This window comes from Dasypus novemcinctus, chromosome 10 (assembly GCF_030445035.2).
Source record: "Dasypus novemcinctus isolate mDasNov1 chromosome 10, mDasNov1.1.hap2, whole genome shotgun sequence".
Lineage (NCBI taxonomy): Eukaryota > Metazoa > Chordata > Mammalia > Cingulata > Dasypodidae > Dasypus > Dasypus novemcinctus.
In genome coordinates this window covers 96183263-96255351 of record NC_080682.1, presented here as the reverse complement: position 1 = coordinate 96255351, position 72089 = coordinate 96183263, and the positions used below count along the sequence as shown (strand labels likewise).

Genomic DNA, 72089 nt, shown 5'->3' with positions numbered 1-72089 from the left:
GGAGGGGGGCCGAATGGGAGAGAAATAAATAAAAATAAATCTTTAAAAACCAAAACAAAAAACATATAGGCTTTTACTTAATAATGGCTTCCATGAATAAGCTACTTACATTGAAATCTCTCAGTTTAGAAAATGCTTTTACAGAATTCCTACAAGATATAATACACTCCCTTAAACAAGCTTTCACAAACTTTCCACTTCTTTTTATATACATTTGAACCTTGGTTTGCATCCCATTTCTGTTCTGTGAAACACTAGTTATTTCATTTCAGGCAAAACAGTTTTGTGTTTTTTTTTTCCTGTTTGGCTCTTTTTAAATTATTTTATTTTTTGATTCTTATTTTTAAAGAAGCTTTATATTACATAAACTTTAACCAAAAATATAGGGAATTCCCATGTACCCTGCTCCTATCCTCCCACATTTTCCCACATTAACAACATTTTCATTAGTGTGATACATTTGTTGCAGTTAATGAACACATATTGAAACACTGCTACTAATGGTGGACTATAATTTCTATTATAGTACACATTTTGTCCTGCACAACTTTATAGGTTTTGACAACATATATAATGGCTTGTATCCATCATTGCAATATCATACAGGACAATTCTGATGTCCCCAAAAAGTACTCATGCCACACATTTTCTTCCCTCTTCCTCTTCTCAGAACTTCTGGTGTCTACTATCTCATATCAATGACATAAAGTCCTTCCATTGCTAGAATAATAATAAATTAAAAGTTTCATTCCTCCATTATATTTCTTCATTTCTCAATCTTGAGGATTTGGGGATGCTGATGCCCGGTCTTTTTATGATTGAGAGGGGGCTTAGATCATATGAAGAAGAGGGATGCAAATGTATTATTTGTAGTTGTAGATATGCTCTTCTTTTGGGGGACTGGGCATTTTCCATCATCATCCTTTTGTTAGTTGTACTTGGCATGCCCAATGAAATAGAGAATAGGTGTTGCAACTCTGCTGAGATTTAGGACTCAACCAGCATATGAACAGATCAAAGAGTCAAGTCTCTGGGACATATATTTAAAAAGTGTTGTGCTAATTACAGATTCAAATAAAAAGGGTAGAAGAGCCATATTTAGGGAAACGCTGGTACATTGAGGAGCATATATTCCAAGGTAAAGCCTACTGACATGGTGCTGAATTCCTGAGATTACCTGCCCTGTCTATAGTGTAGCTATCTCTGGAGCTTTCTGGAGCCCCATTGTTTGAGACACTGTCTACCCTGGCAGTCAATGAGATCCTTCTTAACCTTACATAAGCATAACCTCTGGAATGACTCCTGACTCACTTTGAAATCTCTTAGCCATATAAACTCCTTTGTATTTAATATTTTTCCCTTTTGTTCAACGTTTTTTTTCCAAATGCATTTCTCATTGGCACTCGGTAATAATCCCTTGGTGCAGGGGAGACTCATTCCTGGGAGTAATGCCCCATGCTGGGGGAAAGTAATATGTTTTTATGCTGAATTTGGCTTATTAAGAGGCCACATGTGAGCAACAAGGAAGCTTTCTAGAGGTAACTCTTAGGCAATATATAACACTAGGCTAAGTTTCAATTTCATAAGAAAAGGCTCATAAGTATAACCATGAATTTCAACAGCCTGGCATAACAGTCTGGCCTCCATTGTTAGACACTGACCATTCTCTGTGGATTTTTGCCACTTCTTTAAAGATTGTAGCAGAACATCCCAGGATGGGAATCCAATATTCTTTCAGTTATTGTTGCATCTCCGATCACCGAGACTATGCTCCATGACCACTTGAACATATTCATAGGAATTAGAGACATATTGCAGGTGCACTCTTCCCACACATACTCCCATCAATAACACCCCAAACCAATGATCCTTCCCTGCCACAGGTGTGATCCTTTCTGAATGAATATCTCCCCAAAAACAAGGCCAAAAGAACAAATAAAAACAAAATAGGGGAAGTAGCTGTGGCTCAATCAGTTGGGCTCCCATCTACCAGGGATCTTCACATCCCAGGGCCTCCTTGTGAAGGCAGGCTTGCCTGTACACTGTGGAAAGCCTCTGGCTAAGGCACTGTGGAGTGCCACTGGCCCACAAGTGTCACAGAGTGCTGCCAGCCTGCAAGTGCCACAGAGAGCTGAATCAGCAAGGTGACACAACAAAAAGGGAGACAAGCAAAAATGCAGAAGAATGCATAGCAAATGGACACAGAGAGCAGACAGCAAGCAAGCCACAAGGTGAGGGAAAAATAAATAAATAAATATAAATAGGGAAGCAGACTTGGCCCAGTGGTTAGGGTGTCTGTCTACCACACGGGAGGTCAGTGGTTCAAACCCTGGGCCTCCTTGACCAGTGTGGAGCTGACCCACATGCAGTGCTGATAAACAAAATGAGTGCCTTGCCACACAGGGGTGTCCCCATGCAGGGGAGCCCCACGCACAAGGAGTGTGCCCCTAAGGAGAGCCGCCTAGAGCAAAAGAAAGTTCAGCCTGCCCAAGAATGGCACCGTACACATGGAGAGCTGACACAAGATGACACAACAAAAAAAGAAATATAGATTCCTGTGTTGCTGACAACAACAGAAGTGGACAAAGAAAAACACACATCAAATAGACACAGAGGACAGACAACTGGGGGCGGAGGGGAGAGAAATAAATAAATCTTTAAAAATATATATATAAATACAGACACTGAAGAACACACAGTGAATGGACACAGAAAGCAGACAGCCAGCAAAAAGCTGCAAGGGGGGGATAAAAAAATAATATAGACATAAGGGAGAGGACTTCCGGCAAGATGGTGGCTGAGTGAGCTTGCCTTGCTGTCTCTCCTGGGAAGAGGCAGCTGGGCACCGCTGGAGGTTCTCCTGGACCAGGCTTTTTCAGGATTTTTTCAGGGCAGGAAGTGTCTGGACATCGATTTGGTGGGAAGGTAATGGAAAGGACTGGTCTATAAGATATAATTTGGGACTTTTCAGGAGGGGGAGGCAAGATGGCGGCTGAGTGAACTTCCCGGTTACTAGCTCCTGGGGGGAATCGGCTGGGAGGCGTCGGAGACTCTTTGGGACCGGCTGTTTCGGGATTTTTCCTGGTCCGGAGGTGTCTGGACATCGATTTGGAGGGAAGGTAACAGAGAGGATCCATCTGTGAAATATACACGGAGATCCCAGCTACGTGTGGAGGACTCCCTCCTTGGGTAGGCGGAGCCGAGGCAGCTAGCACCGCGGCGGGTGACGGGCAGGAGAGCCGAGCCACGCTGCGCCGCCGTGGCAGGCGGTGGGCGGGGAAGCCCAGTCCGGCCAAGCCCTGCTGAGCCGCGGCGGGCGGGGGGACCGAGCCCAGCTGAGCTCGGCCGAGCCCGGCCGCGCCGCGCTGCACCGCGCCGGGTGGCGGGCGGGAAAGCCGAGCCCAGCCAAGCCACGGCAGGCGGCAGGCGGGGGACCTGAGCCCAGCCGAGCCCAGCCGAGCCGCAGCGGGCGGCGGGCGGGGGACCGGAGCCCAGCTGAGCCCAGCCGAGCCTGGCGGCGGGGTTTCTGTTCTTTGGGTTTTTTTTGTTGTTGTTGTTGTTGTTCTTGTTGTTGTTGTTCTTGTTGTTCTTTTTTTTTTTTCTTCAATCCTCTCTTTCTTGTCCCCAATATTCTTCTTATACTATTTTACCTTAACAATACAATAGGTCCTACAGGAAATACCTCACATTTGCTGGGTTTCCTCACCCTCCACTGCCTCATTTCTCTGTGAATAGATTTAGACTATCTACACTATCCCCTTTCCCCTACAACTTGATATCCTCCACCATCTGCTATCTCTCCTATATTCCATCTCCCTTTCTTTGATCCACAAAGTGTCTAACTCTTAATTTCTAATACCTTTGTTTAGTTTTCCATCTGGTATTCGTCCCTGAAACTATTACCTTTCTTTTCTCTTTCCCTCTCTCACGAAAACAATAGCCTCTTAGTACGTACCACATTCCTCCCATATTCAGTCGTCTACCTCATTATAGGTAATTTCCTACTACTATAACTCTACACAATTTACATGATCTAACCTCCATCCTCCCAGAACTCATATTGTTGCTTTGTAAACATATATCACCAATACTACTTCACACTTTTTCCTTCCTTACACAATTGACTTTCCCCAGCACTAATACTTTCCTTTAAAGTGAGCTTAACTAGCAATAAGAAATTGGAATAAGAAGAACAAAGTGACAAAGAGAAGATATAACACTTACGCAAAAACAACAGCTAATTAATCTCCAAGATTAGACAAAGAAGCTAAGGAACTGATTAAACCCGTCAAGAAAAAATGTTGACAAGACAGCAAAAAAAATCTACAAACCAAACCAGTAATCAGGAAAACATGGCTGAACCCAATCAACAAACTGAAAATCAGGAAGGGGGGCAGGACTTCGCACAAGCAATGAAAGATCTCAGAACATTTATCACCAACAAATTTGATGAAGTAATGAAAGAGGTTAACAGCGTGAAGACAACACTTGGAGGGGAAATTGCAGACATGCGCAAAAAAATAACAGATATGATGGAAATGAACACCACAATTCAAGAAATCAAAAATACACTTGCAGCAAATATCAGCAGACTAGAAGAGGCAGAGCAGAGAATTAGTGATGTGGAAGACAGTGCATTGGAAATCAAACAGATAGTAGAAGTGGTCAATAAAAAGGTAGAAAAAATCCAGATAGGATTTAGGGACCTGAATGATAACGCAAAACGCTCAAACATACGTATTATAGGCATTCCAGAAGGAGAAGAGAAGGGAAAGGGGTCAGAAGGAGTGTTGCAGGAAATAATGAATGAAAACTTCCCAAATCTACTGAAAGAGACAGATGTACATATCCAAGAAGCACAGCGCACTCCACTGGTCATAAATCCCAACAGGCCCACCCCAAGACATATACTTGTCAAATTATCCAATGCTCAAGACAAAGAAAAAATTCTAAAAGCAGCAAGAGAAAAGAAAACCATCACATACAAGGGAAACTCCATAAGATTAAGTGCTGATTTCTCATCTGAAACGATGGAGGCAAGAAGGCAGTGGTATGATATAGTCAAGGTACTAAAGGAAAAAAATCTTCAACCAAGAATACTCTATCCAGCTAAACTAGCATTCAAAAATGATGGAGAGTTCAAAATATTCACAGATAAACAGAAACTGAAAGAGTATATCAACAAGAAACCTCCCCTTCAAGAAATTCTTAAGGGAATTCTGCAGGAAGAAAGGAAAAAACAGGACAGTCAGAGATGGAGGAGAGTGTAAAAGCAACAAGAAAGACAAAAATAGAAGGGGAAAATAAAATAATACAAACAAAATATAACAAACACAAATCCAACCAAAATATGGCTACCATAAATAACTCTCTAAACGTAATAACACTGAATGTCAACGGATTAAACTCACCTATCAAAAGATTCAGACTGGGACACTGGATAAGGAAATACGACCCATCTATATGCTGCCTACAAGAGACACATCTTAGACCCAGAGAGTCATGGAGGTTGAAAGTGAATGGCTGGAAAACAATCATACAAGCAAACAACAACCAAAAAAAGGCAGGAGTAGCTATATTAATATCCGACAAAATAGACTTTAAATGTGAAACAATTGTGAGAGACAAAGAAGGATACTATATTTTAATGAAAGGGACAATTTGTCAAGAAGATCGAACAATCATAAATATTTATGGTCCTAACAAGGGCGCCTCTAAATATGTGAGGCAAACGCTGGAAAAACTAAGTGAAAGAATAGATGCATCTACAATTATAGTGGGGGATTTTAATACACCACTATCAACTCTGGACAGAACATCTCAAAAGAGAATCACTAAAGAAACAAAACATTTGAACAGTATATTAGAAGAGCTGGATCTAATAGACATATATAGATCATTACACCCAAACAGCAGGATATACATTTTTCTCAAGTGCACATGGAACATTCTCCAAGATTGACCATATGCTAGGCCACAAAGAAAGGCTTAATGAATTCAGAAAGATCGAAATCATACAAAACAATATCTCTGACCACAGTGGAGTCAAGCTGGAAATTTGCAAGGGACAGAGACCCAGACTTCACACGACAATTTGGAAATTAAACAGCACACTCTTAGAAAAACAGTGGGTCAAAGAGGAAATCTCAAAAGAAATCAATGACTACTTTGAAACAAATGATAATGATAACACAACATACCAAAATTTATGGGATGCAGCAAAAGCAGTACTGAGAGGGAAATTTATAGCCATAAATTCATATATCAAAAAAGAAGAAAGAGCAGAAATTGAAGAATTAACTGCACATTTGAAGGAATTAGAAAAACAACAACAAAGTAACCCAACAGGAAGAAGAAGGAAGGAAATAACAAAGATAAGAGCAGAACTAAATGAAATAGAAAATAAGAAAGCACTTGAAAAAATAAACAAGACCAAGAGCTGGTTTTTTGAGAAGATCAACAAAATTGACAAACCTTTAGCGAGACTAACAAAGAAAAAAAGAGAAAAGATGCAAATACACAAAATAAGAAATGAGAAAGGTGATATCACCACTGACCCCACAGAAATAAAGACTATCATAAGAGGATACTTTGAAAAACTATATTCCAACAAAAATGACAATTTAGAGGAAATGGACAAATTCCTAGAAATACATAAGCAGCCCATACTGACAAAAGAAGAAATTGATGATCTTAACAAACCAATCACAAGCAACGAGATAGAATCAGTCATTAAAAATCTCCCAACTAAGAAGAGCCCAGGGCCAGACGGCTTCACAGGTGAATTCTACAAAACATTCCGGAAAGAACTAACACCAATCCTGTTGAAACTATTCCAAAAAATCGAAACAGAAGGAACACTGCCTAATTCCTTCTATGATGCCAACATTACCCTAGTACCAAAGCCAAACAAAGACACCACAAGAAAGGAAAATTACAGACCAATTTCTCTAATGAACCTAGATGCAAAAATACTTAACAAAATACTTGCTAATCGTATTCAACAACACATTAAACGAATTATACACCATGACCAAGTGGGATTTATCCCAGGTATGCAAGGATGGTTCAACATAAGAAAATCAATCAATGTAATACACCATATAAACAGATTGAGAGAAAAAAACCACATGATTATATCTATAGATGCAGAAAAGGCATTTGACAAAATACAGCACCCCTTCCTGATAAAAACACTCCAAAAGATCGGAATACAAGGAAACTTTTTGAACATGATAAAGAGTATATATGAAAAACCTAAAGCCAACATTGTTTACAATGGCGAAATCCTGAAATCCTTCCCTCTAAAATCAGGAACAAGACAAGGATGCCCATTGTCTCCGCTCCTATTTAACATTGTCTTGGAAGTACTGGCTCGAGCACTGAGACAAGAACCAGATATAAAAGGCATTCAAATTGGAAGGGAAGAAGTCAAAATTTCATTATTTGCAGATGACATGATCCTATATATAGAAAACCCTGAGAGATCTTCAACAAAGCTCCTAGAACTCATAAATGAGTTTAGCAAAGTCGCAGGTTATAAGATCAATGCGCAAAAATCAGTAGCATTTCTATACACCAATAATGAGCAAGATCAGGAGGAAATCAAGAAACAAATACCATTCACAATAGTAAATAAAAAAATCAAATACTTAGGAATAAATTTAACTAAAGAGGTAAAAAACTTATACATCGAGAACTCTACAAGATTGTTCAAGGAAATCAAAGAAGACCTAAATAAATGGAAGAATATTCCCTGTTCATGGATAGGAAGACTGAATATTATTAAGATGTCTATCCTACCAAAACTGATCTACACATTCAATGCAATCCCAATAAAAATCAACACAGCCTTCTTTAAGGAACTAGAAAAACTAACTATGAAATTTATTTGGAATAAAAAGAGGCCCCGAATAGCCAAAGATATATTGAAAAAGAAAAACAAAATAGGAGGAATCACACTTCCTGACTTCAAAACATACTACAAAGCTACAGTAGTGAAAACAGCATGGTACTGGCATAAGGAGAGACAAACAGACCAATGGAATCAAATTGAAAGTTCAGATATAGAACCTCATGTATATAGCCATATAATATTCGATAAAGCCACGAAACCCTCTCAACTGGGAGAGAATGGCCTATTCAACAAATGGTGCCTGGAGAACTGGATAGCCATATGTAGAAGAATGAAACAGGATTACCATCTCACACCTTATACAAAGATCAACTCAAGATGGATCAAAGACCTAAATATAAGAGCCAAGACCATAAAGACCTTAGAAAGCAGTGTAGGGAAACATCTACAGGACCTTGTAATAGGAAATGGCTTCATGAATATCACACCAAAAGCACGAGCAGCAAAAGAACAAATAGATAAATGGGACTACCTCAAAATTAAAGCCTTCTGCACCTCAAAGGAGTTGTCAAGAAAGTAAAAAGGGAACCCACACAATGGGAGAAAATATTTGGCAACCATATATCTGATAAGAGACTTATAACTTGCATATATAAAGAACTCATATATCTTGAAAACAAAAAGATAAACAACCCATTTAAAAAATGGGAAAAAGATTTAAACAGACACTTCTCCAAAGAAGAAATACAAATGGCTAAAAAGCACATGAAAAAATGCTCCAAATCCCTAGCTATCAGGGAAATGCAAATCAAAACTACAATGAGATACCATCTTACTCCCATAAGATTGGCAGCCATGAAAAAAACAGTAGAATACAAATGCTGGAGAGGATGTGAAGAAAGGGGAACACTCATCCATTGCTGGTGGGAATGCAGAAGGATCCAACCATTCTGGAGGACAGTTTGGCAGTTTCTCAAAAAATTATCCATAGATTTGCCATATGACCCAGCAATACCACTGCTGGGGATATACCCATCAGATCTGAAAACAAGGACACAAACCGATATATGTACACCAATGTTCATAGCAGCATTGTTCACCATCGCCAAAAGTTGGAATCAATCCAAAAGTCCATCAACAGATGAGTGGATCAATAAAATGTGGTATATACACACAATGGAATACTACTCAGCTGTAAGAACCAATACACTACAATCGCACGTAATAACATGGATGAACTTTGAGAATCTTATGTTAAGTGAAGCAACCCAGGCATTGAAGGACAAATACTATATGACCTCAATGATATGAAATAAGTTAACTGCCTCAGAGAGCTAGAGTCTGGAAAAGTGGCTTACTGGAAATCGGGGGGTGGAGGAAGGATGTGAGTTAATGTCTGTAGGGGTGGAATCTGTGATGAGCTGGGGGTAAGTATGAGCACAAAGAAGGGACAAAATGGGGGCAAGGGGTTACCTTCAGGTGGGGTTTTCTGGGTTTGAGGGGGGCTGGGGATGGGAAGAGGGGTAATATGGTCCAAGAAATAGGTGGGAGGGAGGGGCAACATACAAACATGGGAGAGTGCCAGAAGTTCATTGAGAACTAAATGCTGAGTAAAACGTATCAAAGTATAAGTAGGAGGGTCACCTGGTTAGGACGCTCAGGGGTTATGGTCTGATGCGGGACGGACTCCGGAGAGAATAGCTGAAGGCTCATTTTGCCAAGGTGGGTTCTACCATTGGGTGGGGTGGACCCATATCCTGGGGAAGACTAATGCCGTCGAATAGAGAGAACTGTATCTCTCGTGAGAAAGGACGGCTCCCAGGGCATTAGATTGGCAGGCGTTGTGGGCCCTAAGGGGAGGGGAAAATGGACGTGCAATGGATAGAACAAAGGTAAATAAGGGGGCAAAAGAGGAGTTATGTGAGAGTACACGAGGATGAATATAAAACAGCTAATATTACACCAAAAACATATAGGGGACGACAGACTAATAATGAAAACCATAAGACAAAACATAGGATAACTAAAAAATTTAGAAAACTGTACAACCTAAAGTATGGACCACATAGTAAGCACAAATGTTACCTTGTTTGAAAACTATAGTTTCGGAATCTGTACATCAGTTTCAGGAAATATGATATGAATAAGTTAAAAGATTATTGCTGTGGAAGGGAAAAGGTTTTATGGTGGATCTGGGGAAATACTGTATATTGTATATATGAATTTTGGTGATCTAAGACTCTTCTGAAGCTGACATTATGTTGGGATTCACTTTACGGGAAGTTTTGGATCACAGAGTGGTTCAACAATGGCAGCGGAGGAATACTGATACGGGATGTTATTGACAGGATATATATGGTTGACAGGGAGTTATACAGGGCATATGCCCGGGGTATATGGTAATGTCTATATATACTCATAGTGGAAAAAATTAAAAACAACAGCTGGGGGGGTACTGGGCTCCTGGCCGGGGGGTCACTGTTGTGGGCCCTGGGAGAGCAGCGGCAATCCTCCAGGTGCAACGGCAAGAACCAGGAAGGAAGGAGGGCCCAACAGTGGGCTCTTGATACTAATGGCTACACTTTTGAGCCTATGCACCTGCAATAAGAACAAGGCCTAGAGTAGCATTGTGCCTGGGGGTTTCCTCCTGACAGCCTTCATGTTACTCAAATGTGGCCACTCTCACAGCCAAACTCAGCGTGTAGATGTGATGCATTCCCCCCAGCGTGGGACACGACACCCGGGGATGAGCCTCCCTGGCACCGAGGGATCACTACCACATACCAGCTGAAGAAGCAACTAGAAAATGACCTTGAATTAAAGATTCAATGCGGAACAGCAGAATATACCTGTCTACATATAATAACATGACTTCGGGGAGCGGTTTGACCTAATGTAAGGGGGAAATGGAAAGGAGAAATGAGATTATAAGGCTGTGAGTCTCTAAAAAAGAGTCTGGAGGTTGTCAGAAGGAATACCCCTATGTACAACTGAACAGAGTCTAAGAGACAGATAAGGTAGATACAACCCCGTGTATTGGTTCTTTTGAGGGATAAAGAGACCCATGGGTTCTATGGTCATGGCAGAAGGGGTTCACTGCCATGACAGATGGCCCTTCTTTGGAGCTGGTGTTTCTGTGTGATGGAAATGGGCTCAGAGGGGATCTCTTTTCACAAGACTTGCATGCTACTTTACTGGAATTGTAGTTGGTGCTGAGTTTAAGATATATGTAGGGGATTTGAATCTCTGGACTGATAATATGACACCCAGGCCCAGAGCCTCAACAGACTTCAGCTCCTACACTTTGACTTATTGGATTTACTCCACTCAGCTAACATGTAGTTGAAGAAGGTCAACCACCACAACATGGAGCCTAGAGTGTCTACAACTAGAAGCGGGAAGAGTGCATCCAGTACCCATGTGGAATCTAAGCCCTCACTTGACATAGGTGTGCAATGGACACAACCAATCCAATGTCCACAGAGAAAATGTGGAATGGGTGTGGGAACGGTAGCCATGGGGGCTGCTGGGTGTGGGGAACGGGAGGAAGAGATGAGATGTGGAGGCGTTTTCAGGACGTGGAGTTGTCCTGGATAGTGCTTCACGGACAATTACGGGACACTGTAGATCCCCCCAGGGCCCACTGGATGGAACGTGAGAGAGTCTGGGCTATGATGTGAACCATTGACTATGGGGTGCAGTGATGCTCAGAGATGAACTTACCAGGTGCAATGGATGTATCACGATGATGGGAGAGAGTGTTGCTGTGGGGGGAGTGGGGGGCGGGGGCGGTGGGGTTGAATGGGACCTCATATATATTTTTTAATGTAATTAAAAAATAATAATAATAAATAAATATTTAAAAAAATAATATAAAGTAGTAACAATAAAAAGTACCAAATAATATACAAAATTATAAAATAATAAAATTTAAAATTTTTTTCTTCGTGTCATTTATGACAATAAGATCTGTTATCTTTTATGTACAGTGACAGTTTCTTCTATGCATTCTCCAGTGTCTTATTTTTGTCACTTTATCTCCAAAGAAGATTTAGGTTACAAAAAAGTCATTTAGGAAATATAGGGGGTTCCCATATACCAACTCCCCTCCTCTATTAATAATATTTTACATGTTGTGGCATTTTGATATTGTTTATGAATTCCAAAATAATTATAGATTATGTTTGTAAACTGATCTGTGCCTCTGGGCCTGATACCTTTGATTGATTTAAATTTAAAGGCTTTTCATTTACTTCCTTAAATCAAGATTAGGGCTTTGATTCACTCATGTCAATAGGTGAACTCAGTTTAAGTCTCTGCCCACTTTGTGGGTTATATAAATATATCCTCAATCTAGAAGGAAAAGAGACACACAAGGGAATAGAGAGAGCCCCAAAGACATGGTAGTTGAGAGAAGTTGTCCCCTTTGATCCTGCAGTCCCAGGAAGGGAGATGAGCCATTCTCCTTACAGTTTACAACTGACATTGTGAAGAGACCAGAGCACCTGAGCCCAGAAAGAAATGATCCCTAGGAAGAGAGGTGATCCCTATACCAGCCTGCAGCTAAGATTGGACAAAGCTGGACCCATGGAGCCTTAAGAGGAAAGAGAATGTCTGAACCCACATAGACATTGCCTGCCATCTTGCTTCAACACTTGACAACAGAGTTTGGTAAGGAAGTAACCTTGACTTGGGCTCTTTAGGGTCATGTAATTGTAAGTTTCTACCCCAAATAAATATCCTTTATAAAAGCCAACAGATTTCTGGTACTTTGCATCAGCACCCCTTGGCTGACTAATACACATGTATATGGTACATTTTTAAAAAGTGATGTACAAATGTTGAAGCATTGCTACTAACCATAATCAATGGTTTATATTATGGCTTACATTTTGTACCATACAGTTTTACAGGTTTGAGTCTGGAAAATAGGCTATGAGGAAAACAGAGCGGGAATAGAGGGTGGCGAATTAATAATGTTCAATAGGGGCAAAATTTATGATAAGGTAGGAGGTTGTGGTTGGGCAGTGGATAGGCATGATAATGGTGCAGTGATATGATTGGGTTTGATGGTACAGGAATGTGATGAGTGTAGAGTGAGGGGGTTGGGTTGACTTTCCATGGAACTAGGGGGATAGCTGGAGAAAGGAATAGGTAAACTCTGGGAATTTGTGGGTATGTGGTTAAAACTACAATGGTGGGAATGTTCTTTTGGCAAATATGGCAAAGGAGGGTTCCTGATGCAGGGCATTAGGGGTGAAGGGATATGCAGGGTAGGGCACATCTGGGGCATACCTCTATAGAATATGAAAATGTTCATCTTGTCATATTGTATTATCTCATTAGGTGTATACCTACACAATAAACAATAAAATACTAAACTCCTATCCTGGGGAGTTCTGCTATGGTTTTAATAATAGGAACAAGAATCTCTTGAGAATATAGATGGTGCCTAATAAAAGAAATCAGACCAGGGAATGGATTAGCTCAAGTGGTTTAATTCCTGTTTTCCATTTATCAGTTTCCTGGTTATCCTTGATATATCCTTAAGAAAGAATCCACCAATATGTCAGTCCCTCAATATTATTGCACATAACTATGAAATTAATTCTTTAAAAATTAGAAATTGAAAATAGTGTTTATCATAGGTTCTGAAGGGAAACAGAAGATGGAACATAGGGCATTTTTGGACCATTAAAATTGCTCTGGATGATTTTGAAATGACAGATATGGGCCATTTTAAATTTTGTCAAAACTGTTATTTTTAAAAAAGGTTTATAAAAATTTCATTGGGAAAAAACAGCATTTTATCATTTTAAATTCAACAGACATAGTATTAACTTATTTATATACTTATACTCCATTAGACTATACATTTAGGTTATTTGAGACTGTACTTTTTAATTTTTTTACACATTTTGTTGCCTCTTTTTTAAAGACACATAGATCACACATAACATTATATTAAAAAATATGAGGTTCCCATATACCCAATCCCCACTCTCACTCCCACTCCTCCCACATCAACAACCCCTTTCATCAGTGTGGCACATTCATTGCATTTGATGAATACATTTGGGGGTACTGTAACAACTCATGGATTATTGTTTACATTATAGTTTACATATAGTTTACTCCCCCAGTCCATTCAGTGGGTTATGAAAGGATATATAATGTCCTGCATCTGTAATGTAGGTATATATTTTATACATATCCAGCTGAGGACTGCCTTAATTTTATCCCATAAATTTTGGTATATAAGTTTTCATTTTCATTCTTCTCTAAGTATGTTCTAACTCCTCTTTTGACTTTTTTATCCATTGATTAAGAGCAAATTTTTAAATTTCCACATACTTATAAATATATTAAGGATATTTTTTATTTTTATGTCTTTATTTTTCAATTTTCCTTGTCTAATTGATTTCTAGATTTAATCCATTCTGACCAAAGAAGAATTTTTTATAACTTCTTGATTTCAGTCTTTTAAAAGTATTGAAACTAATTTTATGGCCTAAAATATGGTTTACCCTGGAGACCGTTCCATGAGCACTTGAGAAGAATGTATTCTACTGTTACTGTGCTGTTAGTTCTAGTTGGTTTATAGTTGGTTTACAGTGTTATTTACATTATCCATTTACTATTTGATCTTCAATCTTGTTCTATTTTTTATTGAATGAGGGGTATTGAAGTCTCCAGCTGTTATTGTAGAAGGGTGTATTTTTGCTTTCAATTCTGAAAAAATTTCCTTTGAATATTTTGGGGTGTGTATTTTGAGGTGCATATTTGGGGTGCATAATTGTTATATGTCTTCATGGCTTGATCCTTTTATTAATATATAGTGTCTTTCTTTGAATCTTTTTATGGATTTTTTTACTAGTCTACTTTGTCTGATATTAGCATATTGACCCCACTTTGCTTTTGGTTACTATATGCATTGCATGGAATATATTTATATATCCCAGCACTTTCAATCTGTTTTTATCTTTGAAACTGAAATGAGTATATGGTATAGTAGAAAATAGGGATTTTTGTTTTTTGTTTTTCCTGTCTGTCCATTGCTGCCTTTTTATTGGTGAGTTTAATTGGTGAGTGTAAACCCAAATAATTATTGATAAAAATGGACCTCTTCTACATTTTATTGTTTGTTTTCTGTGGATTCTTTTTGTCCCACATTTCCTACATTAACGCATTATTTTGGGTTTTAATTGCTTTCAATTTTTACTGTTCCACCTTGATTTCCTTCTTTTTTTCTTATTGTGCATTTGTTAAGGTATTTTCTTAGTGGTGACCCTGGGGATTAGAATTAACACCTTACATTTGTAATAATATAGTTTAATTTGATAACAAATTAGCTTTAAATATATGTAAAATCACTGCTTCTGTACAGTTCTGCCCCTTTATGTTTTTATTTTCACAAAGTACATTTTTATGCATTGTATATCCAATAATATAGATTTATAATTATTTTTATGCATTTTTCTTTTGAATCAGGTAGAAAATATAGAGTGGAGTTACAAAGAAAAAATATAATAATACTGATTTTTATTCTGCCTATGCATTTATATTTACTGGAGATCTTTATTTACTAATTCAGTTTTTTTAACTAATCAATTTTATTGATGCATAGTAATAAAGCACAAGTCTATCCAAAGTACTGTTCCAGTTTTGAATTAATGCTTAGTGTCCTTTCATTTCAACCTGAAAGACTCCCTGTAGCATTTCCCATAGGTTAGATATACAGGTAATGACCTCCTCCAGTGTTTGTGTATCTGGGAATGTCTTAATTTCTTCTTCATGTTTGAAGGATAATTTGGCAGATATAGAATTCTGGGTTGATAGTATTTTTCTTTCAGAAATTAAAAAATGTTATTCTACTGCCTCCTGACCAACACAGTTTCTGATGAGAAATTGGTTGTTTATTTTCTTGAGGATTCTTTCTCTTTTCTGCTTTCAAGATTCTCTTTTCCCCTGGCTTTCAACAACATGACTTTGATGTAACTTGGTATGGATGTTTTGGGATTATCTTTCTTTCCATTTGTTGAATTTCTTGGATCATATTTTTCCTCAAATTTGGGGACATTTCAATTATTTCCTCATATACCTGCCATTTTTACTCTTCTTCTGGGACTCTCATAATGTTCATAATGGTCTGTTCACAAGTCCTTTAAGCTTCTGTTCACCCTTCTTTTATTTTCCTTTCTATTCCTAAGACTCAATAATTGTCATATCTTCAGTTCCACTGATTCTTTCTTCTGCCTGCTCAAATCTTCTGCTAAACCACCCTGGATAATGTCCATTTCAGTTAATTTACTTTTCAGCACCAAAATTCCCTTTTATAATTTCTTTCTCTGTATTGAGATTGTCATTTTGTTCATACATTATCTTCTTTGCTTTAGTTCTCTGCCCCTGTTTGTTTGTTTTTTTCTGTTTTGTATTGTTTGCTTACTCTTTGAGTATATTTAAGACAGTTAATTTAAAATCTTTTTCATGTAAGTCCAATGGCTGGACATCCTCAGGGACAGTTTCTCTCAACTATTTTTTTTCCCTTTAAATAGGCCATATTTTCCCATTTTTTCATATGCTTTCAGAGTTTTTGTTGAAAACTGAACATTTTAATATTCTAGTGTGGTACATCTGTAAGTCAGATTTCTTCCTTCTTCACAGTTGGTTGTTTTTAATTGTTCAAGACTGCAGTTGTCTATTTGTTTACTGACTTCTCCAAACTATTTTGTGAAGGCTGCTTTAATTGTTTTATATTGTCAGTGAAGTCTTTAACCCTTTAGCTTGTGTTCAGCCAATGCTTTGACAGAGATTTTCTTGATCTCAAGAGATATGAACAAGCAACAACAACAAAAATAAAACACCTCTCCCAGTCTTGGCAAATTGGCTTTTTGATGGCATATTCCTTCAATTTTTATCCAGGCCATTTACCACTCTGCTTTAGAATTCACTTCATAATTGCTCTGAGCCACATTTAAATTTACTTTTTCTTGATTCAGCATATGCTTGGTTGCTGCAAATCTTTGAGCACTTGCCACAATTTTGACAAAGTTGGCTCTCATAGTTGCTGTTTGCTTTTCAAAGTTTTTGTTTAAGAACCAGGATTTAGAGACTGTCTATTTTGCAATTTTGTTTCGACTCGACCAGTGGTTGTAGGAAGCTGACTTCAATAATGAGTAAGATAAATTTGACATTCTAATAGACAAACTTATACATTACATTCAATGTATGTCCATTTGAACCTCAGAAGAATGAGATTTGGGAGACATTTTTATATAGGTGACAAGAAAAAAAATACCAAAAAGCGTTGAGATTTTCCAAAAAGGGTTTAAAGTAGGAAAGTCTTGGGCTAAGAGTGTTGTTAATAAAAACATGGGAATCACTAGTAGTTAATGATCAAGTGATTTCCATGACTTTAGTTCTGAAAATTGGACTTTACCTCTTTCATCTTTTAAAAAAAGTGTATACCCTTAAATATTTGTATCTTTTTCTGTTCCATAAAAATGTGTTTTTATGGCAGAAATTTAAAAAACTTCTGATTTATAATGTGAATAGTAATAATACTTTTGCTTTTAATCAGAAATACAGAAAGTATTGATTTTTGTAAATGAAATGCACTTTTTCTAGTTTAGTATAGAGGTTGTTTTAATTTCCTAGGCTGAGCTCAATAAATACTATAAAATGGGTTGGATTAAACAATGGGAATTTATTCACTCATGGTTTGAAACTGGGAAAATATCCTAATTGAGGTGTCATCAAGATGAGGCTTTCTTCCCAACCACTGTGGGGTTCTGAGGCTGGGTGCTTGTGATCTTTGGTCCTTAACTTGCTACATGGTAAGGTACATGTGGGCATCTCCTGTCCTCTGCCCTCTCTTCTGGGTTCTATTGATGTTCACCTTCTTGCCTCCTGTGTCTTTTTTGTTTTCACTCTGCCTAAATTTCCTTCTGCTTATAAAGGACTCCAGTAACAGGCCCTGATTGTGCTGGGCCATACATTCAGTAAGGAAACCTTATCAAAAGGTCCTACTTAAAATGGATTCACACCCAAAAGAATGGATTTGAGTTAAGAACATGATTTCTTGGGTTATATACAGCTTCAAACTACCATAGAGGTTTAATGTGGGACCCAGGAGGGTAGAAGCCATGAATTCATTATAACACTTAAGGCAAAATGCAAAGAAATTCTGTGTTATCTTAACAATTTCAATAGAGAATTCAATCAAACAGAAGTTTAAAGCAGAGAAGTAAACATGTAAAAACGAGTTTGACTTTATGGATTTCTTTGTTTATTATTCTGGGCTCTAAGATAAATTGAAACTATATCAATTTAAAAATAGTTTTAGGTGGGAGAAATCTCAAGTCATAATTTATAGGTAAAAAAGCCTTTTCACACAGTTTACCTCTTTTCAGAACATCTGACTACACGCTATATATGATGCTTTTTTGTGGAAGGGATGCAGAAAGAAAGTAATTTCTATTTCAAGGGAAGAAATTAAAGACTCAGGGAGGTGAAGAGAACTATCTGAATTATGAGTATTTAGAAGATGATGACAGCATAAACGTACATCTGTATTTTATTCTTAATCAGTGTTTTCTTTTACATTGTGCTGTATACATTTGAGCTGGCTAAAACAGAATTGATTCACAGGGGTGGGATACAGCTCCAGAGAAATGTTGTAAAAGGTAGATTAAGTTTGCCTTAAGATAAGTTTCTTCATTGAAATGTTCCCCAAAGGGCCTAATATGAATTAAAATGAGCATTTTAGTATAATATAAAGTTAACTATAAACCTCACATGTACTAAAGAAATATCTCAGTTGGTACTAATTGATATTAATTGCCGTAGTTAATTTGTCTTCAGGGAATATTAATGAAAAATGAACTAATAGTCAATTAAGTTTGGTCTCAGAATTATCACCTGCAATAGCAAATGCCAACATATATGGACTACATGTGCTTTAAACTATCAATATATTCCATGAACCTGCAATAATTAAATGAGTGAAGCCAAGGAGAAGAAAGGCCAGAAAATAAGGTCAGAAATTAACATATGTATTTATGGTAACATATTAAATGAAAAAAGCAAAAACAAAAACCAGTACATCATGAAAAAACAATAAGTTGCTTAATACAAGCTCTATTTAGAGATAAATAATTCATATTTTTCAGTTGTTGAACAAAAGCAAAATCTTACATGAATTAAAAATTAGTGTGAAAATTCATTGGTTTTGTGAAGATGAGGCATAACTTCTGACTATCAAAATTGTTACTTTTCTTACATTTGGCAATGCAGAATAGAAAATTTTGTTTATGGAAGTTTGTCTTAGATGAAATGATGCTATCTATAAAATTTACAAAACAAACATTTATCCCCAAATTCTATTTCTATTAATATAGTAAGGAAAAATGCCTGTACAACTGTGTATATACGCAAATGTTTATTGCATCATTAATATGTGTGAAACTTATATTAAAAGGAAAATGATGGGAAGCATCTGTGGCTCAATCAGTTGGGCTCCTGTCTACCATATGGGAGGCCCTGGGTTTGTGTCCCAGGGCCTCCTTGTGAAGGCAGGCTCACCTGCACGCTGTGAAGAGCCACCCAGCCCTGCAGATACAGCAGAGTGCTGTCAGGCCCACAAGCACCACAGAGAGCCGACTCAGCAAGGTGACGCAACAAAAAGGGAGACAAGCAATAGCACAGAAGCACACACAGTGAATGCACACAGAGAGCAGACAGCAAGCAAGCCACAAGGGGGGAGGGGAAATAAATACAGACACAGAAACACACACACTGAATGAACACAGAGAGCAGACAGCATGCAAAAGACCCCAAAGGGGGAGGGAGCAAATAAAAAAAAAGGAAAATGATCAAATTAGTCATGGTATTTCTCTTATGTACAATATAATAGAATTTTTTAAAAAATGAGGTCCCAAAAGTTTCAATTTATAATGTTGCAAATATTATAACATCAGGTGAAATACTGCTGCAAAAAATGTTCATGGTATGATTAAATTTTATTTAAATTATCTCTACATACATTCAGATATATAAAAATGTATGAATATCATATCACTTAAAATTGGTTAACTCTGATGAAAAAATTGGAAGAGAGAGAAAGAAACACTTTGCTTTGAGTTTTTACTATAAAACTCCTATCAATTTACATACAAATGTATTATTCAAAGGGGGAAATTATTTGGATTTTTTACAGTATATAGAATATTTTTGGTTAACTTGTTAATTGTTTTTTCATATTTATAGACATTAGAAATACTTTCCAACATTTAAAAGTCCCTGTATAAACTTTGTGATTGGCCTCATTTTCTAAGCATAGGACAAATACATTAATAATTTTTAAAATAAGGTTAATAAAAATATCCTTGTATCTAATGCAAATGAAAATAAACTCAAGAAAGTTAGAAGGGATTAGCTAGGGACAAAGTTTCCATGCTGAACAAGTAGAAAAGCTAGATTAAAATTTAAAAATAAATTTGAAGTCTTTGGAGACCTTCTGGAGCATTAAAATTTTAGAAGAGATCAGAAGACAGAGAAAGCTGATTTTCTTAGCCACATTTATCTGATGACCTTTTCTCATTTCTAGGTATAGGACAAGAGACTGATAATTTAGAATTCTCTGCAGAGCACTATTGTTGAGGGTCATAAGAATGACAGAGGTTTTGGCAAGGCATAAGAAAAATAAAGTAAGCAACTCAAGTGTGAGACAGGAGTATTAGAAATCTCAGCCTGACACATTTCTGGTTTATCCTCAAAACATTTTCTGAATTCTGCAACTACATGTAACAGAAGGCCAAAAACCAAAGCAGAAGATATTTGAAAAATTAAGGGAGTTTTGGGCAGTCTTGCCTTCCTGGGCACACAAGCATTAATACACAGACAACTGAAGCTTTCTGGGCATAATCAGTTTTCAGCAGAAAGTTTGGAAACTCAAACCTAGATACAATTCCACCCACTTCCATATAAATGGTAAAATAAACTCCAACCCAGCCAAATCCTGGATTAGGTTAAACTGAAAAGACCTTGTACAGGTTTATCAGAGAGGAAAGGGTAAACTGTCACTGGAAGAAACAATATCATATGCCTTTCACAAAATCATAATATCTGAAAAATCAATTCAAAACCAAGGAAAGAATTTAAGAATTAATAGAAGGAAGCAGATGTAGTCAAGTGATTGATCTCCCATCTACCATATAGGAGGTCCCAGGTTCAGTTCCCAGGGAGTCCTGGTTAAAGTGAGCTGGCCGGAGCAGAGAGCTGGACTGCATGGAGAGATGATGCAACAGGATAAAGCAGCAAAAAGGAGACACAGAGAGACACAACAGAGCAGGAAACTGAGGTGGATCAAGTGATTTGGTGCCTCTCTCCCATGTCAGAAGGGCCCTGGATCATTTCCCAGTGACTTGAGAAGAGAAGATGAGAAGAGAAGATGAACAGATACAGAAGAATGTGCAGTAAATGGACACAGAGAGCAGAAAGCGAACACAAGCAGGGTTGGGGGGGGATAAAAAGTAAAATAAATCTTTAAAAAAAAGTTAATAGAAACAAACCCACTATTACTTTGTATATTAGAATTAGTTGTCAAGGATTTCCAAATGATGATGTTAATGTGTCAAAAAATAGAGAAATAGATGGATAAAAATGAAGCTATGAGGAATTGCACCTGAAAATTGGAATTTACCAAAAATAAAAGGAGCAGAGAGGAAGAGAAAGTGAGAAAGAAAGAATATCAAAAAGATATTCTAAAACCATAAAATTCAAGACAAACATAATAATTCAGAAAACCAGAATTATAGTGCAAAGGCAAAAATTGTGACCTGCTCCGAACTGGCGGGGGCGAGTTCTAGGACCTGTGGAAAGGAATGGGATAGGGGACTAGAAGAATGGAGGCAAGACAGGATTCTGATCAAGCCTCGTTTATTGGGGGTAAAACATGGGGATATATAGTGAGGGAAGGGAACATGTACATATGTTGGGGGCAGTAAAAATGAGCACACACCGAATTTAGCAGAGCCAGCAGCACGGCCACCGGAGCGGAGCCAACTTTCCTATTTGAGTAAGCTATAATTAGTTCACCAAAACATGGCGGGTCCCACATCATGGCAGAACTCAAATCTGCCCTGTTACTTCCTCATTCTTCTTCCCCCTCAGTTCTTTGTTCTCTGTCTTCCCGCCACTGCCCAGGCTGATAAGATAGTGCGCAGGCGCAAGGCGTGAAACTAAGGTCTGCCTCCCACCCCGGTGACAGCAACAACCAATCCTTAGCCTCTACTACCTCACTCCCTGCTCCTCCCCCACCCGAGGGTATATGTACTTTGCCCCCTTTAATAAAGTTGCAGTTTGATCAGAACCCTGTCTTGCTGTCATTCTTTGTGTCTCTTGTCCCACCATTCTTTCTCGGCAGGTTTTGGGTCTCTGTTGCTGTCCCGCGGGCCGGGACAGTTTGGCGCCCAGTGTGGGGCCCGACAGTTCCCTGTAATTGAGAAAAGAACATCGCTTCACCCAGGAAGGGAGTACTCCCAGCACATCAGCCGACGAAATGCTCCCAGCGGCGGAAAGGGAACAGCTTTGCACCAACCCGTAAATCCTTCAATCATTGGTGGTGGCCAAGCGGGTAAGCGAAATACTCTATTTCGCTTCACTTCTTTGTAATCATGGGACAAGCAGAATCCTCACACTCATTATTTCTTTGCCAAGTAAAGGAGGCACTCAAGACACGAGGAGTTAAGGTTAAAAAGAAAAGTTTAACTGAGTTCTTTAAGTTTGTTATCAAAACCTGTCCATGGTTTCCCGAGGAGGGCACAATAGATGAAAAATGTTGGAACAGAGTAGACAATTGTTTAACTGATTATTACAAAACCTTTGGACCTCAGAGAGTCCCCGTCACTGCATTCAATTACTGGCAACTAATACAGGGTATACTTGGAATTACACCCCAACCCCCTGATATAAAGAATCTAGTCTCAGAAGGGGAAACTGCCTTAAAGTTGAGCTCTTGGCCCCCTTCGGGTTGTGATAAAAGGTCTGAATTGCACTCACAGCCCCACCCCTCACATCCAGGTTCACCCCTTAGCCTAATCTCCCTCGGCTATGCAGATACTGAGCCCCTTCACCCTGCCACACCTTCCGCCCCCTCTCCCGAGGATGGAAATGGTGAGGACAATCCAAAGACCCCTGATAAGAACATGGAATGTAACCTTGAGCCGCTCTCATTCCCGCCCTTTAAACCCCCCCCATATGGAACCTCTTCCAATCTAAATCCTCCGTTTTTATATCCTTTGGCTTTAATGCCTTCCCTTGCAAACCTTCAGCAACCTCCCACTCTTTCAGGTCCTTCTGAGATTAGCGAGCTTAGCGCTGAAATTCGCAGTATTCGGGAGCTCACTCAAACTCTTATAAGCATCTCACTTCCCGATACCAAAAGCAAGGACCCTTTGCTCGCCTTCCCCATTCTCCGGAGTGGGCGGTCCACTTCTGCTAAACTCCGCCCTCCCATTCCTGACAGAAACCTAGCCCTCTCTGACAATAGTACTGATGAGTCCAGGGAGGATGAACCTCAAACCCACACTAGGAAGAAGCAAACCCGTGAGCCAGAGCCCAGTCCATCTAGCAGGCCAGAGCCCGGTCCATCTAGCAGGCCAGAGCCCGGGGAAAATGAACTTGAACCCCGGTCTACCAGACCAGAACCCACCCCACTCAGGGCAAGAACCCATGCACGGCGGCGCAGCACCTCCCCCGACGTATATCTTCCTTTAAGTTTCAAATCCATTGAAAAATTTAAAAAGGCAGTTCATTCATATGGGCCCACTGCTCCATTCACCCTTGCCCTAATAGAGGCACTGGGCGATAAGGAATTAACACCTAACGATTGGTTCCAGCTAGCTAAAGCTGTGCTCTCCAGGGGAGATTTCATTACTTGGCGCTCACATTATGAGGAAGCGGCCAGAGAATATGCTATACACTATGAGAAAAGGGAAGAAACAAAAGGCTGGACAGTAAGAAAATTCATGGGCCAAGGCTCCGCCCAGTCCAGTGCAGCCCAGGCCCGGTTCAGCGCAGGGCTCATTTCTCAAATTCAGAGGGCGGCCCTTAAGGCCTGGAAAAAATTGCCAATAAAAAATCACCCAACTTCTTCTCTGGCAAAATTAACTCAGGGGCCAGAAGAACCATTTGCTGACTTCCTTAGTCGGCTGCAAGCCACAGCCGAACATCTGTTTGGTGACACGGAAACCGGGTGTGATTTTATTAAGCAACTTGCTTTTGAAAATGCAAATGAGCCTTGCCAACAGGCCATCCGCCCGTTTCGTAACACTGATCTTTCTAATTGGGTGCACCTATGTGCAAATGTTACGCCTGCCAAAACCATGGGCATGGCCATTGGTGCAGCACTTCAAAGTTTTAAAAAAGACCTAAAGAAAACTTTAGCCAACTCATCTTCTTGCTTTAATTGTGAGCAACCTGGGCACTTTGCAAAGGATTGCCCTATGAAGGCTCCTGCAATGCTTCAGCCCGTTATCCCTGGTGCTAGGCCATGCCCCTCCACTGTTTGCCCAAGGTGCAAAAAGGGGTATCACTGGGCTTCAGAGTGCCGCTCTCATACAGATATTAATAACCTACCACTCAAACCCCGGTGGCAGGGAAACTCCCAGCGGGGCCAGCCCCAGGCCTCACCCCGAACAAACCCCGGGGCTACACGGTTTGTTCAACCCACGGCACCAGCCCTCCCAACCATTCACCACGCTGCTACATCGCAGATCTATGGAGAGCAACAGCAGGGAGTGCAGGATTGGACCTCTGTGCCGCCTCCGAATCAGTATTAACCCTGGACTCCAGCCCTGTCCTTATTCCAACAGGAGTGTACGGGCCATTGCCCCCCAATACATTCGGCCTTATATTGGGGAGAGCCAGTACCTCCTTAAAATGAGTTCAAGTCCTCCCAGGAGTATTAAATAATGATTTCATAGGCGAAATAAAAATAATTGCAGCCACCTCGTATAACATAGTCCCAGTACCCACTGGCACTCGTATAGTACAGCTTGTCATCCTCTCCTTACATCAGGCTAATTCCAATTTCAAAAAGTTGCAGCGCACCAACGAAAGTCCCAGCTCCTCTGATACTTTCTGGGTCCAAGCCATAACTCATAACCGACCCACTTTAAAACTAAAACTGAATGGCAAATCTTTTGAGGGAATATTAGACACAGGAGCCGATGCTACCATTATTTCCTCTAATCACTGGCCTAAATCTTGGCCCCTTACTGTAGCAGCCACTCATTTACAATGGATAGGGGAAAGCACCAACCCCCTCCAAAGCTCACAAACCCTGAACTGGGAGGATAGCAAAGGCAATAAGGGCACAGTTACTCCTTTCGTACTGCCCAATCTTCTCATTAACTTATGGGGCAGAGATATCCTCTCTCAAATGAAAGTCTTTATGTGCAGCCCTAATAACACCGTCGCTGCCCAAATGCTTAACATGGACTTTCTGCCTGGCAAGGGCTTAGGCAAAGACAGTCAAGGCATTAAACAGCCTATCTCAGTAAAACCTAATGCAAGTAAAGCGGGACTTGGGTTCCCGCAGGATTTAACATAATGGCCGTTGACATTCCTGTACCCCATGCTGAAAAATTTTCTTGGAAAAATACACAGCCAGTGTGGGTTGATCAATGGCCACTAACCTTAGAGAAAACCTTGGCCGCTATAGAGTTAGTACAGGAACAACTTGCTGCGGGACATATTGAGCCCACATAGTCTCTCTGGAACACCCCTATTTTTGTCATAAAAAAGAAATCTGGTAAATGGAGACTATTACAAGATTTACGGGCCGTTAACAAAGCAATGATCCCTATGGGGGCTTTGCAGCCTGGCCTTCCTTCACCAGTCGCAATCCCTTCAAGCTTTCATAAAATCGTTATAGACTTGAAGGATTGTTTTTTCTCAATACCTCTTCATCCTGAGGATAGACAGCATTTTGCCTTCAGTGTCCCCCAAATTAACTTTCAGGGCCCTATGCCTAGATTTCAGTGGAAAGTCTTACCGCAAGGAATGGCAAACAGCCCCACCTTGTGCCAGAAATATGTTGCCACAACCATTAACCGGTTAGGCAGGCCTGGCCACAAATCTATATTCTCCATTATATGGATGATATCCTGCTGGCAGGGTCATGCCCTACTGAATTTCATTCCTGCTACCAAAGCCTTCTCAAACACCTAACAGCAAGAGGTCTCTCAATAGCCCCTAATAAAGTACAAACTTCTAATCCCTTTTCATACCTTGGGTTCGAACTCTGGGATCAGCAGGTCCTAATCCCTCACATTAAGTTACAAACCTCCCATTTGCTAACGCTGCACGATTTCCAAAAGCTCCTGGGGGACATTCAGTGGCTTCGCCCCTATCTCAGAGTACCTACCGAAGTGCTCCTTCCGCTCAATGAAATTTTAAAGGGAGACACCAACCCCTCCTCTCGTAGGAGTTTAACCATAGAGGCGGCACAAGCGCTCGAGGTCATAAATCAGGCCATCCAAACGCAAACTTGCTATCAAATAGACTATCGCCATCCTTTAACATTTATAGTGCTGGCTACAACTCACACACCAACAGGCGTTTTTTGGCAGTCCCCTCATGACCAGCAAGACAAGCAGGGTCGCCCATTGCTTTGGATTCATCTTTCAGCTACCCCTCCCCGGGTGCTCTCGCCATATCTTTCTCTTATTGCTACGCTCATAACCAAGGCCAGACAAACCAGCTGCCAACTCTTTGGCAAAGACCCGGATTCCCTTATCGTCCCATACACACAAGAGCAGGTCAATTGGCTTTTTCAAACTGACGATGAGTGGGCCATAGCATGCTCCTCCTTTGTAGGCAACATTGACAATCATTACCCAGCTAATCCATTAATTCAGTTTGCAAAAACTCACCCGTTCACCTTTCCAAAAATCACAAAACAAAAACCCATTAACCCAGCTCTCCTGGTTTTCACTGACGGCTCAGCAAACGGAACCGCCGCCTACGTTATCCAAGACCAGGTTTTCTCTGTGCCCTCCCCTTACACCTCAGCTCAACTTGTTGAACTCTATGCAGTTTTGCAGGTCTTTTCTCACCTCCCAAGTCAGTCATTTAACTTGTACACTGACAGCGCATACATAGCTCACTCACTGCCTTTGTTAGAAACAACCCCCTTTATTAAGCCATCAAGCAATGCAGTACCACTATTCTCTGAAATTCAGAAAGCCATTTTTGCAAGACAACACCCATTTTTCATAGGACATCTTCACACCCACCAGAACCTCCCGGGACCTTTAGCCAAAGGAAATGCATTGGCAGACGCTGCCACCCGGCTAACATGCATTGCCCTCTCTACTCCTTTAACCTTGGCCACACAAGCCCACGCTCAACACCACCTAAATGCAAACACACTCCGTCAAAAGTTCAATATCACTAGGGAACAAGCTAGGGAAACTGTTAAAACCTGTAAAAATTGTGTAACCCAGTTACCAGTCCCCCACTTAGGAGTTAACCCCAGGGGACTTATCCCAAACAAAGTCTGGCAAATGGATGTTACTCACCTCACTAGTTTTGGGCAACTAAAGTACATCCATGTCTGTATAGACACTTACAGCGGCTTCATCCTGGCTAGCTTGCAATCCGGGGAAGCCTCAAAACATGTTATATCCCATTTACTACACTGTTTCTCCATTTTAGGGCAACCCAAAGTTATTAAAACAGACAATGGACCGGGATATACCGGAAAGAACTTTCAAACCTTCTGCCAACAGCTACAGATTAATCATATTACAGGCATACCATATAACCCCCAGGGCCAAGGTATTATAGAGCGTGCCCATCGCACCTTAAAGAACGCTCTAAGCCGCCTGGCTGAGAGCTCGCTCAGCCTCTCCAAACAGTGGCCCCGAGACCTCCTGCACCACGCTCTCTTTGTTCTCAATTTCCTTACTTTGGATATAAATGGGCAATCTGCCACCGATAGACATTGGCACCCTGCTTCTCAAACGCAGCAGGCCACAGTCATGTGGTGTGACTCTTTAACATCACAGTGGAACGGCCCGACCCCGTGATCATTTGGGGATGAGGCTCCGCCTGCATATACGATCAAAAAGGGAACGGCCCTCGCTGGCTACCAGAAAGACTAATAAAACAAGTCAACCCCCCGTCTTCCCAACCACAAACTAATTCTTCCAGGGAGATAATTTCCCCCTGAGAAAAAACTTTCTCTTTTCTTTTACAGGTCGCTTAAGAATCGCAAGAAGCCCCTGTCATTGCAACAGCCTGTAATAAGAGAACACGCTGCCTCAACCAGACGTGCCTGATCCGGTCCTCACAAACCCACCTTGGAGAAGCCTCCCGCCTCAATCAACGACCAGGTGATCTCCAATCAAAGCGCAAATGCTTCTCTCACTCCCTTCGCAACCATTTCTGTTCTATTTCTTTCTCATAACCTTTGTCTTTTTAACAGTGTTTTCTGCCATCTGCCTAGCCTCTACCACCCCGAAGGACTGGAACCTCAGCCAACGAATTCTCCTTGCTGTCGCCTTTCTGCTTGTTGTCTCCATCTTCATCTCCCTTGTTGTCTTCCTCCCATAATGGGTTCCGTGAGCCTTTCACTGTTTAAAACTATCTCTCTTTTCCTCCTCTGTCTCCCTATTACATTCACCAACCCTGACCACCAACCTTTTATTTGGACATTGAGCCTTTGGCAACAGGAGAAATTACTTCAATACAAGGTCACCTCCACCTCCCCTATCTTCTCTATTCACCTTTGCCGCCTTACAGGCCAAAGTCCCGATTGTTACCCGGGATGCCAGGGACAGGGCTGCTATGGCGGCGGGGGAGGTGCTGTCCCAGGCCCCGGGGGACCTCCAATTTCAGGCTATTATATCTGTCCTTCTTCAGCAGGCTCCTCCTCCCGTTCCTGCCATGACCCTGCACACTATTATTGCCCCTCCTGGGGGTGCGAATCTATGGCAGTCGGATGGCAGGGAGCCCCGAATTATGACCCCAACCTTAAGTTACTCAGTCGTCAACTCTCCCCGCGGCAAACCAACCTCACCCTACAAGTAAAAAATCCCAGTGACGTACAATGGCTTGCTGGCCGCACATGGGGAATACGGCTCTTCATGAATGGGCATGATGCTGGTGCCTTCTTCCTTATAAGAAAAAACCCAGCCATCTCCTCACCATCCCCCATTCCAGTCGGCCCTAATTCAGTTCTCAACCCATTGTCTCATTATACTCACCCTAACATTTCTCGTTCTAGCATCTCCTCTAATGTCTCCTCTGACGTACCTTCGCTGAGTCTGCATAACCCGCTCATTGCCCTCCTTAATGCCACATTCCTCTCTCTAAACTCTAAACTCTTCCAACCCCAATCTCACAAAAAAATTGTTGGTTGTGCTTCTCCTCCGCGGCACCATACTATGAGGCTATAGCCACCAATGCCTCTTACCAAACCTCCACAAGTAGCAATCCTGCCTTCTGTAGCTGGAAACAAACGAGAATAAGGCTGACAATTCAGTCAGTCTCTCAGAGCGGGTTTTGCGTCACTAAGATCGGGGGTACTATCGTTTCTTCCATGAAAACTCTTTGCAATTTCACCGCTACCCCTGAAGCAACTGCCCAGTTCCTAGTACCCCATAATAACACAAAATGGCTGTGTTCCTCTACCGGCCTCACCCCATGCCTCAGTATCCAAACTCTTAATCATACCAAAGAAACTTGCGTACTTACCATTATACTTCCCCACATTTACTTTCATAATGATAACCAATTCTTTGATTCCTGGCAACACTATTTCTCGCCAGTCTATGTACAGAAAAGAGAAATTATCACTGCTATTACAATTGCTTCCCTTTTAGGTCTTGCTGGAGCCAGGACAGGGATTGCAGCCCTTACCTCACAACAAACTTCCCTCTCCTCTATCCGGAGAGCCATTGACGAAGACATAACTCGTCTGGAAAGCTCCATTTCCCACTTAGAAAAATCCCTAAACTCTCTGTCCGAAGTAGTGCTCCAAAATCGCAGAGGTTTAGACCTCCTCTTCCTTAAAGAGGGAGGGCTCTGCGCAGCCTTAGGGGAAGAGTGTTGTTTTTATGTTAATCATTCCAGCCTCATTAGAGATAACATGACCCAAGTGAGGGAGGGGCTAGCAAAACGTAAAAGAGAAAGAGAAACCCAAGGAAATTTCTCCTGGGGGTTTAATGGAATCCTCCCTTATATTCTTCCCATATTGGGCCCACTAATAACTATACTCCTCATATTGTCTTTTGGACCTTGGGCCGTAAAAAGAATTATTCAGTTAGTTAAGGACCAAATTGACTCCACTCTTGGTAAGCCTATCCAGGTACATTACCATTGGCTCCACCTCGCTGATCAAGGTGTGTCCATGGACCATGCAGACTGTCTCCCTTCCTGGATGAATCCTCCCCACCAATAAGCTGCTGAGTGCCAGGCACAGCACTGCAGGAGACAGTTAGAGGTAAGCACAACCTAACTGATCTCTGAGAAGTATGCCTCATTGTTACAGGGGTATGCTCTGTTTGCTAAGGCCACTAGGCAGGGTGCTTCAACCACATTCGGCCTGCATAGACAGGCGGGATGCGTCGATAGCATTCTGAATGCTTAGGGAGCTGGACTGGCTAGCCAATGATGGGCAACTGAACCGGCCTAACAGTCAACCTAAGACAGGGACATGGCCTTTTGCTGCCATGCCTCCCCATGACAGGTAAGACTGGTCACGTGTGTGAGTGAGCTGAAACGGCTCACCGGGTGCGGTTCCGACCCAAATCAGGCACAGCCCCCCCTCATTCCATCTGCCTTTACTGCATACTCAATAACACCCCTTCCCGAAAAATCAGAGCCATCCACATCAGGGAAGTGAGGCCTCTACTTCCCTCAGCTAGCCGTACGAGAAATACTGTGCTAATAAAAGAAAAAGGGAGGAGATGTTGGGGGCAGTAAAAATGAGCACACACCGAATTTAGCAGAGCCAGCAGCACGGCCGCCAGAGCGGAGCCAACTTTCCTATTTGAGTAAGCTATAATTAGTTCACCAAAACATGGCGGGTCCCACATCATGGCAGAACTCAAATCTGCCCTGTTACTTCCTCATTCTTCTTCCTCCTCAGTTCTTTGTTCTCTGTCTTCCCGCCACTGCCCAGGCTGATAAGATAGTGCGCAGGCGCAAGGCCCGAAACTAAGGTCTGCCTTCCACCCCGGCGTCCCACCCCGGAGACAGCAACAACCAATCCTTAGCCTCTACTACCTCACTCCCCGCTCCTCCCCCACCCGAGGGTATATGTACTTTGCCCCCTTTAATAAAGTTGCACTTTGATCAGAACCCTGTCTTGCTGTCATTCTTTGTGTCTCTTGTCCCACCATTCTTTCTTGGCAGGTTTCGGGTCTCTGTTGCTGTCCCGCGGGCCAGGACATACATAGGTGATAGGCTGGTCTTGTGGGTGGCAGACGTCCAAGGAGGGGATTGGCCGACAGCTTCCACCGGGTCTGCGGAGTTTCATGCTTTGATCACCTGAGTAGTGGCGGGAGAGGGAGAACAAAGAAGCAGGGAGGAGAAGAATAAGGAAATGACAGGGCAGATTTGTGAACTCTGCCATGTTGTGAGATCCACCATGTTGTGGGAGGCTGTAGATGGGTCTCACAGCGGATGGCTCCCCACAGGCCCCCCTTTTCTGTTTAATGAGTTATGAATTGAAGAAAGGAACAGCCAGCGGCGACTCACATTGGAGCAGGGCTTATTTTCAGTAGTGGCATGCGGCTGCAAGGTGCTCCCGTGCTGAAAGGGGGGCTGTGCCTATCTCAGGTCAGGGCTGCACCTGGTAAGCAATTCATCTTACCCGGTATGCGATCAGTCTTACCCGTCATTGGGAATCGTGGCAGCAAAAGGCCATGTCCCTGTCTTAGGTTGACTGATGGGTCAGCCCAGTTGCCCATCATTGGCTAACCAGTCCAGCACCTCGGTGACAGATGGCTTGCAATTACAGCAAGCTATAACGGGGAGCCCTCATAGACCATGTATGACAAGCATGATGTACTGAGATTGGTGGATGTGGCCACACCTGCCCCAGTCTTGTCAGGCCAGGGTGTCCATTGCTCGTTTGAGCCACTGGATCTTTGCCGAAGCCGTTCAGTGATATAGATTAAACAGAGAAGGTTAAGCCATGATAAGGGAGGTGGTGACTGTAAGGGGAAAACAGGCAAAGAAATGCTATTAGGGTACAGGATAGCAAATGAAACAACATATGAAATTTGCATTTTCAAAGGTTGGTTGTTCATTCTTCGGTCCGGATAGGTTGGTACTGACGAACAGTGGCAAGATATATCACATGGGCCGAGATTTGCTTCATCCTTTCTTGGAGAAATTTAAGGAGGCAAGGCGCAAATGCACAGATTAAAAGGAGAGCGATTAAGGGGCTGAGGAGGGGACCCAGCCATGTTACAAGAGGGGAGGTGAGCCAGGCCAATAGGGAGGAGGTTGATTGGGAGGGCAGTATCCCTTCCCGCAATTCTCGCAACTTAACATTTTTGCTCAACAATACCAGATTCATTTATATACTAGCAGCATTCCTCCTGGAGGAAAAGGCAGGTTCCCCCTATTTTCAGCTGTGAGTAAGTTAAGGGCCCTGTGGTTTGGAAGGACTACTTGGGTGACGGATGTTAGTTGCCGCTGCAGAGAGTCAAGAAACTGTGCACTGGATTCTAGGCTAATTTGTCATTGTTGTTTAAAGTATTGCAAGCTGATGAGGCCATGACCAAGAGCACCACCTGCTGTGGCAGCTGCAGCAACTGAACCTGTGAGGCTAATTTTTTTTTACCAATATAGGGAGGAAGGCGGCTCTCTTTTACACAGATGGGGATAGTAAAATTTTTTTAGTTTGCCTTCTCCATAGTATGTTAGTTGTGGGGTAATGGCTACTAGGATGCAAGGCCTCATTTTTATAGAATAGAGCATTTTGGGTTATAGTTAATTTTCCAACCACAAACACATAAGGATCTCTTACACATGCCTGAAGATGATGAATTTGATTTAAATGCAGATATTGACCATTCTTACTATTATTCCCAATCCATTCTATAGTAGGAACTATTCCTAGAAAAACTCTCCACAAATTCTTTTGTTTATGTATAGATGTAATATTACACCATGGAGAAGGGATCCATTTCCCTTTCTGCTTCCAAATATAGTTTTTAGTAAAAATTATTTTTTGTTGTCCTTTACTATTTAGACCATGCCAAATAAATCTGTCATTATATTCAATGGGACTCCCCATAGGGGCACTTTCCCACACTATTCCATAGGAATCATTAAAAAATGACAGATCCTCTTTCTATACGGCACTCTTGCCATCCTTCTTTATCCCTACTGTCTTTTTGCAGACAATCATAGTAGGATTTTTGGTCATGAATAAATTGGAACAGGGAAATAAAGTCACAATAAACTGAATATTATTATTTTTAAAGATAATTATGGCCTGATTTTTAACCTACATACAGGAAGGATGGTTACTAATGCATAAGGGTTGATAATCAAATGGTAATATGAGATTATTGATTCTTTTTCTTTATAGGGTTTAATTGGCAATCGATTATCAATTGGTATAGGGAATATATGGGTTTTATTCAGATATATATGAAAGAATGGATTTTTCCAGGTTAACACTCTAAGTAATGGGGGGTTAGGTATATGGGCCTAATAAGTGTAATTACTGGCAGCTTCCTTATTACTTATGATCACCATCATCAGAAGTTGTAGAAGACTCCATCTCTTCATTCTGGGGTTTAATCCTTTTCACAGATAACTAAATTTGTTCTCCATTTTCTGAAATGATAAGAGCATAGCCTCACCCCCTTACTTTAATCCTGCCTTTTTTTCCATTCATTGCTTAAAATATCCTTCTACAATATTGGTTGATCTTCATTTTCTGCATTCACTGTAGATGTTTGACATTTTCCAAAGTGACATTCCACAGGTGTTAATGAATTATAAACACTAAGAAAATGTAAAGTAAATAAAGCTTTTGCTAATTAATCTTTTGGTGTTATAATACCATCATCTCCCCCTTTTTGTTTTAAAATCATAGTTTTTAGGGTATGATGGCTGCATTCAACTATGGCTTGACCTGTAGGATTATAAGGAATGCTGGTAACATGTTCAATACCATATTTTAAACAAAGATTCAAAGGATTTACTAATGTAAGAAGGTCCATTATCAGTTTTAATTTTCAGAGGGAATCTCCTTACAGCAAAAGCAGACCAGAGGTGTGAGTGAACATGATGAAACCATTCCCCACTTTGAGCAGTAGCCCACAAAAAATGAGAATAAGTGTCAATACAAACATGAACATATTGTAATTTACCAAAGGATGGTATGTGAGTAACATCCATCTGTCATAATTGATTAGGAGTCAGGCCTCTGGGATTAGTTCCAGCCTGAAAAGGCACCACTGTTAGTGGTCCACAAGTAGGACAAGTGCGAATAATTTCTTGTGCCTGTAGTCTTGTTAACTTTTGATATTTATTTTGCAGGCTTTTAACATTAATGTGAGTTAAAGCATGGTAATCATGAGCATTTTGTAAACACCTTACTAATAAATCAGCTCGAGCATTATTTGCTGTCATAGGACCAGGCAAAGAGGTATGAGAGCATATATGAGTAATGTAAATAGGATGCTGTTTTAACCTGATGAGACGTTGCAAGTTAGCCAAAAGTTGAGATAACTCATCAGTAGCAAAGATATGAGCTGTTTCAATATGCTTAACAGTAAGGCATACATATTCAGAATCAGAGACAATATTCAAAGGTTCCTTAAATATTGTTAATACCTTAATGATGGCAACAAGTTCAGTATGCTGAGCAGACGTGAATGGAGTTTGCCAAGTCTGTTCTTTTTTAAAAGTAACATATGCTGCTTTTTTATTACTATTACTATCAGTAAATACTGTACAAGATGGTTGGGCTATGCACATAGTCCTGAAAAGCATGGCAAGAATTCATTTTTACGTGTTGTTTTTTTTTTTTATATATATAGATAGAGGAATGCAGCTGGCTTGATTTGTGTAAGAAGACACTAAAGAAAGTCCTAGCAAGTTTTAAAACAAAGTGGTAGCAATACAGCTGGACATTAACTTTTTGCAACAAACTAGTAGTGTTTGGGATTGCTGCATACTAGTGTTGTTAGTTTAATCTATGATAAGAGGTTGTTTCTGTGACATATACTCTTTTATTATAATTAAAACTATAAATAACCACAGTGTACTTTTCTTAAATATTATGCTGAAATATTGGTAACTTTATACACTCTTAAGCATTTATAGAAACCTTTTACTCATACAACTTTAATTAACAGAGGGTTAAAGGAAAGAAAAACTTGTTAATTTTGTAACACTTTTAAACACCTTTCATTTAACTTATAACATATTAAATGAACTCAACCATCACTTTAATTTTTCTTTCAAGGTAAAAGAACAAATCTCTTATAATTAGTTTGGAATAAAAGGTTACTGTTAAATGATGAACACAAGAAGCTATTTTGATAAAACAGACTTTCTTTGTATACTGATTATTGAGGTTAAGAACTTTTACCAAAACTGATTAATGATGAGAGGCCTTGAGAAAGAATAAAAATTTTTAACTTTGCATCAGCATACTACTTGATACTAAAGCCTTTAAAATTTTATAGATAGACCCATTAAATTTTATTTAACTTTAACTTTAAAAATTCCTTTTCCACGAACCTTTTGCACTTTTAGTATTCACTGAGGTTTTGTCCCACACTCTACTCTTTCCAATAATCAATCATTTTATCTCAGGACAAAATTATCTTCTGTTTCCTTAATAATAAAAACACATTCCATATGGCCTACATACAAAGTTATCAAGCAAACCTTTTATAACATAATACCATGAACACTAAACAAGCTTGTTAAAAGAATGAACTTTTCTTTACTTTAAATACTTAGTAGCATGCAATATTAGAAACAGTTTTTTTGGAAGCAAGTTGGCAGGGGAGGCTGGCTGCCAAATAAATTTGTTATAAAATTACCTTTTATTATTATTATTATTATTAATTCAGGTTTGTTTATTAATGACCTTATGGAATTAGCCACTTAAACACTTTAATGTAAACCATGCTTCTTAAGACCTTTTATAATTATTTATAACCATATAGACTATATTTATATCATTTTAAGACAAATTTTACCTTTACAGAACACATTCCCTTACTTAAAGTTATTATAATACCTTCTATGATTTGCCACATGCAAATTAAGTTCCAAGAGTTTATGAAAAATTAGCCATCCTTTAGGACTTTAGGACAAAATATGCCTTTTTGCAAAACTTATTAAATTTCAGTTAGCATTTTCACAAACTTTTAACCTTTTTAATATTCATTTAAGTTTTACATTCTTCATATTATCCTGTGAAGAAAAATAAGTTATTCATTTCAATCTAGGCAAGAACCATTTTTTATGAAAAGGCATAGTAATTTTGCTAATCAAGACTTGCAATTTTTATTATTGTAGATATCTTATTAACATTTAAACTTATGTATTAATATAATAAACTTAAGTATTAATAAAAGCGCTTATTTAATTTTTGGCCATTTGAATAGAGCTCTTTTAAAAATTTCTACTAATTTATATTTACCATCCGGAGGTATCACAATATACACTGACATTGAATGAACAGACAGACAAACACAAAACAATTACAACACATTAACAGAAATATACAATGTATTTACAATCGACTCATAATTCTTTACTTTCTTGGTATAGCTGCTTTTAAATCCTTTGTTATATAACACATCTTAGATTGTACCTCTTACGATTTCTTCTGGAATTCATGTCACCTGTAAAACGCAAGCTTGTGCTTGGAAACATTATTAGTTGTCAGCAATCAGTTAAAATAACTTGAGCAGCATAAATGTAGTTAAGTTTTTATTTTGCAGTTTAGACAGACCATTAACACACATTTTTGGTTTATTACTGTAAGACTAAATTGAGACTTGAAGTTCTGGAGAAAACTATTGATTTAAAATTGAAAATTCTCCTTAGACTTTGATAGAAACTTGGTACTAATTTTATTACCTTGGTCAAGCAAGCCCAATCAGAACTAGAATGGAAACAAAACAAAACACAAATGTTGCCACGTTTCTCTCTCTTTCCAGTGGATTAACTATATAAGCCTTCACTAGCCCAGTGCTGGCCGTAGCAAGACCTTGTTGGTAGGCGGGGCTAATTTTAGGACAAAGCCTGATGTAACCAGAGAAGTCCTCCTTTATTTTATAAGGTCTCACCACGGCCTGACAAGCCGCATTTGCATTATCAAAGGCAATTTGCTTTACATAGTCTGTTTCTGTGTTGGTATCGCCAAAAAGTCTTTCTGCAGCCGTGCACAATCTGCCTACAAAATTTGAAAAGGGTTACTCTGGCCACTGCTTAATAGGAGGCAGGGTGTTCTTTTGTAGGCAGCCTTTTCCAGGCTCTAAGGGCCGTGGTTTGAATTTGGGAGAAAAGTCTGGGGTCGTATCTTGCTTGTTGCACAGTGCTTTCATAATCTCCCAAGCCTGTTACGGAGCAGTGGGCGCATAGGTGGAGGTGGCAGTTTTAAGCTCTTTTAAAGATCTAAAGGAGAAAGTGGAATGCACACGAAGTACCTTCACCTCACCATCTGCCTCATTATCTGCCTCATAGTTTTGGCCCTCGGTTTGCCTTTCGGTGGCCGGATATGCAAAAAAGGGTTTTTTTTTTTTCCACCGCAGGGGATGCACACCTGGGTGGCCTTTCTAGGCAGGTGCAGGTGGGCGGGAAGTCGATAAAAGGATTGTGGTTAATTGCCTTTCTGCATTTGTGGTGTTTTAATTCTTTTAGCTGCTCTAGCTCCTTTATGAGTTGTAAATACTCCCTTCCTGTGGAAACCAGGGACAAACTTCTTTTAGGAAGGCAAAGAATTTAGAGAGTTCTTTAGCATTAACCTTTACTCCTCTCGTCTCAAGCACGTCCTGCAGGCTGGATAGGAAAAGGGAACTATTACTAGAGGAGCCCTGCCCCATGGTAAAATCGACACTTACCAAGGCCTTGAAAGATAGGCGGTCTCCCAAGCATCTCTATCACACGTGCCCAAGCTGAAGCTCAGGTCTTCTGCCCAAGTCAGTCGCGCAGGGCCTCTGCCCTAGGCGGTCGCTCAGGTCTTCAGCCCAAGAATTCCCAGGTCTTCAGTGTAGTCTCAAATCACCAGCGCTGGCTTTTTCTGCAGTGCCGACTTGCTCCTGTCCCACGTCCCAGCCCCACATGGGGCGTCACTTGCTCCGAACCAGCGGGGGCAAGTTCTAGGACCTGTGGGAAGGAGTGGGGGTAGGGGACGAGAAGAATGGAGGCAAGACAGGATTCTGATCAAGCCTCGTTTATTGGGGGTAAAACACGGGGATATATAGTGAGGGAAGGGAACGTGTACATAGGTGATAAGCTGGTCTTGTGGGTGGCAGACGTCCAAGGGGGGGATTGGCCGACAGCTCGCACCGGGTCTGTGGAGTTTCACGCCTTGCACATGCGTATTGCTTTGATCACCTGAGTAGTGGCGGGAGAGGGAGAACAAAGAAGCAGGGAGGAGAAGAATAAGGAAATGACAGGGCAGATTTGTGAACTCCACCATGTAGTGAGATCCGCCATGTTGTGGGAGGCTATAGATAGGTCTCACAGCGGATGGCTCCCCACAGTGACCTAGAAGATAGGTTAGTAGAAAATAACAAAATTGAAATTCTCAGACAAGGTACATTCCTAGAGATGAAGAGAAATAGTTCACAATGATAAAAAAGGTCAATCAAACATGAAGATGTATTCATTTTAAATTGTATACATTCAATAAAATTTCTTAAAAATACATAAAGAGAAAATATATTGAACTAAAGGGCAATATAGAAAAATCCACAATCATAATGGGAATAATTAATAAACTTGACTATATGCATGCAAATATATGGGGAAGAAAATTGATACAGCTGTAATTAGCACTGCACTCAACAACTACAGAATTCACATTGCTTTGGATGGAACATTGGGATTTTACAGAAAGTGATCACAGACTTTGCCATGAGAAAAGTTTAATTTAATTTAATTTAATTTAATTTAATAAACAATGCAAAAATACAGATATTATTTTTTCTTCATATGAAACAGGAATGATGGTGACTAAAGATAAAGATAAACATAAAGATAGTGATAAGGGCAATGTTATTATCTGTATTGATTCCTTACCAGCTACCAAGACCCTTTCGAAGGGGTTTACTTAACTTTATATTGTTACACTATAAAATCACATCTCTACTTCTCAGGGAGACATATGTCATTTTTCTCTATTTCACACATTCGTTCTTGAACTTGTGACACCTCACACAGTTAGAAAATGGCAAACTAAAGTTTTGAGCTAATTCTGTGATTCTAGAGCACATACATGTAAACCAACATTGTCAATGATTTTTCCTACCAAAATTAAAACCTTTTCTGCCAAATGTTGATAACCACTGTTCTACTTGCCTTCAGTTAAAATGAGTTTTCAAAATGAAGTTTCTTTAAAACATATTAACATTAGTATACAAGAACTTTAATGCAGAATAAATTTAACAATGCTTTATAAAAACTGGTGGGGGAGGCAGGGATTTACATTTTCAAGATCTAATCTAATCTCCTCTTTCTGTGAAATTCTTCTTACTGCCTTCTGATTGCAGGTCAATAGCCTCAGGAATTCTTTAACACCTCTTCTATGTATTTATTAATTTATTTATAAAGTATAATGACAACCAAAGCCACTGCCAGGAGATACAGAATACATGGAACCAAGTTTAAAATCATATAGGGAAATATTTTAATGAAAAGTCATATCTGGTCTTTGGAACAGAATATTTTTACTGCCTGATATCGAATCTGCTTTGTCTTCATTCCGTAGATAAGGGAGTTAAGGAAAGGTGGGGCCAGCAGATAAAGATTGGACAAGGTGATATGTATATATGATGGTATACAAGATCCACTTCTGTGAGTAAAAAAGGAGAAAAAAGCCAGGAGATAAAATTGAAGGAAGACACATACATGGGGAATACATGTATTAAATGCCTTAAGACGAAACTCTTTCTGGGGCAGGTGGAAGACAGTGATAAATATTTAGATGTAGGGGAGAGCCATGACCATGAAGTCAAACCCACCAACAAAGAAAGCTCCAAGGAGCCCATAGACTTTATTGATGTAAACATCTTCAGTGGCAAGCTTCACAAGGGCCATGTGTTCACAGTAAGTGTGTGATATTAATTTGGTTCGGTAAAGTTTCAGGCGGCACTTTATGAGCAATAGGCATGGGATTACCAGAATGGCCGGACGCAATGTTAGGCCAAATCCAATATGAGTGACTAGTTGGCGAGTGAATATGGTAGCATGCTGCAGCTGGTAACAGATGGCAACATAGCGGTCCAGAGCCATGGCCAACAGGATTCAATACCCTGGAATGTGTGGATAAGCCACATTTGAAAGAGGCAAGCATCAAAATAAATCTCTGGCAAGTGGAACCAAAAAATTCCAAGCATCTTTGGTACAATGCTGGTGCTAAGTGCAATGTCTGTGGCTCCAAGCATAGCCAGGAAGATGTACATGGGCCCATGGAGGCTGTGTTCAGATTTGATGATGATCAAAAGTAGAGAATTTCCAATCAAAGCAGTGATGTACATAGCACAGAATAGAATCCCAATCCAACACTGTACAGGTTCTAAACCAGGGATGCCCATCAATGACAAGACAGAAGGCATAAATAGTGTTCCATTAGTAATAGGCATAACAGTGCACTTCGTGTTTGTAAGGGGGCAAAGTTTGTTAATCTTTGACTTTCTGTGCTTTTACATGTCCTGTCCACATACATTGAAAAAGTTCTTGAATAACAGAATGAAGAGAATCAACTCCATCAACTTCTTCCTCAGTTTTAAACAAATGAGACACCTTTAATATAGAAATCCAGGAAATTGTTCACCACTTGCACTTTGGCTAAATTATCCAGCCACCCGCAATCATGTCCGTTATATGAAGGCTGGATATTTGAACACAATCACTGTGCTAAGGCCAAAGGGATCAGCATAATATCCTTTCCATCATTCCATCTTTTCTTTTGTCTTCTCACCTTTTTCAAGAAATTAAAAAAAAAAAATTCAAAGTGATATTGCAGACAGAGAAAACCAGAGTCCCCAGTGTCCTCAGCCCTACCACTCTTCCCATTTCTCTCTTTTCTCTAGACTCTATGCACTTGAGACCATCAGAAATGGATATATCTACATTGTATATTAATACTCCCCTAATAAAATATTAATTGGTAGAAGGCTTGTTTTGAAGGCTATGACTCCACCACTAAAACCACATCTTCTCACCCTACACTTCCTTCTGATCAAGTAATTTTTAAACATGTGATTCATGCAGGACAATCTCTCATCCAGACAGGTGATTTCAGTTGCATAATTAAGGTGTGTTACTAAGTAGAATGATTAGTAAGCATCTGCAATAGATTCTTCAGGTAAATTTTCATCTGTAAGTCCTCAGTCTAGGCTTTTTTCCCATGCATACGGATTTTAATGACAGATTGACAATGTTATTCAATAAAATTAAAGGGATTCAAATACACCTGTTATAGGGGAAGAGAGGGCTTGAGTTCTTTTGACAATGGACCAATGAGGAAGATGTAAGGATTAGAGTTAGGGTTACATGAATAACTTTAGATCCTAGGTTTCCATTCAAGAGGCAACTCTAGGAAATATAATCATTATATACTGTGGTTACTTACTTATATAGAGAGGTAGAAGTTCAAATTCTACATATTCTTGGGCTGCTGAAACAAAAATATGAGGGAGTGGAAATCTGGAAATGTCCAGCGGATTCCATGAAAAAAACATAGATACATTCAGATGTAAGTGACTTAGCATGCAGCAGAGACAGAAGGAGAAGATGCCAAACCAAATTTTCATTGCCATATAAAGCAATTATTGCTCAGGACACTTGACATTTTCTACTAACTATATAAAACCAAGAACTTATAGTTTAGTTTTAGGCCTGAAAAGAGTATTAATCAATGATTATTTATTTTAAAAGTGAAAGTAGATAAATTATGTAGGAGATGCCTAGCCATAATCTAAATGAAGCCTAAATGTAAAATTTAAATACTGTTTTCTAAGCATTCCTAAACATTTCTCCACAAATCATTACCTCCAAATATTAATCTGTGTTCATCTCTGGATCCCACAGAGAATAATTTCTATTCACAAATTTTGAAGTTGGAATGATTTGGATGTTTTTCAAACAAAACTACTTCCTTTGACAAAATTCTTTAGTGTGGGTTCTTGTCAACTGACTCTTTTTTTTTGATGAACTTACCATGGCTATTTTTAAAATTATTAATGATTTTCATTCTCAGAAATACCTACTTTATAATCGGCCAAATAATTCTCATAACATCTCTCCCCTTTTGTATTATAGCTCTGTATATGTAAAGGCACAAAATTTCTATCTTTCTTCATCCTTCCCTTCTTCTAGTTAAATGTTGGCTGGCTATTCCACTTCAACATAGCATGCTGTTAACTGTTCTTCACCTCTGAATACTCCATGGCAGAATTATCAATTAATCATCACTGTTCTTGGTTTCTAGTGCCTAGAATTTCAAAGTCACACCCTGTGTCTCAAAAATATGTTGATATTGTTTACTTATATGGCTTGGAATTTTTTTAAATATGTACTCTACTCTCATTGGTAATACATGTGTATTACATCAAGAAATATCAGGCCACCTTAACTTGTCCTTGGTACATAGGCCTTAATCTATACACTTACTCATTATCCAGAAGAAGCTGCAGTGGAAAGGATTAGTTCAGGGAAAGTTGCTCATTGCTGGTTCAGCAATGAGAGATTTGTGTTTTCTAACAATTTCCCCTGATGATAAGTTTCATCAGCCTCTGGCAAATCCTGAGAGATATTGTTTATTCTCAAAAGCCAAGAGGAGTGGTTAGACCAGAGGAGTAGCCGCAGTTTTCTCAGGGTTATATTCTTGCAGAATTCCCTTGGACCACATAATTTATTTCATAATTTGACCAGGAGACAGTCAAATCTTAACTATATTTAATATATAGTTAATTGAAAATAGATACTAATTTGAGCTTTTATTTGCTCTTTGTAAAAAAAGAATCACTGAAGTATTATAATCCTACTTCCCTAAATCAAGTCTTATTAATTTTTTGGCACACTGCCATTAATGTTTTCAATAGTCATTAAAAATATGGTTACATGAAATATATACCTTTCACTTAATATTTTATTATTTACACAGTTTATAAATTATTGAGAATATCTTTATTAATTATACAATATTTTTCATGAGAAAGATGCAGAACAATTTAAATCTCTAAACATTGGTTATTTTGTTATTTTAGTTAATTTCTTATGTAGTTCTATAATGATATTCTTTATGCATTACTATACTCTAGAGTGTAAGAACTGGTACTATTTCTTTAGTCATTGCCTTCATTTTCATTGCCTTATCCCAAATTTAATTACAGTTCTCCAAACATAGAATAATCTGAATAAATATTTCTTAAAAATATTTTAGAATATTTTTACTATGGATTGGAAAACAACAACATGGAGTATATTAAACTAATTGAATTGTCAGGGACATATTCACATATGATAAAACAATAAGTAAACAACCATAAACTAATTAGAAAATGAAAAGATAATATGTAAAATTTACAAGGCTAAAATTTGCTTGCTAAAATCTGTATCAAAAATTCATTAATCCCTGACATGATTAATCAAGAAAAAGGAAAGAATAAAAATGACAAATATGAACCCTGGAGAGGATTTATCATCACAGATTATAAAGATATTAGAATGCTAATATTGGAAAACTATGAGTAATTTATTCCAACAAATTTGTAGCTTGCATACAATGTACAACATACTCTCAAATGTTTAGAATGAAAGTAGGTAATAGATAGATGATAGCTAGATGATAGATAGGTAGATTGATAGATAGAAAGTAACAATCATACAATACCATAACATGCCAAAAGTTAGTATTTTGGGTTATCTAGGTGAGGGGTTATAATACAATCTATGCATTATTTTTTAAATTATTTTTGCAAAATTGCTGTAAGTTTGAAGTTATTTCAAAAGATAAAAAATAAACATGTACATGTTTTTTGAAAAATATATCTTTTCAAAGTTGACCTAATTGGATTCAGAAAATCTGAATAGTCTGAGTTTTATTAGAAAGATCAAATTTACCATAAAATCTTTCCAAAAATTGAACTCCAGGCTCCAATTGTTTCACTGGTAAAAGCTATTAAAAAATAAAAGGGAAAATGAATCATTATACACAAACTCTAACAGAAATTAAAATAATTGAGAAAAATGTCTAGATCATTTTGTGGGGCCAATTCTAAAAGGAAAGCCTGATATTATAAGAAAATGAAAGTCTATAGATCCAAAAAATTAGCAAAATGTTAGGAAATAAATCCAGCAATATATAAAAAGCTTCAAATACCATGGCCAAGCAAGCTTTATCAAAAATGCAAGGGTGTTTAAACATTTATAATAATGTGAGGACATCTAATAAGAAGAAAAAAATAATTAGAAAACATGAACAAACTAACCCAAACAAGCAGAAGAAAACATACTCATAAAGACCAAAGTGGTAATAATAAAATAAAGAATAGAGAAATACAAACAAAGTCAACAAAATCATGTGTTAGCTTTGTGCAAAAATCAACACAATTGACAAATCTTTGCCTAGCCTGGCAAAGACAAGTTGAGAGAAGATCCAAATTATTATAATATTCTACACTGTACTGGAATTTCTAGCCAGAGCAATTAGGCAACAACAACAACAACAACAAATGCATCCAAATTGGAAAGGAAGAAGTAAAACTTTCCTGGTTAACAGATGACAGGATACTGTGTATAGAAAATTCTGAAAAATCCACAATAAAAAATCCTAGAGCTAATAAATTTAGCAAAGAGGTGGAGAAAACATCAGCATGGCAAAATTAGTAGTGTTTCTTTACATTAGCAAGGAACAACCTGTAGAGGAAATGAAGAAAAAATTACATTTACAATGACAACTAAAAGAATCAAATATCTAAGAATAAATTCAGAAAAGGATGTAAGGAGCTCATAAAGGAAAACTACAAAATACTGTAAAAAGAAATCAAAGGAGACATAACCTAATTGAAGGACATTCCATATTCATGGATTGTAAAATGACAATTCTACCCAGAGAAATTTATAGAATCAATGCAATCCCAATCAAAATTACAACAGCCTTCTTTGCAGAAGTGGAAAAGCATATAATCAAATTTATATGAAAGTACAAGAAATACTGGGTAGACAAAGTCATCTTGAAAAGAGAACAAAGTTGGAGGACTCACACTCCTCAATTTTAACACTTATTACAAAGGCACAGTGATCAAAACAGCATGGTGCTGGCAGAAAGAGAAAGACTTAAATATAAGAACTGGAACTTAGAAGAAAACTTAGGGAAGCATCTTTAGGACTTTATATTAGGCAATGGTTTCTTTGATTTTACACCTAAAGCATGAACAACATAAGAAAAGAGTAGATAAAGGGGACCTCATCAAAATAAAAAATGTTTATGCATCAAAGGACATGGTCATGAAGGTAAAACACAACCTACAAATAGGAGAAAGTATTTGGAAATTACGTACCTAAAAAAGATTTAATATTCAAAATACATGAAGAAATCCTACTAGTCACAATAAAATGACAAATGACCCAATTAAAAAATGGACAGAAGACTTGCATAGACATTTCTCCAGAAAATATATATAAATGGCCAATAAGTACATGTAAGGATGCTGAACATCATTAGCCACTAGGGAATTGAAAATCAAAATCCAGGGAAATACCATTTTGTGAAAACTAGAATGGCTGTTATTTTGAAATATGGAAAAATAATAAGTGTTGGATAGGATGTGGAGAAGAAAAGGTAACACTTGTTCAGTGATGGTGGGAATGAAACATGGTACAGCTCCAATGGAAGACAGGTTGGCAGATCCATATGCAAGTGATACCACCTCTGAAAATATACCCAAGAGAATCAAAAGCACAGAATCGAACAGATAATTCCACACTGGTATATACAGAGGTATTATGCACAATTACTAAAGATTTGAGGCAACCCAAGTTTTCATTCATTGATGAACAGAGAAACAAAATGTGGTATATACATACAATGTAATACTATTCTGCTGTAAAGAGGAATAAAGTTCTGATACATGTGACCACATGGATGAACATTGAAGACATGATATTGAATGAAATAAGCCAGTCACAAAAGGTCATATTGACAGTTTAAGAATGATGTTATTGGGGGCTGGGATTGAGATAGGGAATGTATAGTTAATGCTTAAATTGTACTGGATTTCTATTCGTGGTAATGGGAAACACTTGGTAATGGATTGTGGCAATGAAAGTACAATATTCTGAGGATTATAACAATATGAATTATATATTTGAATATGGTTAAAAGGAAGATTTGTAATTATAGATATGTTCTTAGAATCAATTAAAAATATAGGATTGAAAAACACAGTTAACAGTAAGGGTGAAATAGAGATTATAGGAAAATTATAATACTGATTCATCAATTGTACCATATTAACGAAATAAATGTACCATATTAACGAAAAGTGTTAATAATCGGACTGGTATATTGTAACTGTATTTTCTGCATGATTTTTCTTTAAACCTAACACTCATCTAATAACAGATAAAGAAGAAAGATATATCTGAAAAGGATTATAACAAGAGATTAAGTTAGTAATCAAATTAATTGCCACAAACAAAAGTTTAGGATTGAAATAATCCATTGCATATTTACAGGAAAAGTTTAAATAATAATGAACGCCAATCTTTCACAAACTCCTCCAAAATTTAGGAGAGGGAAAGCACTGTCCAATTCATTAAATGAGGACAGTCTTACCCTGATACCAAAACCAAAGAAAGATATCAAAAGAAGAGAAAACTATCAAACAATACCTCTTATTATTATAGATGCAAGAATCTTCACCATACAAACCAAATTTAAAATAGCATCATATAAAACGGATTACATACAATGACTAGTAGGATTTTTCCTAGTAATGAAAGGTTAGTTCAATATATAAAAAATTCAATGAGTTATGGAAACTTCTCGGGAAAAATGACACATTTGGGAGCTCCAGGTCTCAGTCCTTCCACCAAAACAACTATTAAATAGGCAGGAACTATAGGAAACAACTATTTTGAAAGTCCACAGGCCAAAAGAACACTGTACAGCATCGAGGGAAGAGTGCGAAGAAGAGACTGATGAATTATGGCAAATGATTGCAATTGGTCTTTCTGCATGGTGGTTATTGGCATAACCATTCCCCACTCTTGCATCAAGTCACAGTGGGGTCAGGTCCCTGGCTAACTGTTCATGCCAGAAAGGAATGCAACAAGTCTCTTCCCCAAGAACATAGCTGATAATTTATTACAGCTTTTGACTAATGACTTTGGATTGATGGGTCTAGGTCATGATGGCAGCTTTTCTATCAACTCATCCCAGTCAAATGTGGTGGCAGCCATTGTTTCAACCCTCACCAGACAGAGGTGGAGGCATTGGCAATTTAAAGAAATATGGCTTCCTCTGGCCTGTGGGAGAAATTTAGGTGAAGACTTGCATTTGCTTGGCAGGCCAAGAAATCTAAGCTTTAGAACCCTTTCAAAGAGTTGCTCATGCCCTTCTTAACCCATTCCAAAGACAATTTGGACTAGGTCCTACCCCCTCCATGGTTCCTTGCCCAGTTTGGCTGAGAAAGACCAACTTGGGAGTGCCCTTTCAAAGGTGATCCTCCTTCCAGAATTTGATGTCTAGGCAAAAGCAGCATGAGACAATTAAAAGAATTTAAAAAAGAGAGGTGGACAGTCTGGGACAAAAGCCTGCTGGATTATACACTTGTAAGAGGGAGGTTTATCCCATAAAAATCTAAAAGGATAATTAAATTCCCATAAACAGGGAATTCAAAACAAATCAAAGCAATCAAACAAATAATGAGAGGCCCAGGACTAGACAAGGCCCAGAAAGAGGGTAATCCCTGCACAGTGCATTCACCGTGAACAGACCTTCCTAATAGGAGGGCTGAAGTTGAAGAAAATTTTTTTCTTATCACCAGATGGTTACAAATCCTGGATACAGACATCCCAGGATGTAAGTCCCAGATATAACATTTTAAATTATTAAAGTGCACAGTGATAAAAAAGAATCCAAGACAAACAAATAAGCAGAAAATGATGGTCCAACCAAAGGATTAAAACAAAAATATAGAAAACACAAAAGATGATGAGTAGGTGGACATACAAAACAATGTGTTTAGAAAAATGATCTTAAGAATGCTTAAGTAGATGAAGGAATGTATAGAGAAAGAAATACATGATATCAGGAAAACAATAAGTCAACAATATAAGAGTCTAAGTAAAGAGAAATTTTAGAAAGGAACCGAACAAAGCTGCTGGAGTTGAAGACTAAAGTAACTTAACGGCAAAATACCCAGGAGGGTTTTAAGAGCAGATTGGAGCTGGCAGGAGAAAGAATCAGTGAACTTGAAGACAAGACATTTGCAATGAGTCAGGTTAGAGAAGAGATAGGGAAAAATAAATAAATAAAAGTGAAAATAGCCTAAGAAAGCTCTGGGAAATAAACAAGCACACCAATATACATATTATGGGAGTAACAGAAGTAGAAGAAAGGGAGAAAATGGCAGAAGAAATAATCAAAGAATTAATGGCAGAGTAGTTCCAAACTTAGCAAAAGACATGAATATGAACATCCAAGAAACCCAGAAAACACCAAACAGGATAAATATAAGGAAACATGCATCCCACCATATATTGATTACACTATCAAGTGATAAGTACAAGGAGAGAGTTCTGAAATCTATGAGAAAAACAATGACTTGTGTATGAAGGAGTCCCAATTAGATTGAGCACTGATATCATATGGGAATCTATAGAGGAAAGTAGACAGTGCGTTGAAATATTTAAAGTACTGAAGAAAAGCAACTGCCAGACAAGAATTTTGTACCTGGTGAATCTTTCTTTAAAAATGAGAAAGAGATTAAGACATTCTCCAATAAATAAAAGCTAATGAATTTCATCTCCACTTGGATAGTCCTATAAACAATGCTAAATGGATTTCTTCAGATTGAAAGGAAAAGACACTAGACAGTGGTTCAAAGAAGCATAAAGAAATAAAGACCTGCAGTAAAGGTTATCATTTGGTTAATTATAAATGTCAGTGAACAAATAACATATATAAAATGCACATGGCATTTTAAAACCACATATCTGTATACAACCAATGGGTTAGAGGAAACTTCCTCAAAATGATATAGGACATTTCTGAAAACCCCATATCTAATATCCTACTTAATGGTAAAAAACTAAAAGCTTTCACCCTAGGATCATGAACAAGACAAGGAATTTCAGTGTAGAATCTCATGTGACCCGGCAATCCCACATCTACGTATATGCCCAAAGAATTGAAAGCGGGACTTGAACAGACATTTGCACACCAATGTTCATAGCAGCATTATTCACAATTGCCAAAAGACAGTAGCAGCTCAAGTTTCCATCAACTAATGAATGGATAAATAATATGTCATATATTCACCCAATGCAACATTATTCTCTTGTGAAAAGGAAAGAAGTCCTGACACATACAATATGGTTGAACCTTGAAGGCATTGTGTTGGATAAAATAAACCAGACACAAAAGGACATACATTGTGTCCCCTCACTGATTTAAAAAATTCATATATACAAACTCACAAAATCAAAATCTAGTACATAAGTTACCAGGGTATGTAGTGGTGACAGGGAATGGGAAGTTAAAGGTTAAAATGTACAAGATTCCTATTTGGAATGATAGAAATGTTTTGGTAATAGATGGTGGTGATGGTAGTACACTATTGTGATGCACTGAAATATATATTTGATTATGATTAAAAGGGGAAATAGATTATATACAGTATCAGGATATTTATTTACATTCATGGAACTACGCTACACAAACAGTTATACCATTGGCTTTAATAGTATAAATATAAAAATATGCTGTGACATGTTGTAACAAACGTTCCACAGCAACTAAAGGTATTCATGTTGGGTTGGTGTATAGGAATCCTGTATTTTATGTATGCTTGTTCTGCAAATCCACCACTTCACGAGTAAAGGGAAAAAGAAATCAATAAGATGCAAAATATTAATAGATAAAAAGAACAAAAAAAATCATCTCAAGAGATGCAAAACAGTATTTGAAAAAATCCAATATTGTTTTGTGATAAAAAAAATACCCCATAAATAGGAATATAAGTAAACTTTCTCAATTTGACAATGGTACATAAGAATTACCTACAGTTAACATAATCTTGAAATAGAGCTACCCCTAAGTCCAAGGAGAAGTCAAGGATATTTACTCTTCCATTTATATTCAACATTGTTCCTGAGGTTCGGGTCAGAGTGAAGCATTTTAAAAATACAATGAAGACAAACTGAATAACTGTAAAGACATTGCATATACATGGATTCAATGATATTAAGATAAAATTACCCCAAAAGTGAGCTACAGTTCAATGCAATATCTATAAAAATCCCAGATGGATTTTTTTCAGGAATTGAAAAATTTCTCCTAAAATTCAGAGAAATGCAAGTGACTTCCAAATAGGCAAAACATTTTGAAAATGAATACAGTTGGTGGCCCCACACATAATGATATTTAGCTTACCTCAGTGCTGTAGGAATTAATACTGTGTGGAAATGGCACAAATACATTGTTAAATGGGATATGAGTGAGACTCCAAAACTAAACACAAACATTAATCAATTGATTTTTTGACAGGAGTTTCAAGGCAATTACATGAAGAGAACATTCTTTTAACGGTACTGGGACAAGTTTGATTTCCACATGCAACATAAATTTGGACTACTGTGTTTTACAAAATGAATCAAAATCCTAAATGTAAGATCAGAAAATATAAAATTCTTGGAAGAAAATGTGGGTATGCATCTGTATTACCTTGCTTTAGGCCATTTTTCTAAGGCATGCTACTTAAAGCAGAAGCAATAAAAAAAATCAGATAAATTAGACTTGATCAAAATAAAGAAACTTTTGTGCTTCAAAAGGTATTATCAAGAAAATAAAAAAGGGTACTCAGAGCACACAAGAAAATAATTTCAAATCATATATTTGGTGAGGATTTAATATCCAGTATATAAAAAGGACACTATAACTCAACAATTAAAAGATAAATATATTACTTTTAAAATGCATAAAAATTTGAATATACATTTCTTCAAAGAAGTTATACCAATGGATAATAAGAACAAGAAAAGATATTCACCATCATTAATCATAAGAGAAATGCCAAGTAAAACACAGTGAGATGCTACATCATACCCATTAGGGTGGCTATAATCCAAAAATGGAAAATAACAAGTCTTGGTGAGGATGTGGAGAAATTGGAAACCTCATACAATGCTGGTGGCATAAAAATGGGGCAGCCGCTGTGAAAAAAGGTTTGGTGATTCATTAAAAAGTTAAATATAGAATTATCATATGATCCAGCAGAATTTCAAAACACGTATTCAAACAAAAGTGTACATACAAGTGTTCATAGCAGCACAAGTCAAAGTAGCCAAAAGTTTGGAACTGCTAAATGTTCATCAGCTGACGAATGCATAAACAAAAACATATGATGAAATCTTATTGAACTTAAAAGGAATTAAATACTGATACACGAATAAACCTTGAGAACATTATACTTTGTGAAATTAGTCAGACACATAAGATCACGTTTCTTTATTTCCTTTATATGAAATTTCCAGAATAGATGAATCCATAGAGACATACAACAGATTAGTGGTTGACAGGGGCAAAGATGTGGGTGATAGGGAAACGAATAATTAATGGGCATGTGGTTTATTTTGGTGTGATGAAAATACTTTGGACCTAGACAGAGGTGATTTTTGCACAACACTGTGAATGTAGAAAGTGCCACAATACAACTTAAAATCAGTAAATCTATATTGTGTGTTTTGTCCCAATAATTTAAGTAATTCAAAAGTTTGAAAATAGATGTCCATGTTATTTAATTATCTGTGAAACTGCTGCCAACTCTGTTCAGTATACGATCCCATTATTATTTAAAATAATTCTATACATTCAATAATATAAAAAGTTTGAATAACACACCATTTTATAGTGGATAATGCTAATGGGAATCTGGGAAAGGAAGGACAGAAAAATATTTTGCATTATTTGCATTTAAAAAAAATAAGTATACAGCTTCAATTCACATTCAAGTATACTTACTGAGAGGAGAAAGTTCTATAGACTGTTCACAGGATGTGGCATAATTTTGATTATTTTAGTTGTTTTTTCGCACATATAGATATCATCAAGAATTTCATATGTGCAAAAGCCCCTATATGAACTTTGTCATTATCAAACTTTTCTAAGCATAACAAAACCGCATTAAAAAGGAAAAAAAATGAGACTAATAAAAATACCTTGTGTAAAAATCAAAATTAAAATTCAATAAGGTTAGGAATGAGTAATTAGAAGTGAAATATCGGAAACAATTTCATTGGTTCTTGATTTTGTAAACCCAAGTGGACATTCTTACTAGACAAACGAGACAGAAATAAGAGTTAAAACAAAAGGAGAAAATTGAATATTACTAGAAACAGAAAGTTTTTTTTATATATTGGCATTAGTTTTCAAAGATTTTCAAATAATATGCCAGTGATTCAAGAGTAGCAAACGGACAAAAATAATGAAGATGGGGAAATCAGAGTACTGGAATTTGCCAACTTCTAAAATAAAGAATGGGAGAGAGAAAATGAAAACTATAAAAATTTAATTCCTAAACCTAATAATTCAGAAGAGCAGAATTTCAGAGAATGTCAGGGTAAGTGAAGTCGGTGACAAGTTCATAGAAAATAACTAAACGTAAATTTTGTATAAAAATGCTTTACTGGAGATGAAAGAAAATACTTCACAATGATAAGTAAATCCAAGCCGCCCCGTTGCCTCTTTGGCTCGGTGGGTCTCCAGGCCTGCGCAGGGGTCATGGCGCGGCGGGGCAGAGGAGCTAGAGCTGGGAGCTGCGCTCAGCTGTGAGTTGCTGCAGGGGAGCGCCCGAGCCTCCGCTGCGTCTTCGGCCCCCACCTTGGGGCCTCAGTGGGCACCAGTGGCGGGAACCCCTAGTCTTCCCCACGCCCGAGCCTCAGCGACCACCGCGTTCTCAGGCTCACTCTCCCTCCTCCCCTTTTTCTCCTTTAGCCGCATCCACTTTTCCAGCTCTCCTTTATGGCAACCGAGTCTCTATTCCTCCTCAGCTTGAGGCGCCGGGTCCCCCCAAAATGAGTTGCCCCTGAGGGCACCCTGCAGTCGGTGCGGACTGGCTCCACTTGCTCAAAGGCTGCGTGCCCCTGTCGCATCAGGTAGTCCTCATATGTATTAGAAAGACAATGTGGACATCCAGGATTTCAACCAGCCCCTTGATATTTTTTGTGTGTGTATCTTGATTTCTCAGGCATAGTGCAACATCTAGATGACACTGTTTTGACATACTTAGAGCCCTCTCCACGGGGTCCTAGAGAGCTAGAATTCTATAACACGGTATGTGCTGCTGATTGTAATGACAGTGTTCTTCTACAGCTAAGAAAATATCTACCAAAATATTATGGCATCTGGTCAACTCCCACTGCACCAAATGATTTATACCTAAAACTGGAGGATGCGACTCATAAATTTAATAAGCCCTGTAGAAAGGATGTAAAGATAATGCAGAAAAGTTATGATCCTTTTGCTTTATATGAGAAGTTTCTGCAACAGGTCAACAAGTGCCCACTGATGGAAGAGAGAGATTTTGGTGCTTGGCATGAGGGTCTATCATGTTCATTCTGATAGCTACAAGACAAGGAACAGTGCAATGAAAGAAGCTTAACAGAAGAAACGATAAAGGATGGAGTTTCCAGGTGTTTTCATAATGGGTTCTGCTGAAGAAAAGATGCAGCTGCTGCCAGTATTCAGAAGATTGAGAAAATTCTGCAGTGGTTTGAAAGCCAGAAGCAGCTTCATTTTTATGCAAGTTCATTACTGTTTGTTTATGAAGTTTCATCTCAGCCAACCATTACAAATGCAAATGACAGAACTTTGACAAAAAAATTTTTGTACAAATGACAGCAGTTAGACACAGAAGTATTGTAGTACAATAATTTTTATGCTTGAATTTTCATGGCAAATGTAGAAATAGAGGCTTTGGTGGGCAACAGCTTGTCTAAAATGTATGCTCCTCACAGAAAAATGTATTAAGAAAGGCATCAGTCAATTGAAAATCTGGAGCAAAACAATGGGTGGAAAAGCATGTCACAGAAATATTTAAATTGGAAGGGAATTTCCAAACTGGAAAAAGTTTACTACCACCTTCACACTAGTTGCCAAGAGGTTGAGAAGTAAAAGTGTGAATGATAGATTTTACTCATGTATTTTCTAACAACACAGAACATGAGGGATATGATTATGGGCTATATCGATATTGCAAAATATTTAAACAATTGAGTCCTTTGCCACAATCTTTTTACGAGGTGGGCCAATCGTAAGGAAGAGCAACAGTCAAAATCTTCACGTTTGTAATCCTACTTAGAAAATTTGTATTGTGAGTCTACATTTTATTTGTCTTTATACTTTTCTTAGAAGGATTAACATTTTTATAATCTTACTTAGGAAACCTAGTTATTTGTTCATTAGACAACTATGAAGAATAAAGAAACTTAGGAATGTTTAGCAGTAAGCAGGGAATGAGGTGGTGCCTGGTTTAAGCATCTATTTCATTCAAGCAAAATACAAACCATTATTCAGTAACTAAGAATTTAGTTAGTTTTTGTATTTTTCAGTACTGGGGGCTGGGAATTGAACCTGGGATCTCATATGTGGGAAGCTGGTGCTCAACAACTGAGCTACATTGGCTTCTCAGAGTTGTTTTTTGTTGGTTTCTTATGTTTGTTTTTTAAGGAGGAATGGGGAATGAACCCAGGACCTCCCATGTAAGTGGTGAGTGCTAACCTACTTGAGCCACATCCACTCCCTACTTAGCTTTCTGTAGCCAATTTATCATGAAATCTCAGTTTACCCAACCTTAACAGTGATCCATATCTAAATTTTAAATTATTAGAACACTTACAGAAATCTAGAAAACAGAGGTTGATGTCTGTAGTATTTGCTATTTATGAAGTTAATAAAATTGGAGAATTTTCTACTTCAAAAATAAGTACTGTTGAGGCTCTGTGGCTGTTTGAGTTTATTTATGAAATCGCCAATTATAAGGATTATGTTTGTAAACTGGTCTGTTCCTCTCTGTGTGATGCCCTTTGATTGTATTAAATTCAAAGGTTTTACATTGATTAAATTAAAACGAGAGCTTTGATTCGACCATATCGGTAGGGCCTGACTCACGGTTGGTCCCCATATAAATGGTCATTCACTCAAGAAGACACACAGAGAGATCTCAGTTGACAAGGAAGAGGAGAGAGCTTAATTTTGATGCTGAAAACCCAGGAAGAGCTGAGCTATTTGGCTGATAGTTTGCAACTGAAGAGAACAGAGCAGTTCAGGCTAATACCAGCCTACAGCTGAGATCAGAAGTTGCCTTCACAGAGCCTTAGAGGAAAGAGGAAGGCTGAACACTTGTAGAGGTTGCCTGCATTCTTGCTTCAAAAAGTGGTGACAGACTTCCATTAGAAAAAAAAAAAAAAAAACTTGTTTTGGGCTCTTTAGGGCCTTGTATCTGTAAGCTTCTAACCCAAGTATAATCCCTTAATAAAAGCCAACAGATTTCTGATACTTTGCATCAGCACTCCTTTTGCTAACTAACACAGGTTCTATATTAAACATTCAGACCAGGAAATCAAAAGGTGCTTCTTAGAGAAATGATTTAGAATTGCTGCATTCCAAAATCAGACTTCCCTCTTAATTTCCATTTGTATATATTTTACAAAGTGTATATACTTTGAAAAAAGAAAATAGGCATCAACAACAACCAAAAAAAAATCTTGAAATTAATGGCACTTATTGTTCTTGCCAGGATAAGGAGAAGAGAGGCTATTTGCAAGGAATAAAGTATTTTTCTTCTGAAATCTTTCTTTTATGGGAACGTTGAATATATGTTTAATACATTATGAAAACTGCTTTAAACCATATAATCCCTTTTTTCTCTAATTGCAGCTTAGAAAAAGTAGATGGCTGAAGCTTTGTCTTATTTCTCCTTTAATTTCTGAGTTTTGTTATATGCCCTCTTATACTTTAGTAGTAGAAATTTAAGTTGCTAAATAGTGTTTCCAGATTTCTAATAAGCAAAGTATTATAATGTCCAATAGTGTGAGTGTTAAAACACTACATTTAATTTGATAATTAGTCATATAGAGTTGGGTGCATATCAAAATCCTTCCATTTCATGCATTTTCAAAGCAGTTTTAAGTCATATTCAGCAGATAAATTTATTATAATTTAATTATTTGGGGGTTGGGGGGGCAATGCTACTTTTCCTAGAAAAAATAGATTTTTAAGTATTGTCTGTTTCATATCCTCCAGCTTAAAAAAAAAACAATAACAGTTATTTGTTACTAAAAACATTTAAAACTAAAAAGATAAGTCAATCAGAGAGATTTCCAGGAAGATGGTGTTGAAGAAGGTAGGCAAGGAGATTGCTGTGCATCATCCAGGAGGGAGTAGGAGAGAGAGACAAAGAGGTCAAAGGAAAACTGTGAGTTACTTGCTCCTGTGAATGGGAATGGCTCATATGCCCCACCCTCAAGGTGAAAAGACCAGACTTATTGCAGCCAACTGAGTGGGAATGTTTCTCTCCCTGGAAGGAAGAGGGGTCTGGCAGAGCACTGAGAGTGGCTTCTTTCAGTGAGTTTGCTCAGATGAGCCCCCTTTGAAATTAAAAATTAAAAAATACCCCAGTCAGTGCTGGAGAGGTGAGGGGGAGTCTGATCAGGCAGGCAGCCTCAGCCAACTGCCCTGGAAGAGAGAGGAACTAAGTCAGCCAGGAGGCAGGGACAGGTGCGTGAACAACCCAGCTCCAGCAAAGTTTAGAAACCCAATTTGCCTGAGGGAATGGGGACAGGGAGAGCCAGATAAGCTTTCAGAAACCTACTTAATCCTGTAGTGTGGGAGTAGCCCCGTGGAGAAACACCTGCCTCACATATACTAGGTTCCTGGTTCAATTCTAGGTACCTCCTAAGAGGTCAGGTACCCAGCTGGAATCCTATGACAGGGAACTCTATGTTTTACAATCTGTCATTTTTTAAACTTTTTATCATTTTTATTTTATTCTTTACTTTATTTGCTAAAGTGAGGTTCCTTACCTGTGGAGGGTAGACTGCAGGGTGATTGACTGATGCTCATCAGTTGTCTCAGACCAGCAGTCTGAGATGGTTCCGAGAGGCCCAAGAGGGAAACCTGCTACTCCTGAGTTATTTTTTGTTTGTTTGTTGTCTTTTCTCTTTCTTTGTGTCCTTTTTCTTATTATTATTTTTACTACGTATTTGCTTTATTTTATTTCTTTCTTAACTTTTTCCCTATTCCTTGGTTTTTCCTTCATGTGGCCTGTTCTTGTTTGTTATTCAATTTTCTTACCTTGTTCTCACATTTTTCTTATCTTTTCTTTTATTCTACTTTTGTTCTTTTTTTCATTTTTATTCCACCTTTTTAATTCTTATTCCTTTGTATTTTTTGTAATTTTTCACTCATAACTTATTTATATGCCTGGCTCTTTTATATTTTCTTTTCTATTTTTTTCAAATTATTACTATTATTATTTTCTCTTCTCCCTTTCCTCTTTTATTTTTTTAATATTTTTTCAAGGAAAGACAGACAACAGCAAGAATATAGAATATGTGGAAGCAAGTGTCAAAACAGAAACTTAACAAGAAAACAAAACAAAATAAAACCCTAGAATAGACAGAGAAGCTAACCATCTGAAAAAGTTCATCAAGTTAAACAGATGTCTAGACAAAAATTACAAGTCATACTAAGAAACAAGAAGACATGGCCTAGTCTACTGAACAACCTAAAAAACAGGAGGAGATGTAGAATGTGGAAGAATCAATCAAAGATGTCCAAACAAATACTATGAATCAACTTAATTAAGTGAAGAAAGAGATAAAGGATATTAAGAATATACTCGGGGAACATACTGAAGAAATCATAAACATATGTAAAAAGATAACTGATCTGAGGGTGATGAATGACACAATGTGAGAAATAAAATGTAGGGAGGAAGCCAAAAAACAGCAGATTTGAATAAAAGCAGAGGACAGAATTAGTGACATTGAAAATAGTACATCTGAAACCAGACAGATAGTGTAACAGATATAAAGACAGAAAAATTTTCAGCAGGGACTTAGGGAAATGAATAAAAAAACAAAATGCACAAACATACACATTATAGGCATTCCAGAGGGAGAAGAGAAGGGAAAGGGGGCAGAATGAATGTTGGAGGAAATAATAGCTGAAAATTTCCCAATTCTATGGAGGGATATGGATGCACATTCCAGGAAACACAATGCACCCAAAAGAGTATAAATCTTAAAAGGTCTACTTCAAGACTTATATTTATTAAATTGTGAATTGCTTAAGGCAACGAGTAAGTACTGAAAACATGAAGAGATAAGAGACCCATCATGTACCGGGGATTGAAGCTATCTGAAACCATGGAGGTGAGAAGGCAGTGGTATGACATAGTTAGGGTGCTAAAGAAAAAGAAAAAGAAAACTTCCAGCCAAGAATTAAAAGCTGGTATTCAAAAATAAAGAAAATATCAAACTATTCACAGATAAAGAGAAATTAAGAGAGTTTGTCAACAAGAAGTCTGCCCTTCAAGAAACTCTAAAAGGAGTTTGGCAAATTGAAGTGAAAACAGGGGAGGTAGTGTTGAAGGAGAGTGTAGAAAGAAATAGTAAGAATAGCTAAAAAACATTATGAGAGAAAAACTACAAAATAGGACATATATAAACATTGGTCTATATGGCTAATATAAATGATCTTTTGAGATTAATAACATTGAATGTTAATGGTTTAAACTCTCCAATCAAGAGACACAGATTGATAGAATGGGTTAGGAAATAAGACCTATCTATATGCTGTCTACAAGAAACTCACCTTAGACCCAAGGATGCAAGGAAGTTGCAAGTGAATGTTGGAAAAAGATTTTACACACAAACAATAAACAAGAAAGAGTTGGAAGGAGCTTGCCTAATCTTGGATAAAAAACTTTAAGTGCAAAACTATTGCAAGAGACAAAGAATGACATTATATACCAGCAAAAGGGGTATTCTATCAAGAAGAATGAACAATCATAAACATTTATGGAATTTTGACCAGGGGTCTCCAAAATATATAAGGCAAACATTTGAAAAGCTAACTGGAGAAATAGATGCCTTCACAATTATACTGCTAGACTTTAAAACACCATTATAACAATTAGATAGTGCCTATCAACAGAGAGTCAATAAAGAAACAGAGACCTTGAATAATTCATTAGAGGATCCAGGCATAATAGACATATACAGAAAATTACACCCAAATACAGTGAATATACATCTTTTAGAGCTCAAATGGAACGTTCTTCAAGATAAATGACATGCTAGGTCAAAGAACAACTCTCAACAAATTAAGGAAGATTAAAATTTTACAAGTACTTTCTCTGACCACATAGGGATGAAGTTGCAAATCAATAAGGTTCAGAGAGTCAGAATAGGGAAACGGTTTTTCAAGTTAAACAAGACACTCTTTGACAGCCAATTTATCAAGGAGGAATTTCAAAAAAAATCAGTAATTACCTTGAAGCAAATGAAAATGAAACACCACATAACAAAACCCATGGGATGCATCTAAAGCAGTGGTGAGGGGAAAATTTTTAGCCGTAAATGTTGATATTAGGAAACAAGAAAGGGTTAAAATCAAAGACCAAATTGCACACCTGCAAGAACTAGAAAAAGAACAGAAAACTAATCCCAAAGAAAGGAGAAAGAAGGAAATAACAAAGATTACAGCAAAACTAAATGAAATTGAGAATGAAAAAAATACTAGAAAAATTAACAAAACCAAAAGCCTGTTTCTTTAAAAAGATTAATAAAATTGACAGAATCTTAGCTAGACTATCAAAGAAAAAAAGAGAAGACACGAATACATAAAATAAAAAATGATGGACGGGAAACGGACTTTGGCCCAGTGGTTAGGGCGTCCGTCTACCATATGGGAGGTCCGCGGTTCAAACCCTGAGCCTCCTTGACCCGTGTGGAGCTGGCCATGCGCAGCGCTGATGCGCGCAAGGAGTGCCGTGCCACGCAAGGGTGTCCCCCGCGTGGGGGAGCCCCACGCGCAAGGAGTGCGCCCGTGAGGAAAGCCGCCCAGCGTGAAAAGAAAGAGCAGCCTGCCCAGGAATGGCGCCGCCCACACTTCCCCTGCCGCTGACGACAACAGAAGCGGACAAAGAAACAAGACGCAGCAAATAGACACCAAGAACAGACAACCAGGGGAGGGGGGGGGAATTAAATAAATAAATAAATCTTTAAAAAAAAAAAAAAAAATGATGGAGGTGAAATCACCACTGATCCCACAGAAATAAATAGTATCTTAAGTGGATAGTTTGAAAACTTATTGCCAATGAGATGGGTAATAGATGGGCAAATTTCTAGAAACACACAAGCAGTCTACATTGACAAAAGATGAAACTGATGAACTCAACTGATCAATTACAAGTTAAAATATTAAATTATTCATCACAAACCTCCCAACTAAGACAAGATGACTTCACAGGTGAATTCTACCAACCATTCGAAAAAGAACTAAAACCAATCCTGCTTAAACTCTTCCAAACAATGCAAGAGAACATTGCCCAACCCATTCTCTGATGTCAACATCACCCCAATACCAAGCCACCTAAAGATGCCTCAAGGAAAGAAAACTACAGACCAATCACTCTAATGAATCTGGATTTTAGCATAACAAAATACTTCCTAATCATATTCAACAACACACCAAATGAATTATACAGCATGACCAAATAGTTTTCATCTATGGTAAGCAACGATGGTTCAGTATAAGAAAATCAATGTAATACACTACAATAACAGATCAAAAGAAAAAGAAATCACATCATCTTCTCTATTGATGAGGTAAAAGCATTTGACAAAAGATGGCACCCTTTCTAGATAAGGACACTGCAAAAGATAGGAATAGAAAGAAAATTCCTCAACATGATAAAGGGTATATATGAAAAACCCACAACTAACCTCATTTTCAATGGTGAAGTGCAGAAGGCTTTGCCTCTAAGATCTGGAACAAGACAAGGAAGCCCACTGTCACCACTCTTATTGAACATTGTGTCTGAAGTACTTGCCCAAGCACTTAGGCAAGGAAAAGAAATAAAATGTATCCATATTGGAAAGGATGAAATCAAAATTTCATTATTTGCAGATGACATCATCATATACGTAAAAAGCCCTGAGAAATCTACAACAAAGCTTCTAGAGCTGATAAACAGCTCTAGGGATCAGTAAAGTTGCAATATGTAAGATCAACATGCAAAAATCATTAACTTTCCTGTACACCCATAATGAGCATTCCGAGTAGGAAGTCAAGAATAAAATTTCATTAAAAATAGCAACTAAATAATCAAATATCTGGGAATAAATTTAACCATAGATATAAAGGACTTGTTCACAGAAAATTACACAAAATACATAATAAGAAAATATTAAACTCCCATGCTGTGGAGTCCTGCTATGTTCTCAGTTAGAGGGACAAGAATCCCTCAAGAATATAAGCAGTGCCTTATAAAAGAAAACCAACATGAAGCCAATCCCTAAATATTATTGCATGGAACTATTAACCTTATTCTTCAAAAATTGAAACTTAATGTTGACTATAGTTTCTTAGGAGGGGCCAAAGGAAGAATAGAATAGATGAAACATACGACTTTGGAACTGTTTTGCATGATCTTGGAATGATGGATACAGGCCATTTTAATTTTGTCAAAGCCTATAAAAGAATATGATGCAAAATATAAATCATAATGTAAACCATTGATCATGGATAGTAGTAATGATTCAATATTTTTACATCAATTGTATCAAATGTACAATATATATGCAAAATGTTATTAATAGAGGAGGGGCAGAAAGAGGAAGGACGGTAGGTATATGGGAATCCCCTATAATTTCGATGTGACTTTTCTCTAAACTAAAGCATCTTTGATGATAAAGTAAAAAAAAAGACACTGGGCAAGTATACAGAAGAAATTATCAATGTACATAAAAGATAACAGATATTATGAAGATGAAAGTTAATTGAAAAAAAATCTATTGTACTGTGTTTTCTATTTTTACCTTTATTTTTATTTTTTAATTTTAAAACTTTGTATTTTATTTATTATTAATATTATTTTATTTTCATATTTTTATTTATTTTTTAGTTTTGATTTTGGAGAGGTTTTGGATCACAGAAGGGTAGCAACAATGACAGGGGAGAATCACTTCTGCAGCATGTTGGTAATGGGAGTATATGTAGGGAGGAATGCACCCGTGGCATGCTCTGTGGCATATGAATATGCTCAAATGGCCACAGTGGGTTCAGACCCACACATAACCAAATAATATCAAATTCCCATCCTAGGACATTCTCTAAAAGAGCAGCAAGAATCCCATGATTACATGGGCAGTGCCTAGTGAAGGAGGACAGACCATTATGCTAGGCTTTGATATTGATGGTTGTACTTATGAAACTTTTCTCAAGAAATTGAAACTTAGTCAATATTGTATATTCCTAAGAATTACCTCCAAAAGCCTCCTTGTTGCTCAAATTTGACTCTCTCTACACCAAACTCAGCATAAAATGCCCTACCTTACCTTCACACTCCCCAATCATGGGACATGACTGCCAGGGATGAGCCTCCCTGGCATGGAGGCATTGAAGTGTCAACAAGCAATGCATTTGGAAAAAGACCTTGACCAAAAGCGGAATTAGTAAATACAAATGAGGGTTATGGCTACGAGATTTGAAAATGAGTCAGAAGGTCATTCCATAGGTTATGATTATAGACATGTCAGGAAGATCTCATTGATTGCCACAGTAAACAGTACACAAAGAGCAGGGTTCCTGAGGGCTCTAGGCATATCTGGACAATATTGGCAGGGCAGGCATTCTTAGGAATTCAGCACCCTGTCCATGGTGCTAAGTATGGAATATATGCTCCCCAATGTAACAGAATTAGACTCATTTACAATTTTCCTACTAATGAATATTCTACTCCTTTTATTTGAGCCTATAATTAACACTGTACTTGTTAAATATATATCCCAGAGACTTATACCTTCAGTCTGTTCATATGTGAGTTGAGCCCTGTATCTTAGCAAGAGTTCCAACACCTACTGTCTAGTTCATTGGAATTGCCCAGAACAACTAGCAAAGGGTTGATGATGGACAGTGTCCATCCACAAAACAGAGAGTATATCTAACTGCAAGCAAGCCAGTTCCACCCATTTGCCCCATGGGATCAAAGAACCCTCTCAATTAGAAACAGGGTGGTGATCACCATCTCTAAATCCTCAAGACTGACGAATGAACAAATATAAGGGGTGAATAAAGTATGGAATTAAGTTGACTTATAATTATTCTGGCACAGGAAGAACTTGTATCATTGATATTGGACACCAGAGGTTCTGAAGTGAGGGAAAGGGAAGAATAGGTATAACATGGGACTATTTGGGACATTGGCATTACATTGGCATGACATTGCAAGGAGAGATTCAAGCCACTATACATTTGGTAAAACCTATAAAACTGTGTAGTGCAAAGTATGAACTATATGGTAAACTACACTCCATGGTTAGTATCAGTGCTTCAGTATGTGTTCATCAGTTGTAACAAAATTACCACACTAATAAAAGGTGTTAATGGGGGAAAGTGTGGTAGAGGGAGGAGTGCGATATACGGGATTTCCTTATATTTGTGTTTTAACATTTTGTAACCTAAACTTCTTTAAAAATAAAAATTAACTCAAAGGGAAAAATGTACAAACATAAATAAATTCTAGCATAATATTTTTTGCAAATCAAAAAACTGGGAAATTATGTTAATTTAAAAATTTTATGCCTTAACCAACATGACTAAAAATATGCAAAATAGAAAAGCAATGGAACTAAAAGTAGAAATAGACAAATCTACAATCATTGTTACACATTTTAACACATTTCTATCCAAAGTTGTAAAAACAAATGGACAAAACATCAATAACCGTATAATGATAAAAAACACAAACTAAACAAACTTATTTATGTGCACTCAAATGGACAAAGAAATAGATAACAGATAGAGGCAGCATTGCAGTAGCTATAGAATTTACTCACAATTCCCTTTGATTGATCATTGGTTTTTTGACAAAAATTGATGACAAATTGGGTCATAAGATATACTTAAATTGTAATTTTTAAAAATTTACTTCACACTTACATTGATAAATTTATAAAATAGACATAGCATTTCTACTGAAAAACATGGATGATGATTTCCTTGAGAGCAGCATCATATTACACATTGACAACATCATGATGAAAATAACAATGATGATGATGATAACTCCCTATCTGTATTGAATCTTTAACATAACATAAATTAACCATAAAATTATGCTATGTCAACCAACAGAGCTTAATTCCTAATAAGTTGTTTGTTTATTTTTTCTATATTTTATACATTGTCTGCTAAATTTATAACAATGTGTTGCTTTTCCATGGCATTCATTTTCAGTTCATTTGAAGAGTGGCAAAATAAAACTAAAACCATCTTGGTTTCACTCAAGAGCACACATACATAAACAGTTTTCTAATGATTTTTGACAAAATTTAATCTGTTTTTACATCAAGTATTCATGCCAATCATTGGATGACTAGTCCTACTTGATTTTGGTATTACAAATACACATACTCTATTAACTATTACCATTACTATACAAGTATTTAATGTAGAATTGTTTGTTTCATTAAAATACAATTCTTATTTACTCAGTATAATGTTTATCCTAACCTGAAATTTTTGTCCAGTCTTCCAAGACGTTCAAGGTCCTTTAAGGTAAAAATTTTGTTTGTTGAATCAAGAAATGGATTGTGAAACATTTAGAAAATATTGTCTAAAAGAAGTCTTACACTTGCCCTCACACTCGTAAAAATAACCAGGCATCACAGATTTCCTAATTACAAATGACAAGAGAAAATGAACACTGTAGAAACAATCCCAAATAAACACAATATTATGTGCTCTAGTTCTATCTTTGAACAGAAAACATATTTTGTGGGACCGAAGAATTAACAATTTGAAAAATAGCTTGACTGACATAATAAGGATAAGCTTCATGAAGAAGGAGATATTTATTTCAAACTTGATAGTATTTGACATACAGGAGGTATTCAATAGAGATTTTGATGAGACAAAGTAATAGGATAGAATACTTAAACTAATTAGAGAGACTATGTGGAGGTACCCAAAAATTACATAAAGGAAGCTGATCTGATGTGCTATATAGAGATAAATCATTGTAAGTATCATGCTCCACCATGATCTGCAGAAGGGTCTCTAGTTCTGACTTGATGTGATGAGGAGGATCATGTGTTGTGACATATTCCTACAGGCAGGAACTTAATCATTCAGCTTCTTATCTGCTCCTCTTTTTCAACTTCTTATGACTTCCTTTTGACCACAGGGTTAATAACCTCTGGAATTCATTAAGATATCTAACTTTTTCAACAGCATGACACTGTAAACCATTGCCTGTTTATTCAGATCACTTAGAGTCACAAGATGAGCCACTTAACCCATAAAATAAGACATTTCAATCAATTTTCAAGTCTGGTCTTTGGAACAAAGCAGTTTTATTGCTTGATCTGAGACTTCATTGTCTTCACCCCATAGACAAAGGGATTGAGAAAAGGTGACACCAGGAGGTAAAGACTGGACAAGATGATATGTATATAAGATGGGATATAAGATCCAGTTCTGTGAGTAAAAAAAGGAGAAAAACACCAGGAGATAGAATTGGAAGAAGACACATATGCATGGAATACATGTATTAAGTACTTTAAGACAGTCTCTTTCTGTGGCAAGTGGAAGACTGTGATAAATATTTGCAGGTAGGAGAGAGTGATGATCATGAAGTCAAATCCACCAACAACGAAAGCTGCAAGGAGCCCATAGACTTTATTGATGTAAACATCTTTAGTGGCAAGCTTCACAAAGGCCATGTGTTCACAATAAGTGTATGATATTAATTTGGTTCAGTAAAGTGTCAGGAGGGACTTTATGAACAATAGGCATGGGATTAACAGAACGCGAGGACACAATATCACGCCGACTCTGATATGAATGAGTCATTGGTGAGTGAATATGCTAGCATGCTGCAGGGATAACAGATGGCAGCATAGCAGTCCAGAGCCATGGCCAGCAAGACTCCTGATTCAATACCCTGGAATGTGTGGATAAGCCACATCTGAAAGAGGCAAGCATCAAAATAAACCTCTGGTGAGGGGAACAAAAATTTTCCAAGAATTCTGGGCACAATGCTGGTGCTAAGTGCAATGTCTATGGCCCCAAACATGGCCAGGAAGATGTACATGGGTCTATGGAGGCTGTGTTCAGATTTCATGATGATCAAAAGTAGAAAATTTCCAATCAAAGCCCTGGTGTACACAGCACAATTTGGAATCTCAATCCAACACTATACAAGTTCTAAACCAGGGATTCCAATTAATGACAAGACAGAAGGCATGAACACTGTTCCATTAGTAATAGGCATAGCAGTTGAGTTCTTGTTTGTAAGTGGGCAATAGTTTTCGATACAATACTTTTTGCACACTTGTATGTCCTGTCCTCATACATTGACAAATTTCTTGAATAACTGAATCAGGAGAATCAACACCTACAGCTTATTTGTCAATGTTTAAAGTGAATGAGAGCCCTTTAATATGGAAACGCATGAAAATATTCACCACATGCACTTTAGCCAAATTATCCAGCCACTTTCATTCCTTCCCATTATAGGAAGGCTTGATATTGGACACCATCGCTGTGATAAGACCAAACGTATCAGCATGCTCTCCTTTCCTCTCATTCCACATTCTCTTTTCTCTTCTCGTCATTTTAAGAAAATGAGAATAAAAAAAGCCTAAAGTGCTCTTCCACCCAAAGATAAACCAGAGTCCTGAATGCCTTCAGCCTTACCTCTCTCCCCATGTTCTCTCTCTTCTGTAGACTCCATTCACTTGAGACCAGCAGGAATGAATATATCTACATTGTATATTAATACTCCTCTGATAAAATACCAAATAACTTTGGGCTTTTGTTGAGGGCTATGACTCTACTACCGAAACCATCTCTCCTTACCTTGCATTTCCTTCTGGCGAAGTAATTTTTAAACATGTGTTTCATGCGGGAAACAATCCCTATCCAGATATGCGATGACAGCTCCATAGTTATGGTGTGTTACCAAGGTAGATAGATTAGTAATCCAAATCTGACATAGGTTCTTCAGGTAAATTTTCATGGGTGAACCCTCAGTCTAAGCTTTATCCCACACACATGGATTTTAATGACAGAATAAAAACATTGTTCAATAAAATTAAAGGGTTTCAGGTGTACCTGTTATAGGAAAAGTGAGGGCTTGAGTTCTGTCTATAATGGAGCAATGAGGAAGAAGTTGTAAGGAATAAAATTGAGGTTACATGAATGGCTATAGACCAAAGGTTTCCATTCAGAGGCAGCTTTGCGAAGTATAATCATTGTGTAGATATCAGGGTTATTTACTTATGTAGAAAGTTAGAAGTTCAAATTTTACATACTCTTGGGCAGCTGAAACAAGAAAAATATGAGGGAGTGGGAATCTGTTGAGAAATGTCCAAGGGATTTCATGACATATCATAGATACATTTGGATATAAGTGACATAGCATGCAGCAGAGATAGAAAGAGGACTACAATCCAAGATTTTCATTGCCATATAAAGGCTGTTGCTCAGGACATTTCACATTTTCCACTAAGTATACACAAGCAAAGAACTATAGATCATTTTTAGGCCTGAGAAGAGTATGTATCAAGGTCTATTTATTTCAAAAGTGAAAGCAGATAAATTATGTAGATGATGCCTAGCCATAGTCTAAATCAAGCCTAAATATAAAATTTGTAAGTGTTCTAAGTATTCCCAAATATTTCCCCACAAATCAAGGCATCACTTCCAAACCTTAATCTGTGTTCTCTGGATGACATAGGGATGAATTCCTATTCATAAATTTTAAAATTGGAATGATTTGGAGTTTTTCAAACAAATCACCTCCTTTAACAGCCCCTCTTGATATAGAGGTGGAGTGGACATAACCATCCCAGGGTCCACAGGATGGAGGAATAGAGTATGGATTAGCGTGGGCTTACTGATATTCTACTTTGGAACTATTGTGATTAGTAATGGAAGAAATTGTAGCATTGAAGTGGAGAAAGTGGTCAGAGTAGCTGCTGAGGGTAGAGAGAGGGAAGAAGAGATATGATGTGGGGGCATTTTCAGGATTTGGAGTTGTCCTGGGTGGTACTTCAGAGACAGTTACTGGACATTGTATGTCTTGCCATGTCCCACTGGTTGGACTGGGGGAGAGTGTAAACTAAAATGTAAACCATTATCCATGTGGTGCAGCAGTGCTCCAAAATGTATTCACCACATTTTATTTATCCATTCATCTGCTCATGGGCGTTTGGGTTGATTCCAACTTTTGGCAATAGTGAATAGTGTTGCTATGAACTTTGTTGTGCAGATATCAGTTTTTGTCCTTGTTTTCAGTTCTTCTGAGCATATACTCAGCGTGGAATTGCTGGGTCATAGGGCAAATCTATAGCTAGGTTTTGAGAAACCCCCAAACTGTCCTCCAGAATGGCTGGATCCTTCTGCATTCCCACCAGCAGTGGATGAGTGTGCCCATTCCTCCACATCCTCTTCAGCACTTATATTCATCTGTTTATTTTGAGAGTTGCCAATCTTATGGGAGTAAGATTGTATCTCATTGTAGTTTTGATTTCCATTTCCCTAAAAACTAGTGATTTTGAGCATTTTTTTCCATGTGCTTTTTAGCCATTTGTATATCTTCTTTGGAGAAGCATGTGTCCAAATCTTTTCCCCATTTTTTAAATGGGTTGTCTTTTTATTTTTGAGATATAGGAGTTCTTTAAATATGAAGGTTATAAGTATCCTATCAATTATATGGTTACTAAATATTTTCTCCCATTGTATAGGCTCTCTTTTCACTTTCTTGATAAACTCCTTTGAGGTGCAGAAGGTTTTAATTTTGAGGAAGTCCCATTTATCTATTTGTTCTATTACTGCTCGTGCTTTTGATGTGGAGTTCATGAAGCCATTTCCTATTACAAGGTCTTGTAGATGTTTCCCTACACTGCTTTCCAAAGTCTTTATGGTCTTGGCTCTTATAGTTAGGACTTTGATCCATCTTGAGTTGGTTTTTGTATAAGGTGTGAGATGGTAATCCTCTTTCATTCTTTTACATATGGATATCCATTTCTCCAGGCACCATTTGTTGGAGAGGCCATTCTCTTTTTATAAGCTATTAAGGGTATTTTAATATGGAAATGAAAAATGACCAACATGATGACATGGCCTCAAAGACGTATTACTCTTGAAGGCCAGAAGTTATTTTTATTGACTACTCCACCACATAACTTATGATTTCTTCAAGTGTTGAATTTCCAAAACCTAAGTAAGGACTCCTAAGAAATCTTATAACAAGCCAACACTTGACCTGTGTACAGGTCTTTGCCAAGTCTTTATCTATCACTATCTTACACAGATTCTGATTAAGATTGTAATTCAAAAACTATCCCATTACACATGTTTATGTTAGCTTCTGATCAGCTTGTTTCTTATATACCCATATATATTAATTCACTTCACATAGTTCAAACCAGTGCTGCTCCTTGAGGAACACCTGGTATAAAAATTGAGTCATGAGATTGATGATTCATAATCTCCCATCTAGAAGGGAAAAAATAACTGTGAGTTAGAATATTTGGAGAAATATTTTAAGGAGATAAAACGAGTACCATGTTTGTTCTGAAAAAAATCATAGGAACAGTTCCAAGAAGTCCTCAAGGTTAGCTGTATCTTAAAGCATCTATGTTTGCATTTGTCCTGTAATTCATGATAAAGATGATGAAGATGATGTTTATGTGTGTTGAAATAAAAAAGAAGAAGGAAAACAATTTATTTCTCCCTTTGAAGTTCTTCATGAATTGTAGGTTCACAAGTTTTACAGTAGAGACTAGGCTTTATTATTTGTTATTTTCCCTAATTACTAGCCAGCTCACCTCACACTAGTTATTAAGTAATACATATTTTCCCCACCATAATGAAAGGCCCCTTCAAAATGTCTTGCCTATCTGATACTTACCAAATCAAGAAAATATGACAGAAGATCACATAAAGTAAATGAGTGAAGCATTCATTCTGAATAGCAACAAAACATCGATTTATCTAAAACTGAAATTTAGTGAGGTTGGTGGCCATTTTTATACATGTAAATGTTGTTATAAATGTCCTTCTGACAGTCAAAACAGAGTTGTCTGTTTAGGGAGTAATGAGGTGGGAAGAGAAGGGAAGAGAAGTGGGGAGGTGAGGGTCCTGCTTACTGTTTTCTGCATCTAAACCACTTATCCCTCTTATCATCCAAATATTTTATGTTTATGTAGATCAAGGCAACATCACCAATTGGTGATGACATTCTGCCTTCATTGATAGATATAAACTTTTTGCATGACTTCCTTGTAGATATATGTTGCAAATCAAATGTTTCTGAACAATTATAAATATTATTTTTCCTAGGCAGAATTTATAGAGACATACAATGAATGGCTATTATCAGAACTTTCAACATTATTGGTGGATTAAAAAGCTTGTATTTTGTTACCACACTTGAAACTTATATATTCATGCTCAATTGCCTTGTTTTCAGCTTCCTTAATTAATTGTTCCCCTTCCCCATTCCTGCCACAGTTTTCTGCATCTAAGCCACTTACCCCACATACTATCTAAAATATTTCACTACCTCTTCATGGAGAGCCACTTTTGAATCCTGCTATGATTTCATGGGTCTTCACACTGTAAATGACTGGGTTCATCACCAGTGGGAAGATGATGTAGTTGTTGTCCATGAGGACATGTACAACAAAAGAGAGATGATTCTCAAATCAGTGCACCATAGTCAGACCGATGATTGGTATGTAGAAAACCAAGACTGCACAGGTGTTGCGGACACAGGTCTGCAACGACTTGAGCCACTCCTCCTGAGATGCAATAGCCAAGACTCAGTACAGGATTAATATACAGGAGATGAGGATGAGTGCTGAATCCAAAAGCTGGGTGCAAATCACCAGGCCTAAGGCATAGAAGCTGTTGAATCTCATGTCAGAGCAGGCCTGCCAGAGGAGGTCCTGGTGCAGGCAGAAAGAGTGCAAGAGGATGTGGGGATGGCAGTAATGGAAGAACTTTAGGCAGACAATGGGAGCAGTAATGAACAGGATACTCCCCCCTAAAATAGATTATGGGAGCAATGATGAATATAAAACTTATTCCTAATATTCCCAGCCAAATTTTGATGATCCTGGCATTGGTTAGTATAGATGTATATCTCAGAGGATTGCAGATTGCTGTCAACCTATCAAAAGCCATTGCCAATGAGGACTCCAGACTCTGTGACTGACAGACCATGGATAAGGTAAATCTGTGCAATGCAGGCATCCAGACCAATCTCCTGGCTGAGCCCTCACAGGACTCCCAACACCATGTGTACTGTGGGTAGCCCATGCACAGGACAGTGAGGGCCAGCACGTCCAGGAAGTAGAACATGGGCTCATGAAGGCTCGGCTCAGACCAGATCATATGGAGGACCAGGCTGTTCCCTGAGAGTACCATCACATGGGTGCAAGAGAAAGGGATAGAGAGCCCAGCATATTGCAGTTT

General features: G+C 38.0%; 1 protein-coding gene and 3 pseudogenes across 1 annotated transcript; 2 read left to right on the top strand and 2 right to left on the bottom strand.

The window, feature by feature from the left end:
• Nucleotides 1-22530: 22530 nt before the first annotated feature.
• On the top strand, nucleotides 22531-24696 carry LOC131280237 (endogenous retrovirus group K member 8 Gag polyprotein-like). Its single transcript, XM_058306339.1, has one exon. The coding sequence runs from the start codon at nucleotides 22531-22533 to the stop codon at nucleotides 24694-24696; it is 2166 nt and encodes a 721-aa protein (XP_058162322.1).
• A 15085-nt stretch (nucleotides 24697-39781) lies between these two features.
• LOC101439882 (olfactory receptor 52A5-like) lies at nucleotides 39782-40725 on the bottom strand (annotated as a pseudogene).
• A 1072-nt stretch (nucleotides 40726-41797) lies between these two features.
• Nucleotides 41798-56271, top strand: LOC101410841 (inositol polyphosphate multikinase-like; annotated as a pseudogene).
• A 14900-nt stretch (nucleotides 56272-71171) lies between these two features.
• LOC105746425 (olfactory receptor 51V1-like) overlaps nucleotides 71172-72089 on the bottom strand; it is a 6154-nt pseudogene continuing 5236 nt past the window's right edge.

What these genes read in the sequence shown, in the direction of transcription:
- LOC131280237 (XM_058306339.1), top strand. Translation starts at nt 22,531, where the DNA reads ATGGGACAAGCAGAATCCTCACACTCATTATTTCTTTGCCAAGTAAAG.